The following is a 72089-nucleotide window of genomic DNA, read 5'->3' on the forward strand; positions in this document are numbered from 1 at the left end:
TTCCCCTTAATGGGGTTTTTTGTTTGCCTTCCTCTGGATCAATAAGTAAGTATAGATATAGGATAAAGTATCTGTTGTCTAAATTTAGCATAGGTTGAACTTGATGGACGTACGTCTTTTTTCAACCTCATCTACTATGTAACTATGTAACTAGTAGTCCTCTAAGAGGGGGCTACATATGGTTCATTGAATGTCATAAATGATTCTACGGCACAGTTTCTCAAACGCTTTATTTAGTGAGGTCCCCGAAGCTTTTCCAAATGAACTTCACAAAGCTCTCTCCAGTACTCCATGCATTCTCTATCATCCCAGCGCTGATTTTTTAGATACAGTATCTTTCAAATATATATTATGCACATATATATTTCATTTGATATACAGGGCACAGTTTAGGTATGGTGGTCATCCCAAAAATTATTAGCAATGAAATGTACAGCGACATGGACATTTTGAGAAAGCCTATTGTACAGCTTGGTTTTGAGGGTGGTTTAACTGCGCCATCTAGTGCTCTTCTCACACCGGCGTCTATTCAATATGAGCTTTGCAATACTTTTTGTTGAAAGTCCACCCACATGGTCCTGGGACCGAGACCCACCCGGTGACAGAAGTGTGTTGGTACAATATGATAGTAACCTTCGAGGGAAGCATATTTCCGTCACTATAACCTACGTGTACACTTTTTTTATTGAGTGTGCCATATTAAAAATATGCAAATATCGCTGGTATCTCTCTCCCACTCCTCCATCCTCTCTCTACGCCCCATTCCCCCTCTCTCCCCCATCCCCTCCCTCTCTTACCCATCCCCTTCCTCTGTCCCCCATCCCCTTCATCTCTTTCACATCCCCTCCCTCTCTCCCACCCATCCCCTCTCCCCCCCATCCCCGCCCTCTCTCCCCCCATCCCATCCCTCTCTCATCCCATCCCCTCCCTCTCTCCCCCATCCCCTCCCTCTCTCCCCCATCCCCTCCCTCTCCACCATCCTTTCTCTCTCTCTCCCCCCTCCCTTCTGTCCCTCCCCCATCCCTTCTCTCTCTCCCCCATCCTTTCTCTCTCTCCCCCTCCCTTCTAACTCTCCCCCATCTCTCTTCTCTCTCCCCCACCCCTTCTCTCTCTATCCCATCCCTTCTCTCTCTCCCCATCCCTTCTCTCTCTCTCTCTCTCCCCATCCCTTCTCTCTCTCCCCCATCTCTTCTCTCGCTCTCTCTCTCCTTCTCTCCCTGACAATAGCCTCACACCAGCCCCACACCCCCACAATAGCCCCACTCCAGCACCCCTTCCCCTCAATAGCCCCACACCAGCTCCCCCTCCACCACAATAGCCCCTCAATAACCCCACACCTTACCTCGGGGGAGCCTCCGGTACCGCATAGCCTTCTGGCCTGGCCGGCCTTCCGGCTTGAACCAGCTGGGGGTGGAGGCACGCAACTGTGGCAGCCGGACTCCTTTCCCAGCTCTCCCCCTGGTGGTTCAGAGGGGGCGGGCCGTATAGTGACACCATGCCGCGAGTGCTAGAACAAGGTCATGCTCTGAAGATGGAGGGTGGTAGGCTAAGGGGAAATGGAAAGGATGGTTGATTTACATAGTTACATAGTAGATGAGGTTGAAAAAAGAGACGCCCATCAAGTTCAACCTATGCTAAATTTTGACAACATCCTGAGAAATTACATCCTGCTCTGATTCTACTACCTTACACAATTTAGTATCATCAGCAAAGATGGAGACTTTGCTCTTGATGCCAACCTCAAGGTCTTTAATAAACAAGTTATAAAGCAGGGGTCCCAGTACCGATCCCTGAGGTACTCCACTCGAGACCTTAGCCCAACCTGTAAAAGTTCCATTTATGACAACCCTCTGTTGTCTGTCCTTTAACCAGTTTTACATCCAGGTGCATATATTATTACTGAGTTCAATTTGCTTTATTCTGTACACCAATCTCTTGTGTGAAACCGTATCAAAAGCCTTTGCATTATCTAAGTAGACCACATCAACTGCATTACCCTGGTCTAAATTCCTACTTATCTCCTCAAAGAAACAAATAAGGTTAGTTTGGCATGATCTATCGTTCATAAATCCATGCTATTACTAATAATTTTGGTTTCCATTAGGTATTCCTGAATATTATCCCGTATTAAACCTTCAAGTAGCTTCCCAAGTATTGAAGTCAGGCTTACAGGTCTGTAATTCCCCGGTTGTGATCTAGCTCCCTTTTTAAATATAGGCACCACATCTGCTTTACGCCCATCTTGTGGTACTGAGCCTGTGGAAATGGAGTCCTTGAATATTAAATGTAATGGTTTGGCTATTACTGAACCTAACTCCTTGAGAACTCTTGGATGTATGCCATCGGGGCCAGGTGCCTTATTTACTTAAACTTTTTCAAGCCGCTTATGAACTTCTTCCTCAGTTAACCAATTGTTCATTAATATAGAGGCTGTGGCTTCCTCCTGCGGCACTACTATCGAAATTGATTCTTCCCCGGTAAACACAGAGGCAAAGAATTTGTTTAATACCTCTGCTTTTTCCTTATCTCCAATAATCTGCCTACCCATCTCACACTGAAAGGGTCCTATATTTTCTTTTCTCATTTTTTTGTCATTAAGGTACTTAAAGAACTTTTTAGGGTTGATCTTACTTTCTATTGCAATCCTTTTTTCATTATCCATTTTGCTAATTTGATTGCCCGTTTGCAATTTCTGTTACATTCCTTATAATTCTGATACGATCCCTCCCTTCCCTTCTGACTTAAACAATCTACAGGCCTGCCCCTTCTTTACCGTTTCCTCCCCTACCTGTTTGTTTGTGGAATAGCCTCCCCAACAGAGGTGGTAGGACTACAATAAAAGAATTAAAACATGCATGTATTGTCTAAATAGATAAACATTTGGGGTCATGTGTTAAAGTCTCCGGGACAACACGAGTGCAAATATACTACACCACATTTATAGGAGGAAAATCCCATTCGTTTCAATGGGAAAAAAATTTCCGCAATACATCTGGTGCATTTGTTTTAAGTTTATCGTAAAACTATATATTTGGAAGCGCTGTAATAGGAGGTTTATGAAAGACTGTATAGCCTTTATTTCAGCAATAGTTCTTACCTTATTATTTATCACTATTTACTGGGTGCTGAGACAAAGGGGCATGAAGGGACATCTATCCTGGGACTGGCAGCGGAGGGGCCTAATTGCCGCTATCTGCCAGCTGGGTAACACCCAGACCCCCGCTCAACAGATAGGGCCGGGGGGAAATAGCGGTGTGGAGTCAAATAATAGTGTGAGAGGGAGAAAGGGGGGAGAGGGTGGAGTAAGAGAATGGATAGGGAGATAGGGGGGAGTCTAAGAAAAGAGCGAGTGTGAGAGGGATAAGGGGTGGGGAGAGAGAGCGCATAGAGGCGAGCAAGAAACGGGGAAAGTAAAGGGGAGACAGGAGGGGGGAGGAAGAGATAGTGGAGAGAGATTGGGGAGTGTGAGAGAGAGGAAGATGGAAGGGTGAGGGAGATGGGGGGAGGTTGAGGAGAGAAACAAGGTTGGAGAGTAAGAGAGGGAGGGGGGACTCGCATGGTCAACGACATGAATACTAGAGATGTGCAACATTCTTTGCAGAACTTTGTGAACCATAGGAAATGGACCCTTGGTTTGGAGTGACATATTTTGGCTGCAGTGGAAGCACTGTTTGTTATGGCTGCACTTATAGTACTTGCTACGGCAACTGCGACGCAACCATGTGACGTCGCCGTCGCCATAGCGATTGTTGCACTAGGTGCAGGAGACCTTGGGAGGTAGACAGGGGGCATGGCCCGTGACATCACGCGAGCCGTTCGCAGTCGAAGCCCAGGCCAAGTCTTAGGAAGAAATTGGCTACACACAGTGTCCTTAGACACTTTGATCTGGTTCATGCAGCCAACCCTACAGGGTTAACCTATAGAGGAATAGAGTGTGTACCCCAGGCCAGAGAGGAGGGGATAGGTTGGCTAGGCTAAGCCGTAAAGAGACATTTTGGATCTACAAGTTAAAAACACTTGCACCGGATGGCCTCAATTTAGCTATTGACATTGGGGCCTTCATTTAAGAGTAGTGTCAGTTTCCGTTCCAATCAGAGGCCACATTGGAGGACTTCTCCTTAGGGAATTCCACCATTTTTGTGTGTTAATCCTTCTCATTCTAGACTATTACCTCAATCGATCACTTCTATGCTTTTATATATTGTTATTTCATTGCTTTTATTGTGCTCTGGACTGTGTGTTGTTTTTACTAGTATGACTCTACATTTACTAGTCCTTGTACATATAGGTTCTGAATAGTCAAGGCTCGCACGAGCAATATCTGGGTCTTAGGTTCTAACACCATATACACGGGGGAGTTTTCCACCCCTTTTTTATCGTATTTTCTATTTTTAATTGTATTTTTAATCCTATTAGTTCACATCTGCATAGACTATGTGTTGGATATGTTCCTCATCTTATATCCTACAATGCTAGAAGTATGAAATAACAGACATTGTTCAGCCACTTGAGGGACACATTGCTGTAGAACACTGTGTATTAATACCTGCAGGTGTCTCACTATTATATTTAACTAAACTCGTATGTTTGAGTTATCATCAAGGGTTTTCAGTATATCATATGATAGAAGGGTGTAGGGTACTTTTGTACAGTCAACAGGTTCCCTTTTAAATGAAATGAGATGTCCCTTCTACTGTTTTTATTCATATTGCATCAGCACAGTCAGTGTGGTTTAGGGCACTTGCACGCAGTCAACAGATTTTCCCTGTAAATGAAGCGTAATGCCACTTTTAATGTTATCATAAGTTTTTATTTGTTCATATTGCATGTGTACAGACAGTACATGACTATATTGTGTATGTCTGTGGACGTTTATATAAGAGGTCTTTCCCTTTGGGGGCAGAAACACTAAGCTTTTAAAAGCTACTACTACTAGCCCACCACCGATGATCATTGAAGATGAGCCACGTACTAGTAGATTTAATTCAGCTGTGACGTCTTTCCGAATACAGCGCGAGGGTATTTAAACCCTGTCACATGGATCTACAAGAGCCGGAGGAAGCTGAGCCAATCAGCCAAACGCGTTGCTCGAAAACACCGGACCTTTTTCGCCCTCGGAGGCCGCCGCAGTCGTCCGTCGCGAGTGCGTTCCAGCTGTGCGTTCCAAGACTGCTGACCGGACGCAGGAGCGGAGAACGCTGGGTGCCAGAATGGAGACGGACTTTTACTGTAGCCACCAGGGTTTGTGCATTGTTACTATTTTAATAAATACTTTATGTTTACCCTTAGACCTCCACTCTCTCTGCACCTTACTGGATTCCTGGGGGAAGATCCTGCAATTCCTGCAACTCCACACATGGGAGAGCCTTACAGAACACCCAGAAGAGGCCCCAACAAACGGAGGAACTAAGAAAAGAAACCCTTTGAGGATCCTTTACTCACGCAGGGCCGTGTGAGTGTTATTTCCGTGCATTTATTCATCATTATCCACCTTGCTTTGACTACACCAAGTAAGTGCATTGACTGCGGTTCATCACAAGACCCTTGGTGTCAGGTAGTGTGGTTACTCGATTAGCCATTCTACCATTGTGATTATACTTCACCATTCTACCATTGTGATTATACTTCACCATTCTACCATTGTGATTAAACTTCACCATTCTACCATTGTGATTATACTTCACCATTCTACCATCGTGATTAAACTTCACCATTCTACCATTGTGATTATACTTCACCATTCTACCATTGTGATTAAACTTCACCATTCTACCATTGTGATTATACTTCACCATTCTACCATCGTGATTATACTTCACCATTCTACCATTGTGATTATACTTCACCATTCTACCATTGTGATTATACTTCACCATTCTACCATCGTGATTATACTTCACCATTCTACCATCGTGATTATACTTCACCATTCTACCATTGTGATTAAACTTCACCATTCTACCATTGTGATTAAACTTCACCATTCTACCATTGTGATTAAACTTCACCATTCTACCATCGTGATTAAACTTCACCATTCTACCATCGTGATTATACTTCATGCGTTGATCTGCGCTCCCCTTGTTTTGTCTTCCGTCACGCTGCAGTCGCTGGCCGAAGGCAAAATTCTTTGAGTACAGCGATTTTGGTCGCAGTGTCGCTGCGTAGTGCGGTCGCGTCCACAATGGGCACCCGTGACGGAATTCAAATACTTGAGACGGCGCACCGTAGCCAGTACAATAAGCGCAGCCTAAGAGATCATGGGGTAAGACAGGGTTGCAGGAAGGAGGATGCAGGCACACTGACTTAATCTTCATCAAATTTATTGTGCCAGTGAAACCAACGTTTCGGCAGCACAGAGCTTCCTTTTTCAAGGTGAGGGCTACATAATGATGGTACCACTACTCAAATTTATACCCCTGGTGTACTCACCTCTCCGCGCTCGAATCTGCCTCTCTCCAGAACGCCGACGCCCACGTGATGATGTCAGCGCGACGTTCTGTGATGACATCAGACGTCAGAGGTGGCGGGACCCAGGCAGAGAAGACTCACCGGACTGAGTTGTTATTGTTAGTCGGTTGCCATGGGAACCCTGTAGGGGCGGGGAGGGGTGAGAACCCTCACATAAAATCTGAAGTGGAGAAACCTAATAAAACACCAACCAAACAATAAAGTGTATTAAGAGAAAAACACCATAAACAAGTGTTAAAAATGTATATATAACAAAAGAATAGTACTCTCCTAATAACATTATCCTAAATCAATGTTACAAATACAGCATACTATATTCAGTACAGAGTACTGATATTGGTGCAGGCGTAGTGTGTCCATCCGGGGAATATGGAGGCCATACAGGACACCTACAAGCTCATATTGAACCCCCAAAATAACCACAACATATATATAAGCATATAAGTGTCACAGAGGAGTGCTACTGAGCATGGCAATATATATTTAAAACCAGAGACAGAACATGAAACACAGACAGAGCTCAGTGCACATCCAGTGAAACTTATACACGGTACAGTGCCTAAATATCTATGTATAGATAGCTATTAAATAAAATGGTCTTTTAGTTTAACATTTTGGCCAAAGTGTTGTAAGCCCCTGAGCCACTACACGGCAGACCACATCTCAAGGGTCCCTAACACTAATATAAATTCTTAATAACCTGTGCATTACCAGGAAGAATGATTTATAATAAATCTGTCAAAATTAGTTGCATAGTTATAAGTCTGATTGAAGCTTTTATTAACCTGTACATTACCAGGAAAAGCACTCTGTATTAGATTTGTCACAATCATACTGCAAGCAAGCAAGTTCCCCTGAGAGTGGGAGATGCTATGGAGTGAGCTTTTAACCATTTAAATGTGAGAGGGGGTGAGCTTCAATTAGGTAGGAGGTTGCCACCCTCCAATCAGCTAAGACCAGGTGAACAAGAATTGTAAAACATACAGGACACCTACAAGCTCATATTGAACCCCCAAAATAACCACAACATATATATATAAGCATATAAGTGTCACAGAGGAGTGCTACTGAGCATGGCAATATATATATTTAAAACCAGAGACAGAACATGAAACACAGACAGAGCTCAGTGATGGTATTTAATGAGTGTATCCAGTAAGCATCTCGATTAAGCAAGAAGGTTTCTCTGTCAGGGGTCCCTTGTCTGGGTGCTATAGACTCAATCCCCATAATTCTTAGGGATGCCACATTGTGTCTATGCTCTGTCAATGTTGGACCAGGATAGTAGGGTCTGTACCCTTACGTATCACACTCTTGTGTTCGATAAATCTTATCTTGATCATTCTGGTTCTTTTACCCACGTAAACTAAGCCACAGGGGCACTTAATGATGTATATTACAAATGTGGACGTGCATGTGATTCTATTCTTAATGTTGATTTATTTGCCACTACTAGGATGACAGAAGGTATCCCCAGTCATAAGGCTATTACATACTGAGCAACTCATGCATCTAAAATTGCCAGGTCTGCCACCATCCAGAAAATGTGGCACCTGATAATGACCCGTGTTGTCGACATGTATAAGGGCATCCGACAAATTTCGCCCTCTTTTGTAGGCAATCAGCGGAGGTACACGGCACACTTCGGACAACACATCATCATTTTGTAACAGGTGCCAGTGTTTCAAGATAGTAGTTCTGACAAAGCCACTTGCTTGGTTAAATGTGGTCGTGAATACAAGCCTTCTGTCATCCTTCTCTACTCTATTGGCATCAACATATTTGTTGAGGGCTTTATATAATACTGCAGAGGAATATCCTCTGGCTAGAAATCTATCACGAAGATTCCCAATAGCAGGTCCTAATCTCTCTCTTCTACTCGTGATTCGTGAGACCCTTACTTTTTGGGAGCAGGCAAGGCGTGGATAAGAGATGAGGAGTGGGGCTGTCGGCTCTTAAGATAGCATTTCAGTCAGTTTTTTCCCTAAATAGGTCTGTGTGGAACTCACCGTTCTCTTGTGTGATCAGAACGTCTAAGAAAGAGAGTTATTGCATGCTCCAGACGTTAGTAAGGCGTACTGGAGAGGGAAGATCATTCAAATAATTAAAAAACAATAGCAATTGTTCCTCAATGCCTGTCCATACAAAGAATAAATCATCTATGAATCTATAATAGCCCAATATGTGGTGAAAGTATTCAGATTTATAGATATATTCTTCCTCAAAACGAGTCATGTATATGTTTGCGTATGCTGGTGCCATATTACTGCCCATTACGGTCCCATTTATTTGTAAATAGTATTCCTTTTCCAATTTGAAATCATTTTTATAAAGAATAAAATGCAAAAGGAGCATGATATATTCTGTGGGGGTGGTATCCTTATAATGGTCAGTCAGGGCTGATCTAACTGCATCTAGGCCATCTTCATGAGGTATGATAGTGTATAAACTGGATACAGCTAGGCTTACCATTATGTGATTTGTCCCATTACGTGGAATGTTTCCGAGCATGGTAAGAAAATCAGAGGTATCCTTCACATAGGACCTGGCTTGTTGTGCCAAGGGCTGTAAAAATGTATCCACATATATGGCAAGTGGTTAAGTGAGTTAATTGCCGCTATAATAGGTCGACCAGGAGGTGAACTGAGATCCTTATGGATTTTAGGGAGGGTGCAAAATAATGGGAACTTCGGGTGTTCAATGGTCAAGAATTCTGCCTCTGCTTCCGATATCCAGCGGCTGTTTAAACCCAGCTGAATCATTTCTTTAATCTCCCTAGCATAATTAAAGGATGGGTCCCTGTCCAATTTAATATAACATTCCGTCTCACTTATTGTAGCTGCTTAATAGCTTCAGCTCTATAGTTAGCATATGCTCGTATGACTAGGGCACCCCCTTTGTCCGCACGCTTAATGATAATATCATTATTGTTAGCTAGTGACCTAAGTGCTTGTTTCTCAGTCAAAGACATGTTATATGTGATTCTATGTTTTTTCTTAGTGTATCTTGTAATGTCTGCTTTTACCAATCTCATATATGTGCTTACTGATTGATTCTTGTAAGGCGGGATGAATGTGGACTTGAGCTTGCATGTTTTAATACCTTCCTTAAGGGCCGAATGATCTGTCCCTGGAGGTTCGATGGGCTGTGCCGATTCTGTAACTCTGTTGGAAAAGAATGATTTAAGATTTAATATGCGTTCAGACTTAAACAGATCAATTTCTAACCCAAAGTCATCATAATGTGTTGTGGGCACATAGGTGGGTCCCCGAGTTAACACAGACATTTCACTCTGATTTAAAGTATATTTGGAGAGGTTGACAACCAGTGTGTCCGTACTCATTGACGTGTCTGTGAGCGCAGAAGAGGATGTGGAGATTTTTCTTTTTCCTTTGCCTCCCCATCTAGTTTTCTGTTTCCCTTTCCTTTGGGATGTCCTAAAAAAGGAGCCGGGCTTTATCCTCTCTGGCATTCCGTTGAGGAGGAGTGAGCTTCGGAGTCGCTTGGTGCATGTCCTGGTTTCTCTGAGGTGCATGTCCTCTTTGGGAGTTTAGGGTTTTGTTTGAGCCACTGATAGACTCTGCCGTCTTTATAGTCCTTAACGACCTTCTTCTTCTTGAATTTCAACTTTTTTAAGTGAATTAAATCACTTTTTATCTTTTCCAATTTTTCTTTGAGAATTTCCAAGGACTGTACAATATCCGTGCTTGAGCTGGATTGTTCAATCAGTATCTCTACCTTGAGTATGTCCCTCCTGGTGTAGCTCAATTCCTCACCACCTCAATAACCAGGATGTATTCAATAACCAGGATGTATTCAATAACCAGGATGTAGGGTCAAGAGAGGCCCTATTGAGGACCTGACACCGGACTTCAAGAACTTGAGACGGTGCACCGTAGCCAGTACTATAAGTGCAGCCTAAGGCCTCGGCCATGTTCCTTGCTTGCTGGCGTAAGCGCGCTCCCGCTCAGCACTGAGCCCCTACAGCCGCAATTAGAGCGGCTTTAGTAGGGGCTCACCTGCGCTTCCGCAAGCGTGCGGAAGCGCAGATATTAGGGAAATTTAAAATTCCCCCGCTTGCCGGCGCGACATGCCGGTCACGTGAGCGCTCCGTGACGTCACTTGTCCGCCCCCTGCCAGTGACGCACCCGCCCCCTGACGGCCCGCTGACAGCGCGTGCGGTAAGCAACCGCAAGGCCAGGGGAAGCACCCGCCTCACCACGCCAGCAGGGAGCATGGCCGAGGCCTTAGGCTGGGGCCATGGTGCCTTCTCCCGTGTGGAGGCGCGCGGAGGCTGAGGGAAAGCGGAAGCTTTCCCTGGCCATGGTGGACGGGCTGTGGGGTTGTTCCTGGGGGCATTCCTAGTGACATCACGGAGCTGGTTCCCCCTCATTAGGCGAACCGCTCATGTGACCTGTCTGTCGCGCTGAGAAATCAGTTTAGCTGATTTCTCACGCAACGCGAGCCCCCTCCTGCTTCCGCGCGGACGCGCCCGCACGCCGCATGGACGTGAACACTGCCTTAAGGCTGTCTGCTCACTCAGCGTGCGGACTCCTCCAAGCGGTCTGCAGTACCATAGCCCCAGCCTAAGAGATCATGGGGTAAGACAGGGTTGCAGTCCTGTCTGAGATATGAAAATGGGCGCACGCCACGAGTGGTATTTTTATTTCCAAGCATTCACAAGATTGCTACAGAACATGAAATAGGGCTTAGAGAGGAAAGATACATTTTGTAGAGTGCTGCTGCATCTACGTCTGATAAGGCCTGTAATGTATTGCGCGCGTGCGCTACCGTGCGGGCGTGCGTCAATTATAATTGGCTGTGTTAGCCAGACGCTAAAGGCCGTGAGCGGTGGCGTGGCAGATCAGGGAAAGTACAAGAGAATTGTATTTTTGCGCTATCGCCGGTCCAATCACAGCGCGGCCTAGCACTGTGACGCCCCCTAGCCGCGCACGTTACTGCTAACGCAACACCGTGTGTTGCGTGTGATATATAACAAGCCTAACGCAATGTTCTCATGGTTCGTTGAAATATCTCACAAAATGGCAAAATTAAAAGTACGTTTGACAAATGCAGTTGTGACAGTTTTGCGCATCTCTAATGAATACATCTTATTATTGGAGTAAAGCAGACATTATATACACACTTCTGTCATTCAGAATAAAAGTATATAAAGTATTTTCATTTTTCACCTTTTTAAAGGGATCAATCACCTTGTTGAAACCTATTACACATATCACTGTCATTTATAACATGTGACGGCACCTTTACCACCATATGAACTGCACTGCTGCATCGGTGTAATAATGATATCAACAACAACAATAATAATAACAACAATAAATGACCATAAGAACGGACTCTTTCTCCTCTCGTGACATTTACAGGCGGAGGAACATGGCAGTTCTAGTAACCGTTTCCTAAAAGAGATCCGGTAGTGGGCGTGGCTTTGTGTAAGCGGGGTATAGTGAGTGCAGTGACGAGCCGGCGGAGGGATTCCAGAGCTTTCCATCGCGTAGTGTAGCAGTTTCGCGGCCTATTCGCACGCGTGCGGCCTGGCAGCGCTGCAGAGAGGGTTGAGATCCCGCAGCGGAGAGCGGGGCAGCCGGAGGAGAGCGGCGCTGGAGTGGGCACCGCCTCGGTAAGGTCGCTGAGGGAAAGCGAGGAGTTGTGTAGGCCGCCGCGCTTTAGGTCGTTGGCGGTTCGGCGTGAGCTGGCGCTATCTACGCTGCAGTCTGCGTCTTTACTAGGCCCAAGGCCTGCGCGTTTGGCGGGAGAGCCCACCGTGACTGGACAAAAGGAGAGATTTGGGTATGAAGGGAGCGGGGGACGCTGGAGCCGGGAGGGAGACGGGGCCCGAGCCGCGATGGGAGGGAGCGCGGTTCTGAGGCCGGAGGGGCCCCCGAGTCGGTCTGGGAGGGGACCGGAGCCGCGATGTAGGGAACCTGATGGGACGGGTGGAGCCGGGCCACAGTGATATTGGAGCCCTTGATGTGATTGATATAACCACTAGAGCGATATACAGAATAGCGTTAATTTCATTTTTCTAGATTCCCTGCTCGGGTCCGTGTGTATGTGCATGCTATAGGTATTAGGCATCTGTCCATTGGCTTTTATGTATTTGATACCTGAGTGCAATTTCTGTATGTGGCATATTTATACTGTTATGCATTATTATTATAATTTTTTTTTTTTAAACAGGTTTTCAAAATGACGCAGTTCTTGCCCCCCAATCTGTTGGCCCTGTTTGCGCCCAGGGACCCAGTTCCATACCTTCCACCCTTGGAGAAATTACCTCATGAAAAACACCACAACCAGCCGTACAGTGGCATTGCTCCCTATATTCGGGAGTTTGAGGTGAGGACAGTGTTTTAGTAAATGGAAAAGAGGACTTTCACCTAATAAATCAAATGCTGATTAGTTGGTTTTTCGACCATTAAAACGTTTTTGGTACATTCCCACAGGACCCTCGAGATGCTCCACCTCCAACCAGAGCGGAAACGCGTGATGAGCGAATGGAAAGGAAGGTAAGAACTAGAACAGTCCCTCCCCCCAAACAGATGATTTATGATTTATATAGATATGTACTTATTGTTAGATTCCTTGAGTGACTATCATTGAAGCAATTTCCTACACATGGCTTCTATGTTTGCTATGTTCATTTAATATTTTTCCTACCTTTATTGTGCTTAAAGACTATACACCTCATTGACTTAGAGGACACTTACTAACAACTTGTCATGTCCCCATACCCCTTCCCAAAGACAATAGGTATGGGGTTGGAAAACCTTGAATTTAATGAATAAGTCAGTAATACTACCAGTTTGTGTGTTTTATTTTAACCATAAGTGTCTATTGTGAAAATGTCATGTATGGAACGCTAAACCTTCTAATATCAATCTTGCAGAGAAGAGAAAAGATCGAGAGAAGACAACAGGATGTTGAGAGTGAGCTGAAAATATGTAAGTGGCCTACAGTATAGCTAAGATGAGCTTTATGTGGACCTATAAAGTATTACTTTTAATTTAATAATGAAACTGCTTATGCTTCAGTAATCTGATTTTCACATTTGTTTGAATCTTCTCAAACTCATTACTGCCATGTATAAAACCAGAAACCAACATTTTAATCTTTGTCATTTTAGGGGATCCTCATAATGATCCAAATGCTCAAGGAGATGCCTTCAAAACCCTTTTTGTTGCCAGAGTGGTACGTTTTGTATTTTATTGAGCGTTTTCAATTTGGCATGTATATTTGCAATAAAAACGGAACATCTTTATGTAACATGTTAACATTAGCAGGTCATTCATTTTGTAGTTTTGGTCCTTACGGTTGATAAAGTTGCCCTTTTGCAATTCAGTAATGCATGGTAGTATCGTTAACAGCGATATGCAGTTACTTTCTTATCCTGTAGCAATTTGAATGTAGTTGTTCGCTTGTTAATGGAAAGATTTTCTGACCACGCCCAATACAAAGTACTACTTAAAGCAGCAAAACATGTAGTACTGCGCCTTTTTTTTTTATTTTTTTTTTTGCAGTACTGTAGCAGGGGGTCTCGGAGCAGAACTGTTAATTTCAGCTCAAGGGATCCCCTGCTTCCAGAGATTCTTACTCTGTAGGGAGTGCCAGTAGCCCAGTGGAGTTGAAATGTTAAGATCAGGAAGCTGCAAGGGATGACATCACGGCTTCCTATTTTCCTTTTGGCCCACGGGACATTTTAAGACACCATTTCGTTAGGTGCACAAGTTCCCTGGATGCATAAATACTGGCACCCCCTACGGAGTTATCTCTGGAATCAGGGGCTCCCGTGGCTGAAATTAACAGTTCAGCACCCCGGCTTTAAATCTGTATTAAAAAAAAAAAAACCGCTGCTTTGATCTTATTGCATGGCTGAGCGTTTTAAGATATTCTAAAACTTGTGCGGGGCAACAGTTTGACCAGGCAACATACAGAATTTTTTTAAACTGAGATGATGTAGTCCAAAATTATTGTTGGGGCCTAGAGAAGTTTGCTTGTGATATCTTTTAATGATTTCATAGATTTAAGTGTGTGCAGAGCTTTCGAAACATCACTGGTCTCTTCAAAGTACAGTATACACTTGAAGAGACTCATGAAATCAGATTACATTTTTAAAAAAAAATTGCCGATTTTTAAACAATATTATTTGTTTCAGAACTACGATACAACAGAATCCAAGCTGCGACGAGAGTTTGAGGTGTATGGGCCTATTAAACGGGTATGTGCAAAACAAGGAGTTTAACACACATTAAATCTCTACCTTGTGTACTAATCTTGAAAGTCCCAGTACCACTTGGCACCATATTATATTGGCACTGGAAGAAATCAATATTATACAAAACAATTTCTATTTTAACAGTTAATAATTTAAGGTGTTCATTAATTTAGACCACACATTTCTGTGCAATATACAATGAATGATTCTCTTACCCAAATATTATTGAAAATTACGTTTACAGCAACTTTTTGTTCTATGTGGAGGCCTGGCATAAGGTTTAGGTACTTCCTTCTAATAACAAATTGGGCAACGATTAAACTGAATCTGTGTGCTACAATTTTGGGGCTAGTAAAACCGTACAGTATTCTGTTTACAAGTTTTGTTCCAGTGAGAACACACACTGTGTGACAGCTTTGTTTTGCGTGCTAGACACAACAGCAAAATAGGACATCAGCACTCCAGTTAGTAATGATAAGTAATAGCTATAGTGAACGGTGCAGTAGGGGGAAAAGCAAGACAAACACAAAAGAAGACTGGTGTACACTAGACCCAGATGGCCAGTGGTCCAGTCAGAAGCCGCCTACATGTCTGCACTCAATATCATTAGTATGGTATGGTAAATAATAATGTGACTAGAAGAAGCACGTAACCAAAAAACATCTACTAGTAATGAAATGAGAAGGTGAAGTTGTGAGGCGGTGCATCTGATAAGCGGGAGAAAATGAACTGGACTGCAGACTAAAAACACTATTTATTGGCACATAAAAAAGCAAAGGGGTAAAAAAAAACATCACACGTTTCACGCAGACACCAGCGCTTTGTCAAAGAGTATTATATGTGCATGAATGTTTACAAAGATATTAATTGTAGCGTGGTCATGGGAGGGGGGAGTTAGGCAGCTAGCTCCTTTCCTCTTAGTAGGATCATCTTCACAACTTTGGGCTAACTATGTGCTATGGTCCAGTCTCCAACTGAACTCTCTTGATATATCAACTTTTCCCCTCTGAGATGCATACAGTGGCTGTGTTACCATATACTTGCACTTACTCATTCTGAGGGTGTGTTTTATTATTAATATAGTTACCAATCGTAGCGTGTTCGTGGGAGAGGGGAGTTGGGTGAGAAGCTCCCTTCCTCCTAGTAGGCTCAATTCCTATTTTTGTTGGGCTATCCAGCCCAGTCATCACCCTCTTTAACGTAACGTGTATTGTTTTATTTTGTACTTGAGGTTCTCTGTGCAACTGGGAGTTTTTAATACCCTATATTTTATTGTTACATTACTATTAAAATAGTTATTGACATTTCATTGCTAGTAGATGTTTTTTGGTTACGTGCTGCTAGTCACATTATTATTTACATAGCATACTAGTCACTAGGTAGGCGGCTTCTGACTGGATTACTGGCCCTTTTGGGTCTAGTGTACACCAGTCTCCTTTTGTGTTTGTCTTGTTTTACGTACTGCCAAACAAACTGGCAGTGATTTCAGCAAGTTACTTCCGAGGTAATTTGACATGTAGGTTTTTTGTTTGATTAAAGCAGAAGAATAAAGGGCACTGTACTCAAATAATCCATGCAATAACTGGAGTAAAGTGCAAGAAAGCACTACCAATATTTACATGGCTGAGTACCATGACGTTTTGGGGTACCAACCCCAACGTCGGGGATAGTTAGTGCGTATTGTATTTTTTGTTACATCTTATGTTCCTTCCTTTGCTTTTTCATTTTCACCAGTTACAGTATCATTTAAAAAAATATATATATTAAATCTATTATGTTTTTTTTTTAACCCAATTTTAGATTCACATGGTGTATAATAAGCAGTCAAGCAAACCCCGTGGCTATGCCTTCATTGAGTATGAACATGAAAGAGATATGCACTGTGAGTCCCTACCAAAGATTTTTACATTTTATTTGAACTGGTAATATTTATGAAATATATGTAAAATGCTTAAGTGTATTTGGGTAAAGCACAGGGGGGCTACGTTTCCAGAAGGTAAGTCATTGTAATGTATACGAGTGGGTACCCGAATTCCATTAATCCCACCATTGCACTCAACACCGGCCTTTTTAGGAAGATTATTTATCAAAGGGTTCTGATAATAATCTATAGTATACTTGTAAATGCCATGTGGTGTGTATACAAATTATCTTTATTTAACAATTTGAATTAGTTTTGTTCAATATATTTGTTAACCACAATAATGGTGAGTTTTGCAATTCATTAATGATTCTTTGAACTAGTGGTGTTAATTGAAAATCTAGTTGAGTAGCGGTTTGTCACATAACGATACATGCTGGCAAAGTATGAGGGCAGTTTTGTGTCTGGGTTTTTACAAATAGTACACGTTTTTCTTTGTTTTTATGTAAGGCTGGCTGTACTTCTGTTGAGAGACGTTCTCATCTCTCATTCATGTCAAGGGTGTTGCTGCTTCTGTATGCTGTCCTACAAAACTAGACACGGTTACTTTTTCTCAAATAATTTGGGATTACTGTAATCCGGGTCCCACGTGTGGGGTTGACAGAGGATGGGCAACAATTAATTGTAGTTTTAAAGTGCCGTGTGTTAAATGTATTTCCATCAGCAGCATTAGTAACGTCCCTCTTAGTAATATATGCTGGCATACTCCATATTCTCATGGCATATTTTCTGTAAGGCATAAATTACACGTTGTATTGAATGTTGAAATGTCCTCATGAACGCATAGGTATTTTGCATTGTGTTTTAATGCAGTAATTCTGCATAAGGCATTGAAACTTGTGCTCATGGGTTCATAGGTTCATAGATATTTAGGTATATGCGTTAATGCACTAGTTTGCTGTTGCCCATCTTTGTACTTTAAAATAATGTTTTTAATCTAACATTTTGGAGAAAAAAACAATCTTTACAAAGTGCAATGTGAGTGGGGTGTATTAATTTTGTGTTCTTATTGCCACTGCAGCCACCATTGTGATGGCAATTGCCACTGCTGGCTTGCAGCTGATGCTAATGCTCCCCTTTACAACATCTCATTGTATGGTTGGTATAAGGGTTTGTATGATGGGTAAGACTTTGCAGCATTTACACACAAGACACAGGAAGGTAGTGTAGACCGCAATCCAGTCATTAGTTACACTGAACAATACCATAAAAGGTACATTACAGAAGAGCTTCTATTACCACCTGACTTGTAGGGCATGTGCTAGCAGGGGAATAAAGATATTTTGTTTTTAAACCCTTCCACAATTTTTAGAAAGATTGGCAGGATTCGAGATCTCCTTTAGTTGGTTTACTACTAAGAAAAGATTAGCAGTTTCCCAATACGGAATATCTTGTTCCCTTTGTATCACGATGGTTGAAAAGCACGGCTAAATCGATGTCAACTTTAATTCTTTAAAAACAAACAAAAAAAAAAACGTTTTTCCCATTACGTGCCTGGTCAGAATTCACATCACCTGTGGCCCAGCTTTTTTTATTTTAGTGTAGCTATGAGCCATGCAGTAGGTAGATGTGATGTTCCAATGTGGCTTTGACCTTCCTTCTTAATACATGGGCTGTTTCTAATAAAACTTGGATCTCTGAGAGAGTCAGGCACTCCAGCTGTAGTTTGAGTGTCATCTGTGACGTAGCAGCACTAGAAACAGCTTTGAAGCCTGAGCGATCCTGCTCTGGTACGTAGTTGGTATGTCAGTCTCCACTGGCCACTTACCAGCTGCATGAGTGGGAAACAAAAAGGGGGTGCATGTGGGTTTGTTCACACATTTAAGATTATGCACACATTGGTATCTAGAAGTATAGATGCAGTTAGCATCAAACTTGAATTTAGAAGCTTCACACTTTGGGAAAAAACTATTTACAAATGTATTGCTCAAGACAATCAAGGCAATATCTTTGTCACAATAGAACTGCCTTAGTTTTTGTACATTTCTAGGGAATGTATTTTTTCTTTTACAGTTAAATATGCAAGACATCCATTTCAGGATGTATTTCAAATATGCATAATTCCCAGATTATTGTGGTAGTATGTTGCTTTGGCGATTTAAAAAAAAAAAAAAAATACAAGAGTAACATACTACAGATGCCATGCCACCAGAATAAGTTTTGAGAGACACAAGATGGCCAATCTTAGTACACAAAGTGCATTTAACTACACAGCAACATTTTTTTAAATATATGTAGCTGTGAGATGATTGTAAATACTTCCCGAAACCCACACAATACAATTTTGTCTACATTGCAAAAAAAGGAAAAAGAAACCCCACTAAGAACTCACTTTAAAACTATAGGTCAACAAAATGTGTCAATTCACATATCCTTCAAGAGATGAACGAGCACATGTAAAATATAAGGCTACTTCACACAGAATGGTAATGGATGGTAAGTTTGAGTTACTGGAAAACAGCATTTTTAGCCTTTCGGTATAGACAAATATTTCGATGCCTAGAATAAAAAGTGAACGTAGACCATAAAGCCAATAAATTAAAAATATGAATTGGTTAATTCATTCTCGTAGCTCAGTTGGCTCACTAATCTTGTCTGTAAAATTACAAAACACCAGGTGAGCAGCTAATATAGGTGTTATCAAATAAAATAGTTCAACGGTATCACTTTCTATTGCGCGGCTAGACATGATTAGTTCACTGTACCAAGCCTCTGCATTGATCTGAGAGTCTAACTATATACATATTTATTATTAATTGTACCATTAAACTGAGGGCAAAACCATGAAAATCTCAACCTATATAGTATGCAAACCTTTAAAACATGTAAGGGGCTCTGTAAGGTTAGATATAATTATAGACCGTTTTTATTGTTAGCGTGAACATAAGCTGAGCTACTAGAATTTTGCTAATGTCGGGTTTAATTTAGTTCAATAAGAAATTTTAAAGCAGAATTATGAACAGTTTAGTTATTTGGCAAGCGATCATGAAAAGCAAAATTAAATGGTTCATATTTTTGCTTGTGTAGTTGCTCATTTAAAGCAACTACATATTATAAACCTGAGAAGCCATTTCAGATTCTAAAACTGAAAAGCTTGTTCAAGGTAAGCTAGTAGGGCCCAGGTAAGCCACCGAAAGTGGGACGTCCTTTTGCCCTCCCAATGGCATGTGAGGCTGCAATCAAATAGACCATTAACGAAGCACCAGCCAACCAGCAATGGTAAATCTTCGCTTTCTAAAGGATGAAGCTGGAGACTGTACTTGGATGGAGAGGGGTAGGTGTGGGGGAATAGATTGGTGTGTGTGTGTGTGTGTTTTGGTCAACGGGACGGCCATTTTGCAGTCGGTGGAAATGGAGTTGGTGTTGTATGACCACCTGGTGAGGCTTGTGGTACTACAGGGAATTATTAAACCACCTTCATGGCATTCATCCTGCTGCTGGTTCTGAAACAATGAATTACTTTGACTTTTGAGACTACAATTACCAACACAAGCATCTGCTTGTTTTTTAAATCGAACATTTTCTCTTTCCACCTCAGTCGTCTCTGCATTTAGGCCTCTTTATAAGCAATTCCCTCTCCCTTGTTTTGAAGCCCTAATGAACACCCAAGCATTTACATTTCTGCCTTAACCCAGGCAAAAGCAAGTTCCCTTGTTTTCCCATGTTTATTAAACTTGCAACTAATGCTCTTGACAAAGGTGGTTTATTTTCAAATGCTGTAATTTTTGTTCATATTCCACTAAAATGACTAAGCCCATAGCATGGTTGAACTATTATCGGACTGTTCAGTAGACTAACTTGTATGTGAACACTTAAACATTATCATGTCATGCCCCACAGAAGTTATTCTTTTAATGGGTCTCTTCAACACTTCTCACCCTTTTGATGTTAGTATGGCTAAATTATCACTTAACTTACATTGCAAATAGTCGGTCAACATTTATGAATTGATATAAATGGTGCTTGATTTACTAAATACTAACAACCCTTAAAACAAGACTGCAAAAAATTTCAGGTAAATGTTTATTTACTGCAGGAATACACCAATATTAAGGTCCACATCAAAACATGGGTGTTAAAACTTGATAACATTTTCACTTTGTAAAGTGGTGCCCGTATACTAATGTTCTAACCGTGATGACCACTGGGCTCTTGGTAATTTCAACTCTATTTAATTGGAAAGAAAACAGATGTCTTGTATATATTTTCTATTTGGCTTCGGATGTGCTTCCAGGAAAAATTAAATTGGTATAATCTTCTGACATCTTTTGTTAAGAAGTACAGGAGGGCCCCGGGCATGCAGCGGGTTCCGTTCTAATGGCCCGCCAGAAATTGGAACCGGCGATTTTCGGTATGTGCGCATACACAGACCGGCAATGCGCATGCACAGACCGGCAATGCGCCGTTCTACGCATGCGCAACCTCGGCAAAACCCCCCATTCTGCGAGACCCCAGTCCGTTCTGCACATGCGTGACCTCGTACCGGTCCGTTCTGCGCATGTGCAGACATGGCGGCTGCCGTTTTGACGCAGCGCAGAGAAGCGAGGCCTTGCTGTAGTGTGTATTGTTTTCCCCAAAACTTTAGTGATTCGTCCATAATTTGGCTATAGAGGGTGTTGACAGGAGTGCTTAATCCTTGCAAAGTGTTTAGTAGAAGAGTAGGGAATATATTATTATATATATTTTTTTTCCCCAAGGGAACAAAATGGGTTTTGGGAGCTCTGTATATTAGAGCTGGGTAATCCAGAGAAAAGACATTCGCAGAACTTTGGGGAATGGCTTTTGATTTTCCACATCCTAAATGTCAGGTAATGTCATATTTGATCAGAGAACCAGTGAAGTCCGTGACTTGGCCAAAAAGTCTTAACCATTTAACTATTGTCCATTTAAAAAAAAAAAAAAACCGTTATAATGGGTTTGATCACGGCAGCTGAGACAGGTAAGACATAGTTTCTCAGCTGCAAGAAATACGGCAGACTTTCCAAATCCAATAAAAACAAAGGAACATCCAAGGCTCATCTTTTTCCAAGATTTCGTCACGAAATTCGTTGAATTTGAGGCGGTAATTTGAAAGGTTTTGTAAGTAGTTTAACAGGTAACTTTTTTTTTCTCTTATTTTAGTGGTGCTGTGTAGTGCTTCTTGCTTTATTTATGGTAGCTCTTGGCTACAGGAGTGTGTACATACTGGTGTATGCCCTTTAAGTGTACTAGGCTAAGATATACATCAGGTGCAAGCTAAGGTGACCATATCGCACATTAGCATGCATACCGATTCACTGCATTTTCTCTTCTAGTTAAGACGGGTGGGGGTTTTTTTGTGTGATATGGAGGGTACAATCACAATTTGTGCTTTAACAGCACATTCTGAATTTGGCTCTGGCTTAGATTTTTATTTTTATTTTCAGATCTTTTCAGATTTTAACACTTTTAATGTCCTATTTTTTTTTAATTTTTTTTTTAAAATAATGAAAGCCAGGGCCTTTGCTCATTAAGGCTCTCTCCCTTATCACTTGGTAGCTGTACATACTGATAACACATTTCCCTATGAACACTGCCCTACCTATAAACATTTCGGTTTCGTGTTACAACAGGTTTGTAAAAGCCATAAGAGCAACAGTGAATCTTTTAAATTAACCTTTTTGTTTTCCTTTCAGCTGGGTAAAAAAAATGAGTGGGGATGTTTAGATGAGGGAAAAGGATGGGGTGTTGGTGAGGGAAGTCTCATGAAAAATGCTGCTTCTGGATGGCAAACACTAAGATCTTAAACAAGACGGTTGTGTGGCAATTCACGTTGTGAAAGTCTCCTTTATAGTTTAACTGCTGCTAATCTGTGACCTAGTGACAAGTTTGTTAGGTCACTAAAGTTTATGGAATATTTTTGTTGTATTGGTTCATGCACCTGAACATCTATAAAACTGCAGGTGCTATATAGTGTGTTCCTTGCTATCCAGTAGAGCATTGATGGGGTCTTTCTCCAACACAACGTTACAAAAGGCACTACTAACTGAAGATAAATTGTTTGATCGGTGTGGTGAAACAACTCTGCTTGATGTTCTGCGCACCTTTTTAGTATGCTGTTTTATGTAAACGGTTAAGATATAGAACGCTCATGTATGGGAGGGGGGCTGACTTTGTGCGTTTTGAGCTCATTGGTTCTTTTCTGCCCTTCTGGAAACCATGTATTACAGCGGCCTACAAGCATGCAGATGGGAAGAAAATAGATGGAAGGCGTGTGTTGGTTGATGTTGAGAGAGGACGTACTGTAAAAGGCTGGCGCCCACGCAGACTTGGTAAGAAAATCTGCCAGTCTTTGCCTGATCGCTTGAAGGAGCTACAATTCTTAAACAGATGGCATATATTGTGCCAGAATGAAATCTGTGTAAAGCATTTGATCATGTCCATTTCCTATAGCTTTGCATTTTCTGTAGGGAAAATAACCTTCCTCACTGACCTGATCCTCTATACTACTTCATACATTATTCCTGCTATTGCATTTCTCATTTCAATGACACGACGTGGAAATAGTTGATTTTGCAGTCATTCTGTTGGCCCACTGTTGAAAGTAATGCAGATTAAGGCACTTGAAAATGTAGAATTCATTTGAGAACAGTAGATCATAAAATAGTTTTTTTTTTTTTTGACAACGCCATCTTTTTCCTAGGTGGTGGTCTGGGGGGGACAAGAAGGGGTGGAGCTGATGTTAATATTAGGCACTCTGGCAGAGATGATACATCTAGATATGATGAAAGGTGAGTATCTCAACCTTCCTTGTATTTATCTTTACATACAGTACTTGCAGATTGTTGAACCGTCACTTACTGTCTAATTCATTTAGTGTCTGCCATTAAAACGTGGGAGAGAATTTTGTCCAGAATGTGTACCTTTTCTGGTTTCAAATTCTAGCAGTAATCTGTGACTTGTCTAGAACTGTCATGCATTTTTATTTATGTATGCTATAGAAAAATCGCTGCTTCAGCTATCAGTGGTTTTAGAATTTTGGAAAAGCATACATAACCATCAAGGCTAAACCCTGTGTTAGCAAATTCAGAACCTTACTATCAAAATATATACCAACCAGTACAATAAAACAATACATTTTTATTCAATTAAAACATACTTTAAAAACAGCCCTTTTCACTATGACAAGTTAATCTTACCCACAACAGGTTTAAAAAAATTTTTTTTAACCTCGATCATTTAATTATATTAAAATACGGACTATTGTTTAAATATATCGCAATGAATAATAATTGCATCTGAGCAGACATTTCCTGTGGCGGTGTAAAAATAAATAAACAACAAAAACCCCACAAATGCCTAAATAAAATAGCAGATTAGCTGCAATTCACCATAAAGGAAAGGCCAGAATATCGCGCATAAATGCCCTCACTCACAGCCATATCAACCAAGTCTGCCCATCAAACAAGGATATCTACGAATACAGCTGTATTGTAGAAATGTTAGTGGCATCCAGCAGCAGAGATCTGTTCATGCATTACAAAATGCCGTGTGGCCATCATTGCACATTGAAGATATATTAATGTTCTTAAATAGTCACCGATCTGTTAAAATATCGGTCTTTAGATGAACTATCCAGATTTTGTTACTCAGAAAAATGACAGTCTAAACTTTTGTTTAGGCAACACCATCACTATTTTTCCTTGTTCTGTTTCGCGTACTAGTTTGTTTGAGGCCCAAGTTTTATCATTCTCCTGTAGTAGGTCTATCTTTGAGATTTGTAAAGGAAAAAGAACAGTGAGGCATGTGAACTTTGTGAATTATCAACTTTGTAGGTTTAGTAAAATGCTTCTTGCGCTCTCTGGGGTTTTCACACTTATTTTACTTCTCAGTACACCAATATGCAATTGTTAACTTATTGTTTTCCTTGTTTTCCTTTTCTTTACCAGGGATCGTGAGAGGGAGCGGAATGACCGGCGCGGTGGGGAACGCAGTCGGGAGCGGGAGAAGGAGCCGCAGCGGGAAGCTCCACGTGAGCGGCGCAGAACTCGCTCCAGGGAGCGCAGAAGAAGAACTCGCAGTCGGGAAAAAGAAGAAAAGAAGCGTAGCAGGGAGAGGAGCCGGGATAAAGACAAGGACAAAGATAAAGATAAGGATAAGGACAAAGACAAGGATAAAGACAAGGACAAGGATAAGGATAAGGATAGAGATAAGGACAGAGACAGAGACCGCAAGCGCAGAAGTCGTAGCAGAGACCGTAAACGTGACCGGGACCGTGACCGGGAAAAGAGAGAGGAACGGGTTGAGGGGGAGATACCAGAGTTGTTTGATGCACCACCTGAAGATTTGCAAATGGGTGACTTGGGTGTTGATGGTGTTGAGGTGAAACAAGAGCCAGAGGAGAAAGGTAGAGAGCGTGATAGAGAGAGGGACCGAGACAAGGACAGGGATAAAGATAGAGACCGTGATAGAGACAGAAGGCGTAGCCACAGGGACCGGGATAGAGAGAAGGACAAGGACAAGGATCGGGATAGAGACAGAGAGAGGAGACGAGACCGGGATAGAGATCGAGACAGGGATCACAAAAGAGAGAGAGACCGAGGCGGCGAGCGTAGTGAAAAAAGGGAGGAGAGGGTTCCAGATAACGGTATGACTCAAGTATCAGTAGAAGAGACCAGCCAAGACATGTACCTGGACCAGGAATCCATGCAGTCTGGAGAGGGATATCTATCCACAGAGAATGGGTACATGGCAGAGCCTACTATGGAGTGATATTGTTTATCCTGAAGACTCCTTCCTCAAATGAACTTCTCTTCCACAACTGTGTGCAAGCAAGAGCCACATCTACCATAATGGGCTGCCCTTTGATTCATGCATACAATTGGAATTTTTTTTTTTTTTTACTGATTAAATGTGGAGTAACCACCCTGACAGTAATGCTATTCACTATGAAGTTCAAATTACTACATTACGCTCTTTGGTTTTTTTTGTTTCTGTTTTTTTTGTAGGTGGGTATGTTTTCCAAGTTTTATGTAGCTAAAATTGTCATATTTGAACTTCTGTGTAAAGTTGCATTTCTTGCATTTCTTTTTTTTTAATGGCCTCAATGAGAATAAAAACATTTTAATGTTATGGTATTTTTGGTCTCTGTCTTTTTTTTTTTATCAAAACATTTAAAATAAAATTATTCTGCTGTGTACACTTTCTTTAGGGTGCCGATTAGTTTAAACAACGCATGAACGTCTCATTCGGATCATTTTATACACAGAAGTTTAGCTGCTAGACCTGCCTTCTGTGACTACGTGGGCAGAATAATCTGAATAGGTTGTATAATCTGAATATTGTTGAATAGGGTATGAACAGTGTAACTATCAATGCAAGGTAAAACTTTTTTCATATGGAAAGTAAAGATTGAACATAAACTCTTTCAAACGTATGTTACATTTGATTTAAGAATACAGAAATGGAATAAACCTACCTATTAAATTCATTTTGGTTAAATACAGTTGACACATGAATTTAAATTGCATCCTTACCATAAAAAGGTGACATTGAAAGTCCACCTAAAAGTTGACGTACTCCAAAATAGCACGTTCCTGCTTTAGAGCAGCTATAATATGAGCTAACCTTAGACGGACATTAAATTGAGACCTCTGCATGTGCATGGGGCCTGATATTTTTTGTGTATCTTGTGGAATATGTTACGGCAAAGCTAGTTGTGTGTAATATACTTTACTCAATGAAATTTGAAATATAAATGTATTCAAGTATTGCCAAATTGATTCCCCTGTAATTATGGCATCCCCCTGATGTTCCCAACTGTTGAGTATAAATATGTAGTCATTGAATCAGAAAGATATAAAATCCTTGGAGTTAGATTTGCCTATTGGATTATCATTTATTCATAACAGGCCAACATATCTTGCAGTAGGGTAGTACAATAGGTTCGGAAGACTCAACAATTGGAAAAAAAAACAACATTGGCACATGGGGCAAGTAGCTTCCAATTTATATGGAAGGGTAAGTGGAACTAATACAGGGTGGTGTGTTTTGGATAGCTTGTTATTTGAGGGAGTTGGTGTTTGAGGGGGAGAGGAGGGAAGTAAATGGGATTGTGTAGAGAGCGCAGAGGTGTGAAGATGGAAAGGCTTCATTCTACATCAGAAATATTTTACCCAAGACCAATAGACAAGTTACCAATTTGTGGAACCATGTATCGCACTATAATGCAGCGGTGTGCAAGCTGAGAGGAGGGGGGGGCAGCAAAATAAGTTTGCACGCCCCTGCTATAATACACGGTTTCTTTTTGGAACACTAGCAGAAAAAGATTTGGTTGGGCATCCAAGCAATCGGTTAACAATATATGGCTTTTTTCATCTGAATAAAATAATTAAGAAAAATGTATAAAGTATATGGCCATGGGAAAAGTTTTGAAATCCTATCTATGCAGAATTTTCATTTATCCACGTTTGCTCCCAATAAAGAAGGTTTGACGGGTGGCATCTTGATTTAATATATGAACCAGTCTGGCATATAGAATTCTAATTCTTAGGATCTTCATAGAAAAACTAGTGGTCCCCATCAACCTGCTCAAGGGTGTATATACTGTAGTTATATAGTGGACTAGTCCACAAGTTCTACTCACACTAATATAACACGGGTGCTACAATGTATCAATAAGTAATAAAAAATGGTGTCATCCTACTTCTGTCTCACTGTTCACTATATCTGATCAATCTAAACTTCCTATAATGCAGAAATTACAATATCTCAAATGCAGAATGGGTGAATATATTAATAAAAATTAATTACACAACATTGAAAACAGATAAAAAATTATACATAATACTGTAGGTAGGAGTGTGGCTGACACGGAACAGCAAGCCAAAGAGCAGGGAGAATAAAAAGGAGAAGGAAAAAATGGAGGGGAAGGGGAAAAAAAGGGAGGGGAGGGAGGTAGCAAAGAGGTGGATGAATGCCCCCCCAAAAGGATTGCCTTTGTGCACGTATGCTCTCCCAAGCTAGGCGCTTGGGGAGACAAACAAAATGGACTTTGTAGCACGCTCAGCAGCAGTCAATGCGCGCACACAGACAGAAATAACCCCGATCCATGCCCCCCGCTCGTGGTTGCAAAATTATGCAGGACACCCTGTGCTCATGCTTGGAAAGTTGGTGATGTCACCGCTGTCAGCGGCAGCGTGGACGCAGCCTAATTTTGCAAGCGTAAGCTGTTGAAATATGCAAGTATTTAGACATATTTGTATTTACATTGTATACCGTTTAATAAAGGTTTTTTTTTCATGTGATTTTGGTTACATCAGGCAGGGGGGCCGGAGAAATTTCATGGATGAAAAGGGGGCTAGGCATAAAAAGTTTTCTCACCCCTGACCTAGGGTGTGGTGTGAGTACCTGTTGGGGTCAGGAGAGCTGAGCTGATCTGCGGTGGTATGGAGATCAGGACAGGCTTAGGTTCTTTCTCTGAGCTTCTTCTTAGGGTGTTTAGTGCCTCCAGCCGTAGTGGACTCCAGGGTGTTCGGAGATCAGTCCCCACAATTACATGCTTCTTGCCTCCTGCCCAGGGACTGACACTTAGACAGGAGTATGATGAACAAGGGTCTTTATTTCTGTCAATCACTGCAGATGTTCCACATACAGCGGTGCAGGGTTTCAGGGGCTCCACTCCTCTGGATGATGCCTGCCCCAGATAGTACAGGGCATCTGCTGGGTTTCAATCAGATGTTCCCCCACCCCCAAGGGCTGCGGGTGAGCAAGCTCATCCCTGATGGGAGAGACTCACAGCTCTACTGGTCTCTTCCTGCTCCAGACCAGGACTGACTAAATTTGGCACGGCCCCTCATCAGGAACAGAAGGAGCAGGCTTTTGGTCTATACCTATCCTTGATAGGCTTACACAGGCCATGAGTCACCACCTTACTTCTGTCCATCAGAGAGCTTATAGGGGGGGGGGGTCACAAGCCCACAGAATTAACCTGTCACAGCCTGCAGCTAGCAGGAACTTGCATAACAGGGGGAAAGACAGGCCTAATAGACATACCCTGTTACTTATGAATACCCCTTCAGTGGCAGAGGTCCCCACAAGACCCAGCCAAAAAGACCAGTCAAGACCTATGGACCAGAAGTCAACGCAGTCTGAAGATGGATAACTCCCCTCTTCTGAGACAGAGGTTCCAGTAAAGTTTGGCAATGGCATGATCTCAAGGTTACCCGTGTACTAGCCATTGGTATACACATTGCAAGCACTTATTGAATGGTTAATGTCAAATGCTATAGACAAAACTAGCTTAATGTGAATTATTGCTGCTGCTGCTGCTGCTGCTGCTGCTGTTGCTGCTGTTGCTGCTGCTGCTGCTGCTGTTGCTGCTGCTGCTGCTGTGTTTAAATGACTGATTGCATTAAAAAAAGAAAAAGAAAACTAGGCAGTATGATACATTGTGATGGCTGGGATATCATTATGACAGAGCGCGAGTGTGTGAAGGAGGATGACAAGGCGCTGCCTGGATGCACACTGCATCTCTGGTGAGTGTGTGAAGGAGGGTGACAAGGCGCTGCCTGGATGCACACTGCATCTCTGGTGAGTGTGTGAAGGAGGGTGACAAGGCGCTGCCTGGATGCACACTGCATCTCTGCATCTCTGGTGAGTGTGTGAAGGAGGGTGACAAGGCGCTGCCTGGATGCACACTGCATCTCTGGTGAGTGTGTGAAGGAGGGTGACAAGGCGCTGCCTGGATGCACACTGCATCTCTGGTGAGTGTGTGAAGGGGGGTGACAAGGCGCTGCCTGGATGCACACTGCATCTCTGGTTAGTGTGTGAAGGAGGGTGACAAGGCGCTGCCTGGATGCACTCTGCATCTCTGCATCTGAGTGTGTGAAGGAGGGTGACAAGGCGCTGCCTGGATGCACACTGCATCTCTGCATCTCTGGTGAGTGTGTGAAGGAGGGTGACAAGGCGCTGCCTGGATGCACACTGCATCTCTGCATCTCTGGTGAGTGTGTGAAGGAGGGTGACAAGGCGCTGCCTGGATGCACACTGCATCTCTGCATCTCTGGTGAGTGTGTGAAGGAGGGTGACAAGGCGCTGCCTGGATACACACTGCATCTCTGGTGAGTGTGTGAAGGAGGCTGACAAGGCGCTGCCTGGATACACACTGCATCTCTGCATCTCTGGTGAGTGTGTGAAGGAGGGTGACAAGGCGCTGCCTGGATACACACTGCATCTCTGGTGAGTGTGTGAAGGAGGGTGTCAAGGCGCTGCCTGGATACACACTGCATCTCCGGTGGAGTGTGGGTTGAGCTGCCCAGTCCCGCCCCCTCCTCCAGAGTGGGGAACTCCTGGGCATGTGACTGCTGGAGTTAAGATGGCAGCTCTGTCTGAGCCCCTGGGTCTGGAAAGAGGTAAGGGACATTGCATTGCAGGGGCTCAGGTATCGCATGTAGCCAGATAGAGGGAGGGGGGGGGGGGGGGGAGAGATGAATGGCTTAGCTGGGGGGTGGTTGGGGGGTTCTTTTCCAAGTGCACCTAAAACAGCAATTCCGGATTCCGGGTAGTGAGAGGGATTTGCAGCATTGCCTTGCATCTCCCTACTTGCCCTCTGATCACAACCCAGCCATGGCTTCCTACTATTCTCTTTGCTAACCTGCCCCCTGTGTGCTGCACACTCTCTGCCTTTAGATTCTTCCTGTATGCCTCCGCATATGTCAGCTTTCAGCTCTGCCCCTCATATCCATTCTCAATGTTCCTGTTACAGGATCCTTTCTGCATCATTTGGTTTTCCTTCACCTCACGCCACTTTCTTGTTGCATTCTTGGTTGTTTTTTTTTTAGCATCTCAATGGCATTTATTTGCAGTGGTGGGTCATTAACCCTTTGGCACCTCTAGTGCATCACCGAGGACTGTTTAAACGTGTTGTTTCTCCCTGTCACGTTTCTGCCTTTCCCCTCGCGTCCTTCCCAGGAGCTGGGAAATACATGTTGCTTAATCGCAGGGCATCCCTTTTCCCTGCAGAAATGGCTGCAACCTTAGAGAACAGCAGCAAAGGTGCTAGCAGAGATCACAGGCAAGGGGAAGGGTTCAGCAAAAACGTTCTCCAGAGCAGCGGTTCTCAACCTTTTGCATCTTACGTCCTCTTGTAAAAAACAAACAAACAAAAAAAAAAACCTGGTCCCACCATGATAAAAACAAAACCCTACAGGCAGTCCTCGGTTATCCAACGGAATCCGTTCTGGAAGTAGCGTTGGATAGTGAAACCGTTGTAAAGTGAGTCCCATGTTAATCAGTGGCGGTGAGCGTTGGATAACGCATTCCGGCGTCTAAAAACAGCCCTTAGGTTTGCATTGTAAAGCGTTGGATATGCCATTCGTTGTAAAGTGAAACGTTGGATAGCGAGGACTACCTGTACTGTTACCAAGGAGTGTATTTTGAAAGGTTACAATTTTTTAAGGACATTACCGCCATCAAGCTCCCTTTAAACCCTCCCTCTCTCTCTCTTCCTCTCCCTTTAAACCCTCCCTCTCTCTCTTCCTCCCCTCCTTTTCACCCACCCCACTCTCTCTTTCCAACCCCTCCTACAATCCACTCTTTGTGCCCTTCCCCCATCTTTTACCCCCTTCTCTCTCTTTCCCCCTTAGGCTGAGTCCCCGCTGGCGCTGAGCGCGCTCATGCTTGGAGAGCATGAGTGCCAGGTGTCCTGCTTGTACGCGTGCGCGGGGGAGGGAGGGGGGGCATTGCGGGTAGTTGAGCGCGCAGGTAAGTATAGTTTTTTTGTTTACCTAAGCGCCGATCGCGTGTGTGCCTGCGCACGAGCGCCGCGCACACTGCGTGAGCGGGGACTTACATATATCTATATATGTAAGTCCCCATCACAAGCGCCGCCCGCTCAGCGCTAGCGGGGACTTAGCCTTACACTCCTCCATTCTCTTCCCCCCATGTAGTCTCCCCTTTATCTTCCCCTCAATCCTTCACCTCTCACTCCCTCTTAACCCCCCCCCCCTAAAAAAAAAACAATCTTATCTTTGGGTGAAGAGGTGTCCTCAGTGCTGATTCGGTCCGGGGACTCCACAGCTCCCTCCTCTGGTTGGACGGAAGTTGGACCCAACTTCTGGTGCTGACAGGAGGAGGGAGAGGGTTGCGGTGACCGCCGGGGCTGCTACTGCATGGGTAGTCGCCAACCGCTGCTGCTGGCCCGATAAGCCAATCCACCTCTGCGTCCCACCTTGACGACCTTTGCGTCCCACCAGTGGGAAGTGTCGCACTGGTGGAGAAACACTGCTCTAGAGGACGAACATTAACCCCTAAGATAAAAGAACTCATGTGATTTATAATGCCAATGTGCCACGTTGGTTTTGGTAGTAGGCTGATGATACAAGGTATTTTTATCCTGCGTCCCAACTGCTAATACTAAGGTGCTTTGCACGTATTTTTTTGCAGTGGTCAAAGTGTGATAGTACAGGGAAGGAGGGTAAGGATTATCACTACTTTTTTTTAATTTCCAAGTCCTCTATTCCACTTTCTATTTATAGACAATGAATTTGTTTTAGAAAATAATTTGGAAAATGGCTACCGTGGTCCCATAACCGCACTGAGCCAGAGGGGCCTGTGGCACTCGGTACAGCGACCCCTCAGGCACTCAAACGGTTAACCAGAAAGAAACGTGTTAAAGGCCCTCCGATATAGGGAGTATATATAAAATAACATACTGATGCTTCTAATAGTGCTGTCCACATATACTAGAGTGATAGTTATGATGATAACCTCCAGTGCAGAATTTATAAGTGAACAATGAATAATGGTGTGATGTGCTGAAGCAGGGATATCCTGTAAAGCTAACCTGTTGGTGACCCTTGAGGGCTAGAGTTTCCCACCACCCCGGTTCCAAACACGCCCTCTGCATGGCTAACAACTCCTAGCTGCTCATGGTCTTGAGGACCTTTCTGCTCTGATATAACCAACCTATAATATGTACAGCGAGGACTTTCAACACATTAATAAGCACTACAATGCTGACCTCTGCTGAGTTCATTGGGTTAAATGAGGCTCAAGGCATCACAGCTCCACGTGTGAGCCCTGAAATCCACCCTGGAAGGAGAGAAACGAGTGGCACAGGTCAGTGCTAACTTGGTGTGGCCGCTGTTTCTAGATGTGTGCCGTGCCATCGAGCTGCTGGAGAGACTGCAGCGGAGTGGGGAGGTCCCGCCACAGAAACTACAAGCCCTGCAGCGTGTCCTGCAAAGCAAGTTCTGCTCGGCCATACGTGAGGTCAGTCTCTCCAATCATCTGTCTAGACCACGCCGTTAATAGAGCGGTTTATTATGAAATATTGGTTTGGTAAAATCCGTACAAGCTTGGCAAATTTAAGTCCGAAACGGCCCGAAGCAGGATCACCAGTATTACCAAGGAGCTATAATATATACACTGCTTTTGCTTCAGGTCTGGAAGAAATATATCCCTGCACACTGAGCTACACCATGAAAAGGGCTAAGGCCAAGGACAAAAATAGCCCCCAAACCGTGCTACATAAAACAGATGGGTGGTTAAGATTGTGTGTTTGTAGCTGGCTGTATACACAATCTATAAGGAAGGGAAAGCAAACACAAACCAATCACATTGCGAAAAAACGTACATATTGGCAGAATCCACGTAACGATCCCAGACTGAGACCTTCATCAGGATTCAAAATAGGGTTTGGTCAGGAGTGATAAAATGCTGCACTGAGTCCAGTCACCGCTATGGGAGCAAGTTATTAAGCAATTGTTTATGTCTCAAAAGTCAATATTTCATCATTTCCCCCCCCACAAAACATACAATTAATGTAACTACCTTTCTAGCACATCACATTTGCTTTACATTAAATGACAGACTATTACTGAATTGAATGTAGTCGCTATAATGTATTATGGATAACTTCATAGGTCAAAGGCTACGTAAAATATCATTAGGCCGCGTCCAGGTTGAGAGCGCACGCGCGTGCACGCTTGAGCGCTGTGTGATGAAGTTATGTCAATCTCCCCAGCTTCATCAGCCCGAGACATCACGAGAGCATGCACACGCATTCAGCCTAGACGCAGCTTTACATTCAGCCTAGACGCAGCCCTTTTTATATGAACCTATTGCTCTGGAAAGAAGAAGTTTTAAGTCTTATAGTGGTGCCGTGTGACTAAATCCGGTAATTTATGTGTGGCCGCACGTATTGGGTCAGTTCGCTTTCCTTTAGTCTCTGTATACAGACTCTCATGCTCTAACTCTGTCTCTGGTAAATCTCCGGGCATGCTGTTTGTGTTATAGGTCTACGAGCAGCTATATGACACTCTGGATATCACAGGCAGTGCAGAAATAAGGGCTCATGCCACAGCCAAGGTAAATAAATATTAAAGTTCAGGTGAAATTTATTTCTAAAGCGCTTTCTTTGCAAAAATCTTTCTGTATGAGCACCGAAGTCCCTCAGAAACCAGGCGCGTTTCTCATGATGTGTTGCCGCGGGTGGCTGTAGGAAATGCAGTAAAGTATCACTGGAAAGAGCCGTGGAATAATATCATCATCATCATCCTCATTTATTTTTGAAGTAAATACAGGCCCCCACTTAAAGGGGCATCGCCGCATCGCAATACTTTGCTGTCAGTTTGAGAACAGCTATAATTAAATACAATGATTTTGTTACACAAGAGACAGACAGGCAAAGCCAGAGTTATAATAATAAATGGTTGCATTAAATGAACAAAGGTTATACACATTCAGTTTACAGACATTTCATGGAAAGTTAGCGATATGATTATGGGCATAAGTAACATTTACAGACAGGACTACAATGGTGTTAGAAGAGGTAGGATAGGCCTGTAATGTGTTAGAAGAGGCCTTGCAGGGTAGGTTGAAACATTGGGTACAGGGGATGAGAGGGCTGGTGAGTTTCAGAAGCAATAGAATAGCTGTAACATTACCAAACAGTGACACCCTTTGGCTGCCTTTCGGCTAACGCCATTGGGGTGACTCGGGTGTTATGTGCCAGAGATTCTTTAGTAGAAGGAAACAGCAGCATAGAACAGTACTGGACCTCACAGCAGACATGCAGGGGGACGGACTGATAAGCTCCAGGGGGTCTTTGAAGCCTCTCTTTTCCTCATGCTGTTAACCCCATCCACGCTGGCTTAGTGAACAGGGGCAGTGAAGGCATATTGGGTAGTCTCTCTTAGGGAGACATCTTTGGGGTGACTCGGGTGTTATGTCCAGGATCTCTTATTTTTAAAAAAAAAATTTTTAAAGTTGCTATACACAGTAAATATAAGATATTTGTTTTATTACAGCACGTGCTGGGGAATATTGCACTTCAATAAACAGGCACATCTCCTGATCCATATTTATGGCCGGGGAGAACTTGTCATTTATATGTGTATATATATATATATATATATAATAATCAAAAAATAAATAGATGATACCGTTCTGTGGCTAACGAAATGCTTTTATTTGTGCGAGCTTTCGAGATACACTGATCTCTTCTTCCGGCGATGTTACAATGAATGAAGCAAGGATAACTTGAAAACAGTGTCTCTTGGAATGTTATCTGTGCTGGTCCTTCCCCCGGTGTGGATGTGTTTTATGGCTAGAAGTGTCAAAGGGTTACTGAAAGCAAGTGAAGAAAGAGTGTGTATGTGTGTCAGTGTGAATAAAAATGAATGGAGAGCCCACAGTATAAACAGTGCTCTACACAAGGTGTGTGTGGAGTGAGAGGGGATATAAATGATGTGGGTGGGTGTGGAAATGTGAGAGTTTGACTCTCACATTTCCACACCCACCCACATCATTTATATCCCCTCTCACTCCACACACACCTTGTGTAGAGCACTGTTTATACTGTGGGCTCTCCATTCATTTTTATTCACACTGACACACATACACACTCTTTCTTCACTTGCTTTCAGTAACCCTTTGACACTTCTAGCCATAAAACACATCCACACCGGGGGAAGGACCAGCACAGATAACATTCCAAGAGACACTGTTTTTAAGTAATCCTTGCTTCATTCATTGTAACATCGCCGGAAGAAGAGATCAGTGTATCTCGAAAGCTCGCACAAATAAAAGCATTTCGTTAGCCACAGAACGGTATCATCTATTTATTTTTTGAATATTGAAGCTCGGCTAACACGGTACTGATACCTCTATATATATATATATAATATTTATATGCCCATTGCAGATATGAAATTCAAACACTGGAATATTTATGCATGATATGATTCACTTTTATTTAATTGAATATCAACAAAACTTATAAGTCAGTGTTTTTCAACCTGTGTTCAATGGAACCCATGTGTTCCCTGAGACCAAATTTGGTAATGGTGCATATGTTGTTCTTTGAGACAAATGTTATTTTTGTACCATAGTTTTTCATTTCATAATTGAATGTTTTCAAAATATATATTATTCTGCAGTGTTATACATTGTATATAAAATATTTTAAAATAAAGTAACGCCTCTCTTCCAAACCAGCAGTATTTTTACGTACACTGGATAGATACATTGTCATGGGTTCCATGTAGTACATTTTTAAGTGTTTCACAGTTCTTAAAAGGTTGCAACCAACTGCTGTACGTTATCAGTCATACTTCTTTTATTGTCAGACATGTTTGTAACCATTGAGATACAGGCAGTCCTGAAAAATATTTAGGTTTACTATATACAATGCTTGCTAGAAAATTATAATTATGTATGTGAATACAGGGGTAGCCAACTCCGGTTCTCAAGAGTCACCAACAGGCCAGGTATTAGGGATATCCCGGCTTCAGCACAGGTGGCTCTGTCAGTGGCTCAGTCGAAGAGCCACCTGTGCTGATGCAGGGATATTCTGAAAAAGGGTCCTGTTGGTGACTCTTGAAGACCGGAGTTGCCCACCCCTGCCACAAATGGATAACAAGCGCTTGTGTGCATGTTGCACTCCGGCATTAATGGGTTCCTCAAATGTAGAGAACATCAGAAATAGGATGTAGCCCTTGTATCTTAATAGGCACCTATAGCGCTGTGTGCTCATATAAGAAAAATACAAATCAGTACTTGTTACCCTGTGAGGGCAGAAAAATACAAAATACATATTGTTTTACAGCATATCTAAAAAACACAGCTGTTTCAGTTGCCTGGAGAGCATTCTTCATGGCTAAAATATGGCCCTCAATGGCTTGCATGTCCTCTCCTTCTAAAGGCACATTTCTTAGATATTCCATATACCTTCTAGGCGACTGTTGCTGCTTTTGCAGCCAGTGAAGGACATGCCCACCCAAGAGTTGTGGAGCTCCCCAAAACAGATGAAGGTCTAGGGTTCAACATCATGGGTGGAAAGGAGCAGAACTCTCCTATCTACATCTCTCGGATCATTCCCGGGGGAGTGGCAGACCGCCACGGGGGGCTCAAACGTGGGGACCAGCTCCTGTCTGTCAACGGAGTGGTAAGTGACTTCCGGACCTGTCAGGTTTAAGTTTTGTTTTGCCAAGGAGTAATGGCGGAAGTGTTGTTTTAACGTCCAACATCTTGTGGGTTTGATCACAGCCTTCCCTACTCATCTTCTGCTATTGAAATCCCTTGTTATATCCCCGTGTCTTGTGTACCTGGGTAATATTTGTTTCCTATTTGCCTTCGACCCTTTGTGTGTGTCCTGCAGATCAGAGCACTGACACATATCCCACAAGGACTTCATCCCACAGGTGGCTCCATTTCTATGACGTTAGAAATAGATTTGGTATTTAACGGTGCTGCTATTTTAATTCTGAGGCATTTAACACCGGGGAATGTGCAGCTATGCGATTTGCGTTTTGGTTTACAAATAAGGACTATGGGTGTCAGGATGCATTGACATGAGGGCTGGAGAGACAGAATACATGTGGGGTTGTGGAGGAAAGTTGCTGGTAGTGAATCCTCCTGGGTAATGGGAATGTTCGAAATATTCCCCCCCCCCTTCCAAGCAATCAGCATGGGACAAAACAGCTGAGCTACAAATCCCATGATGCAAAGGAATGGAATCACGACAGGGTAGCGCCCTTCAGCAGAAACAAGGCCATGCTTCCTGAATCTCTTTGCTCCCTTGGGCCCAGCCTAGTAACCAAACGGCCTCATTACCTCTAAGGAGCCCAGGGTGTCAGGCATCATTTTGCCAAACAGTATGTGCTGCCAGTGTGCATTGATGTTGCTGGCATGAGAAATGCAACCCACACCATTTACATCTCTGCCATGTGATTTGTCTCTCACGCTTACAAGTAGCAATTCCTGCCACTGCAATCAGAGAGGCTCCTATAGGTGGCTAATAGCTTCTTTCCATCACTTGTAGCCTTATAATGTTAGTTTCATCAGCGCTCCTCCCTTCCTGCTCGCAGTACTAGCTTGGATAAAATGTTAACTCTATTAGTAAGTGTTTTACTAAATGTAAGTGCCCCCTCCTCCTCTGGATAAAGGTACTGGCAGACGATCAGCGTGCACAGGGGGTTGTATTGGTGCCCCCATGTTCAGAAACCTGTGTCATAACTACCAGGCTTCTCCTATTTCCTAATCCAGGGATCACCTCTTGTTCCTCTCCCTCTGCAGAGTGTGGAAGGAGAGCAGCATGAGAAAGCAGTGGAGCTGCTGAAGGCAGCACAGGGGACGGTGAAACTGGTCGTGCGCTACACTCCCAAAGTTTTGGAGGAGATGGAGGCCAGGTTTGAGAAAATGAGGACAGCCCGGCGTCGGCAGCAGCAGAACAGCTACACGTAAGGGAGAGGAGCCCTCTCTGCAAACCCTTATGGTCTGCAGCAGTCAAAAGTACAGCACTGCAAGTGTTTAGATATCAAAGAGCTGCCTTCTTGTTACCTTGCCACATAGATCCTCTGAATAAAGTGAGCTCATACTATGTAGATGTGCAACTAGTTCCTTGGGAGACTTTTAAAAAGCAGATGTTTGCCAATTCAGTTAGGTGACTTGAGTAGGTAACAAAAAAATTACAGAGTACCTTAAAGGAAAGGAAAAACAGCCAGGAATACATCAATGACACACGTGTTACCCAGGCCTTTTGCAGTCTCTCCCTCTTTTCTAAGACATCTTCCAAAAACCTTTAGTCTGATGCATTAAGGAAGCACAGAGCCAGCAGCTCCCTCAAGGACAGCTGGTATGCTCATTTGCATGTCTGTGTATGATGCTCGAGACACAGGATCAGCCCTGAGAAACCAGTTGGAGCGTCCAGTTATTACTTATTTTTTCTAAGAACCAAAGCATATCGTAATGTCATTTGTGCATCACCTTTTAGTTGTATTTGCAAAATGAACAGACATAGAAATGGCTTTGCATGTATCATCTAGTCATCTATTATTATTATTATTATTATTTAAAATGCATTTATAACCCGCTAACATATTGCAGAGCGCAGTACAATAGGGTTGAAGGACGAAAACAATAAAATATAATATATTGGTGCAGTATGTAAGGAGGGCCCTGCCCCAAGAAGCTTACAATCTACAAGGAAGGGTAAGTGGAAACAAAAGGTTATTTGAAGGACTTGGCGTTGGGGAAGAAGTTAGTGGGATTGTGTAGAGATAGAGCTGTAATGGGAGAAGATGGAAAGGCTTCATTATACCAGAGCAATAACAGAGCAGCGGTAACATCAGTAAACGGCAGCTATCTCTAGAGTCGCCGGGCTGCAATGGATGCCCTGCGCATCACTTTCCCTGTATACTCCAGAGTTCTGCTCATTTCGGAGCAAGCAGCAGATACAAGAGCAAAAACAAAGACTTTGATTTATAATGTCTTCATTATTATACATGATATAAAAATTCATAATGACTATAATACACACGTGGGAACACGAAGCCATCAAAAGCAATATATGCAGGAATGTTACGCACACAATCGGAAGATCGTGGAGACTGCCCCATTACAAGGCATGGCTGGCACGGTGTGACATTAATGTCTAGTCGCAATCCTTAGCCGGGAATGCATGGGGGAAATAAGATGCTTTGGGTGGAGTCAAAATGAGTACATTTGCAGGTGCAAATAATAAAGGTATAAAAAGGTTAGGTTTTTTTTTAATGCCCCCCTTATTTACATTTTCCTTGGCTTGTAAATACTAATGTTCATTACTATTTTTGCTGTTCCATTTTCTTTCCTTTTTTTTTGTAGGTCCCTTGAGTCCCGGGGGTAATCCGTCTCGGCCGTCTGCCCTACAAGGCTCATCTGCTCCAGTCCCTTTCGAAGCTCCCTTTGTATTTACTGTTCCAATTATTCCCATCTCTAAATCTGTGTACAGTATTTATTCTAGCTGTATTTATTCCAGTTGTGTTTATACAGGAGTGTCCTGGTGTGTGTGCTGATGTGTGCGAGCAGGTTTACGTACACAGACCTGTGTACACAAGTTAGCCTGGGACTGATTTTGTACAGTGCATTCTTTATGTATGTCTTGCCAATTATATTGAGACGTTACTGCTGGCAAATTTGCACAGAGCAGTCTGGTGGCATTAGTCCCTATTCAATATGCTGTGAAGCTGCTTGTCCATCAATGAATGGAGCTCAGAGCTTCTCTGACTTAGAGAAGTGGCTTTATAGCATAATGAACAGGGACTAATTGTCCTATAATCATGATGTATCCCAGGGGTGCTCAGCTCCAGACCTCAAGTTCCCCCCCCAACAGGTCAGGTTTTCAGGATATCCCAGCTTCAGCAGAGGTGGCTCAATCAGAGGCTCAGAAAAAAAGGAGCAATAGGCGTGCAGTGCAATCCGGTATAGATATAGCTGGATAATAATCCGTTAAAAGAATTTATTTATTTATTTAAACAACAAAAAAACACATCACTCCATGAAAACTCTAACGCATTTCGTACCGTCCTGGTAGTTCTTTGATGAAGCCCGCTTTCACCAGGACTGGTTTTCTTCATACCGTGATCCGATCAGGGCACTCGGGGCCCGTGAGTTATTTCCATTATTCTATTTGTTGCCGGGTGTGACAGCAGGAGATTTGGGGGATTGTGTGGGGTCGGTGAAGCGGCCTCGTGCGGGTCTCTCGGAGCTGACTGTCCCCCTCCCCCCTACCTGCATTACTGATCCGCTTCTCAGAGACGGCTCGCAGCTAAAGTTTTTTTTCTATGGAATAATTACACACCTCCTGGATTGACATAGAACAGACCTATGATGGATCAAATCTCGCAATGTTGCTTTTCCCTTTGCCTCATCTATAGCAGCGGTGCGGAATCTCTCCCTGCTGCGCCCCCCTGCCTACTTCCCTCCCTGCTCGCCCCCCCCCCCCCCCCATACCTTCTCTTCGACGTCAAATGATGCAGCGGGGTCATGCCAATGTGACGTCACGTGACCCCGCGGTATCATATGACGACGTGTTGCCGAAGACAAGGTAAGTGAAGTTGCAGAGGCCTCATGCGATCCTCCGACATTAATTGAAATGCATTGGGGGCAGAGCCGCGCCCCCCCCCCCCCAAAAAAAATTCTTGCGACCCCCAGTTTGCGCACCCCTGATCTAGAGCACCGGCTCAGGGATCATCTCCCCTATTTCTCCAATCAGAGGCTCAGTCAAAGACTGAGCCACCTGTGCTGAAGCAGGGACTGATTGAGCCACCTGTGCTGAAGCAGGGATATCCTGAAAACCTGACCTGTTGGAGGGGCTTGAGGACTGGAGTTGGGGCCCCTTGGTGTAGCCTATAGACTGTTTTCAGTACTGAAGGGACAAACATATTTAAAGCCTATTTTACATTGTTTTGAACCCTACGTGGTTTTAAAGAATAGGATTTTAATATCCTGCCTTCGCAGTCCATATAACATGTATTATTGTGGTGATAACAGATACTAGTAGGGAGAATAAGAGGCTGTCGGAAGCTGCACCGTCTGTGTATGTGCCATGATCTGTACATTGTGTGGGTTATTATTTTGGTAACATTGTTTTTCATTTTTGTACAAAAAGATCTAACCAGGGGTTTCCTACTCACAAACAGAATAAGCAGAGGCGTCAAGAGTAAATAATAGATGAAATAAACTTATTAGCTGGAATTGTAGGAAGTGATTGGAAATCATCACATTACTAGCGGGATCTCAGCGGGGGATTTTGGTAATGTCTGTCTAACAGCGGATCAGTAAAATGAGTGTTATGTGCAAGTACAGTATGTGGAAGATGTCTTAGGCCTCGGTCCCGCTGCGCTCGTTGGCGCGGGCGGCAATGTAGCGAGTTCCCCACCAGCAGGGGAATCCTCGCGAGCTGGTCCCGGTCCCCACTGGCTGCACAGCTGACTACACGCTGTCGCGCGTCAGCCGCTGGAGACACCACAGAATGGTGTTTCCTAGCTTCGACGCGTGACGTGTTTGGCTGTGAGCCAATGGGGAGGGGAGGCTTCGGGAGGAGGAGAGGCTTCGGGGAGCGGGGAGGAGTGTGGAGTGAAAGCAGGTGAGTGCCTTTCTCTGTGTGTGTGCCTGTCTGTGTGTGTGTCTGAGTGCGTGCGTGCCTGTCTGTGTGTGTATGTGTGTGCCCGAGTGCGTGAGTGCCTGCCTGTGTGTGTGTGTGCGCGCGTGTGTGTGTGTGTGCGCGCGTGTGTGTGTGTGTGTGTGTGTGTGTATATGAATGAGTGCCTGCGTGTGTGTGTGTGTGTGTGTGTGTGTGTGTGTGCGCGTGTGTGTATGAATGAGTGCCTGCGTGTGTGTGTTTAAACTTACTTTCCAGCTCCAGCCCGAGTCAGTGGAGGGAGGGGGGGGGGAGAGTAGCGGGTCCCTCCGCTCAAGCCACGCCCCCCCTCCCTGTCAAACCGCCCACCACCCGCCCACCTCCCGCTCCAGCTCCCGCTCCCTACAGACCGCATATCGCGGTCTGTGTATCTCAGCGCACCGCCTGTCAGCAGTGCGGGTGCGCTGACTCTGGGAGCGGGGCCTTAGCCTAAGGCTGACAGGCGGTGCGCTGAGATACACAGACCACGATATGCGGTCTGTAGGGAGCGGGAGCCGGAGCGGGAGGTGGGCGGGTGGTGGGCGGTTTGACAGGGAGGGGGGGCGTGGCTTGAGCGGAGGGACCCGCTACTCTCCCCCCCCCTCCCTCCACGGACTCGGGCTGGAGCTGGAGCTTCGGTAAGTAAAACACACACGCAGGCACTCATCCATACATACACACACACACACACAGGCAGGCACTCACGCACTCATACACACACACACGCGCACACACACGCGCACACACAGGCAGGCACTCATACACACACACACACACACAGACAGAGGCAGGCACTCGGGCACACACATATACACACAGACAGGCACGCAGACACACACACAGAGAAAGGCACTCACCTGCTTTCACTCCACACTCCTCCCCGCTCCCCGAAGCCTCTCCTCCTCCCGCAGCCTCCCCTCCCCATTGGCTCACAGCCACACACGTCACGCGTCAAAGCTAGAAAACACCATTCTGTGGTGTCTCCAGCGGCTGACGCGCGACAGCGTGTAGTCAGCTGTGCCGCCAGTGGGGACCGGGACCGGCTCGCGAGGATTCCCCTGCTGGTGGGGAACTCGCTACATTGCCGCCCACGCCAACGAGCGCAGCGGGACCGAGGCCTTATTCTGCCCATTTGCGTTCACTTAAAATGTAAGGAACTTGTTCATTAGATGCAGATCTGTTGAAAAGTTACAGATCAGCTCAGAACGTGCTGGTTTTTATTGATGCAGAAAAGACGGGAGAATAATGGCTACAAACGCAGAACTTGATGCATTTCATTGTCCTGTAGCGTCAACTCTTCCCTCCTATTGCTCTAAAGAGCCACCTGCAAGATGAGCCGCTGATGCAGGGGCGAATAATCTGTTTCTGGGGCCTGAAGCATAGATCCCACGATCTGTTCATGTAATTTATCCCAGCCCATCATGGTTTATAAATGGAAGGGCTCCTACTGCGTTTCAGTGGCACTTCATTGTATCAGGTCCTGGGAGATGGTACAGATAAAGAAGCCCGTGGTGACAGACTGAATGAATTTTGACGCATGTAAAGGTGTCTCAGAGATGCGCATGGTTTCCAAATATCTGTTCTTTGCTGTTTGTGTTTGTACTGACTTTTACATCAGTAAAATGCGCAGGAGAAATGCCTTGCTCTCATTCGAGGGTTCCTGCGTGCTCCTAACTCTCGCCTTTTTAACATCTTTAGTGGCGGTTTGTAGCACATTGCACATCAGTGTGTTGCAGGCCCCCTAATCAGCAGAGGGGCCAGTGCTTGGGCAGGGAACCCTGGATTTATCAGCAGATCACGTTATCAGTAAAACAGGTAGTAAGGTGAAATGTAAAAAAGGTTCCTCTGTATGTAAGCGGTGATTTGTTATTATTCAGACTAGAACACTTGTGTCCCCTAATAATGGATCCTGCTGTAGTGTCCATTACCCCTAATAAACTATTACCAGTGGTAATGAAAGCTGCTCGTCTCCCAGTCACTGTGCCGCAGTGCGTCTTTTAAGGTCGGGATGCACCTGGACATATAGGTGCATCTACCCCGTATGTATTCAATCTGATCTCACTTTCTGAAAAGTAAATCCCTCATTTAGATAAGTCTCTTCCTAACTGTCCAGCCCTCATGCACAATAAATGAAGACAACATTAGCTAACTTTTTTTTTAGATTTTTTACCCCGTCAAGGAATGGATTTCCACTACACGTGTGCAAATATACAAGTCTAAACTTTGCAGGCAGCGTTGTGTATATATCTCTTGAAAGGCTAAATGCCATGCATACTGTATACCACCCCTATGAACATTGATGTCAAAAGACCTTCATTGTGGCTCTGTACAATTACATTGTGTGTTAGTGCAGTTTCTCAGTCATGAGTACTTCTACTTTGAATTTTATTTAGACTACTTACATATCAGGATTCAATGCCTCCTCTTTTTTCTCTTTACACACTCTCTCTAGGTGACCTAATCACATCTCTTGGGTTCAAATATCACCTCTATGCTGATGACACACAAATTTACTTTCTACCCATGACCTTACAACTGCTGTGCAGACTAAAGTTTCTGAATGTCTCTCTGCTATATCATTCTGGATGGCCCTCCGCCGACTTAAACTTAACATGGCAAAAACAGAGCTCCTCATACTTCCTCCTAAACCTGGCCCTACTACCTCCTTTCACATTACTGTTGGAAGTACTATCATTCACCCAGTAGCCCAAGCACGCTGCCTAGGGGTCACACTCGACTCCTCTCACATTCTCTTCTCACATTCAAAAGGTAGCAAAAACCTGTCCTCAATATTACCAAGATACGCCCTTTCCTCTGTTGTTCGACTGCAAAAACTGACACAGACCCTCATTCTCTCCCATCTCTACTATTGTAACCTGTTTTCCGGCCTTCCTGCCTCTCACCTGTCTCCCCTACAATCCTAAATGCTGCTGCCAGAATCACTCTACTCTTTCAAAAATCTGTCTCAATGTCTCCCCTGCTGAAATCCCATAAAATCCCGTATCTCACACTCCATTCGCCTCCTCACTTTTAAAGCTTTACATTCTCCTGCTGCTCCTTACATCTCAGCTCTTATTTCTCGCTATACACCATCCCGACTCTTCTGCTCTGCTCTTCTCTCTACCCCTTTTGTATCTAAAGCCCTCTCCCGCCTTAAACCATTTTCACTGACTGCCCCAGACCTCTGGAATGCCCTTCCACTCAATATCCAACTAGCACCCTCACTATCAAGGATCTCAATCACTACAGATGCCTGCGGAACATGTGCACAACGCAAACAAGACATGCAAAAGCACAATATTACTGACAATCTCCAGAATACATCAAACCCAGCTAACTTCTGGAAAGTTATCAACAACATATTCCAGCCTTCTAACCATCAACAACCAAGTAATATCACATTAGGGGGATATTACTCTGACAAACCCCACTGACATTGCAAATGCATTCAATGACTACTTTGTGGGGTGTGCTACTAAATTTTTAGCAAAACGCAACACAAACCACAAACCTGAATCTCATCCTGGGATTACCCCTATAGCTAACTCCCTCCCAACACTGCCGAGAATTTTCAATATGTCCCAGTATCCGAAGAAGAGATTACACAAGCGCTCCTCAAATTAAAACTAAGCAGCCAATGTGGACCTGACTTACAACAATCTAAGTTCCTAAAACTTGGTGCCCCAGCCATTGCCAAACCAATTACTTCCATAGTCAACTCTATCCTGTCTGCAGGCCATATCCCTAAGACCTGGAAAACTGCCAGAGTTGTCCCAATCTTCAAAAGTGGGGACAAAAACACTGTCTCAAACTACAGGCCAATCTCCCTTCTCCCAATCCTATCCAAAGTCATGGAAAAATGTGTCCACTCCCAACTAAGCGATTACTATACCAAGACAAATTTCCCTAGCCAATTCCAATCTGGCTTTCGCCCCAAACACTCCACCATAACTACCCTGCTAAAAGTTTGCAATGAAATCCAGTGTGGAATGGAACGGGGACAACTCTTCAGAGCAGGGACTCCTTTTCCTAAATGTTACTTTTATGTCTGAAAGCATTTTTCCCCTTTATGCGTTATATATATGATTGTCACATGTATTACTGCTCTGAAGCGCTATGTACATTAATGGCGCTATATAAATAAAGACATACATACAATGGGGTGGATAGTCCTGCTCAACTTGTACATTAATTAAAAAATTCAGAGGAAAAGGGGGGTGCTAGCGTGAATCAAAATGTTATACACCAACTGGGGAGAACAGGAAGATCCTTGATGCTGCACACTTTAGGTGCCCCAAACGTAGGAAATAAAGTGAATTGATCCTTCAGATGGACACTATATATCCCAGCAGCATGAGAAATCACCACAAAGGAATTATATAACATTATATCCTGTTCACAAATCGCTGCAAGCAACCTTAATACACTTGCTGCCTAAAATAATCAAAGGCTGTGGTGAACCATCATTTGTTTTCATCTAAACCAGCGGTGCGCAAACTGGGGGGCGGGAGTATTTCTAAGGGGGGGGGCACGGGTTGTTACAGAGGCCCCGCGCTCTTCCCCACAGCATTTAAATTAAATGCCGGGGGAGGCGTGAGGCCTCTGTAACTCCCTTACCTGCTTCCTGCTGGGTCTGTGGCGACGCGTCGCCATGTCAATGAGGCGTCAATCGAGGCCGCAGGGTCATGTGGCGTCACGCATAACCAAGGCAGCGCGTGTCAAATGATGCGGCGGGGTCGCGTGATGTGATGTCACATGACCCGCAATGTCATTTGACGCTGAGTCATTGGAGAGGGGGGGCGCGAAAGCAACGGCTCCCGGGCACGGGGGCGCGGCTCAAGAAGTTTGCGCACCCCTGATCTAAACTACTGTTATACTATGTAATAATTACTGATAAGATCCACTATTCAGTTTAGCAGGACTAATGATCAAACTAGATCAATGGATTTTTTAAGTTTAATTTCAAGTGCTGTTGTCATTATGAAATTGGATCACACACAGTGTTTCTAAATAGCAAGTTTCCCCTTGGATTGGATATTTAATTAATTACTATACATATACTACTACTAACTCTACAAGCAATATCCAATTCATAGAGTATACCAACCACATTTTCTAAATTGTTTATATACATTTTTGTGACGATTTTGTATGTGTTACCTATTTTTTAGACTTTCGAATTAAAATATATATATTTTTATCACCAATACACTTTATTTCATAGGTTTGGTTTCACGTTAAGTGTGCAGCATCAATGATCTTTCTGTTCTCTCCAGTTTGTACTTAAATATCATGCAATGCGATGTTACTAACGGGAACTGTATGTATCGTTCGATGGGGCCTATTCACTAAACTTTGATAAATTCATTGCATTATCGAATGTGTTTGTATGTTCCTATTGATGGACTTCTACTTCCTAACCTAATAGATGTCTACAGATGTATATATTTCTCCTCAAACCTCCCGCCAAATAAATTAAAGAGACATGCATGTGCTGAAAAATGAGCATACCTGAGGCACCATGGGAAATATGCTAATGTCAATGCTAGAGCTGCTGTCCTGAATAGCAGAAGTTGTGGGTTCTAATTCTGCGGGGTCTGACACTGGTAACCCCTTCATCACAAGGATCTCTAAACTGATTGGTCTTAAAGATAAAAAGATGTGTAACTCATTTAAATATACTTTGTATAGACATTAGCATATCTCCCATGGTACCTCAGGTATGATTATTTTTTTAGTACAGGCATCTCTCCCTAATTTAACAGGGGAGTAGAAGAGCACACAAAAACCTTAATAGTGTAAACCTTTTTAATGAGTGAATAATATCAAGGTAACAAAATGTGCAATTACCAGTGTGATGTCCACACAGCATTGCAGTGTCTTTTAGGCCCAGATTAAGGCAGGAAACGTAGTTTTTCTCTATACAGGGTTTATTTACAAGGATAAATTATACACTAACAGGCCCACCGTCCCTTTAAGTAAAAACAAATCATAAAATAAATGCCTACTCCTCTTAGGAGACTAACTATACTTGTAGCTTCAGCCCTTACTAACTGGATGGACAGCTAAGCTGGTTACCACCCCAAAATATGCCCTGACATATGCAACAACATAGTCTTCAGTACATTAATATGTTACTTAGCTCTTCTCTTTCTGTTGGGGCTCCAGATAGTTCCCTCAGGACCCTGCGAGGGTTCAGAGAATCCCATCTCTGTAATTCCAAGTTTATGGATGGATGTCCCCGCTTCAGCGCGGTCTCGCGCCCTTCATTTTTAGGGGAGCTAAGTCCCACAAGAGCTCAGAGAATCTCTCCTCTGTAATTCCAATGTTAAGGACAGGAAATCCCCGCTTCAACACGGTCTCGCGTCCTTCATTCTTTGGGGAGCTCAGCCCACGAGAGCGCAGAATCTCTCCTCTAAGTCCCTTAAGGACAGGACATTCCCGCTTCAGCACGGTCTCGCATCCTTCCTTCCTCTTCCTGGGATTAACAACCCAGGCAGTACCAGCAGACTCCGCGACCACCATTCAGTTGGTCTAAGGGACTGTGCCAGCTTCCACAGCTGGGGAGAACTCTCCTTTATCCCCCTTCTCTGGGAACAGCAGTCTCTCTCAGCATGGCAGCTCCCTGTGTCTGCCTTAAAACACGTTCTTGTTCATTCAGCTGTTCATATTGATTATCTGCAGCTGAACTAGCTACTCCAGGGGAAATTAACTCTCTGTATGCTGGAAAGTCCCATAGCTGCCCTATTCTAGCACCTGGAGACAGTGATTGTATCATACCAGATATAGGTATAAAAACAGCATGTAGTGGGATGAGAAAACTGGGAAACCCCAGAGGAGGGACCGCGCGGTGTCTGGCATCTGCCTGGTCTCCTAGGTGCGTTGCCTAAACTATGTCGGCTTCACCGGCGTCCTCGTGTCCCCATGATGTCGGAATGACGTCACATCCAGGTTCCCCTGCTCGTACGCTTGGAGCATACGCTGCGGCAGTACTCCCCTATTCTATAGTATCCATTTGGACTACAGGAGGTCTGGAAACACGTCTCTGCGGAAGATTGCACCAACCCCCATTGTGAACTCCTTTACCTTGGACTGTTTATTCCCTATGCAGGTTTTTTCCTGTATCTATTGACACTACATTTTACCATTAAGGTTTAGCGCTTTTTGGATACTTTTTTATCTGTCCCTAATTTATTTGGAGGGAAGTTTGAGGGGACATATATACATCTGGAGATCTCCTCCCTCCTCTGTCCTCATAGCATTTACTGGCAAAAAATGCGAGTTTCAGCCTTTTTTGAGCTACCGCACAGCTTGTCAGAGTAAGGCCGCGATTAGTTGCCCTGCGCGATGGGGCGCATGACATTATGCGTGCCTGCCGCTCGTGCGAAACCTGCACTGACGTCCGCGGCGATGGTGAGCCGTGGCAGAGGCATGACATCATGTGGGCGGTACACCCTCATTGGCTGAACCGCGCACGTGACCTGGCCGTTGCTCGGCAAAGACAACATTCTTTGTCTTGCCGAGAAAAACACGCGGTTGCGCTTCGGTCGTGCACTGTATGGGCAGCCTCTATGAGAAGAGGCTTGTTCGCACGTGCGCACGCCATCACTATAAACAAGGCCTAAGGCTGGGGCCATGGTTCCGCAGACCGTGCGGAGGCGTTTGCACGCTGAGCGAACAGACTGCGCTAAGGCAGTCCAAAAATGGGAAGCATTCTCAATGACAGTGACGAATATATGTGGAAGATAAAAAAATAATAATAGTGCAGACCAGTTTAACAATTACATTTCTAAATGTGAAGGAAATCTTGTGTCAATCCCACTCACATACAATGAATAAAATATATGCAGATCAGAGATACTTCTCTCTCTGATAGGAGCTCCTTGTTTAAAATTCCTCTATGGAATCTTCTGTGTTGCATGTTGCGCCAATGGTAATTCAGTGTATAAGAGACAGAAGGAATACACTCAGGGCCGCCAACAGAAATCATGGGGCCCGGGACAAATGAAAGGAGCAGGGCCCCCACCCCCCGAACCTATAGCGCACCTCCCCCCCCTGAACCCATAGCATACCCCCCCCCCGAACCCATAGCGCACCTACCACGAAAAAATATCTTTTAGCGCGCGCAACTTTTACTTAACTGTTTTCTTATTGTGATAAGAATCACGGGGCCCGGGACGCCAGTACCCTTTGTGCCCCCCTGTTGGCGGCCCTGAATACACTAATAGGGTAGTATGTTCGAATAAATATATATATTGCACAGATAATAGTTGCAGTTTCAACTCACATTTTCACAAAATGTTTAGGACATTTGAGAGTACCCGCCGAGCAGTAATCAATGCCGATCCCTGCGTTGCTCCGCGTGTCCGCACTCGGCGTCATCAGTGACGTCACAGGTCCTGGCGGAAGGAGCGTCTGGATCAGAGGCGTCTCTGAGGACCCCGTACTGAGGAACTGGCAGCCAGACTGACCCAGACCCCACTTGCAAACAGCCCCTCCTTAGCATATGTACAAGGATGCTTTATAATACATACATTTTTAAAAGGGTTGACATTCACACCCAAAGGACCCACTCTGAAGCACAACAACCAATAAAACAATGTTTAATACACACATACACATGAACAATATACAATGTGCCATGAGGGACTGTTCTCAAATGTTGGAAGGAAAGCAGCAGACCTGCCAAAGATGCTGTGATCAAGGATGAGAGATAAATCGGTAAAAGAAAAGCACAACAACAGACATCGATATATATTCAAAATGGGAATCTACTTGGGGATCTATCATGGCTTATCTTATCAGAATGGGGGAAAAGTTAAATAAGAATTTGTGGGTCTTATGAGCAACATGAAATGTTACGACCCATGCGTGTCTGACTCCTGATTGCAGCCTATCACTAAGGGGCCTCTAGTCATTTCATTATGGATGTATTATTAATATAGGTAAAAGGTCATATGTTATACAGGATGGCCCAAGATAAAGAGGACATTCATTTTTTGTAGAAGGGTTTCAGCGCACAGTTGTGCACAAATGCTACTTAAAGGAGCAATCCATGCAATATCCTACGTATGTTTAAAAAAAAATCCGTTCTGTAGTATTAGATAATACTTACTACATTTTTTTTAATTCAACTCTATTTTTTTATTAGTTTTAATATACTGCACATCCTTTGATTTCTACAGCAGGTTTAGCCCACCTCCCCAGCAGTGCAAGATCTTTGCAATACTTTCCTGTTTGTGATAATTTGTTGCCAATATTCCAAGCAGTTTGAGCTGCAAACTGTAACAATAGATAATGTTACCGTAGTAATATCAGGATATATTGTAGCTGCTGAGTTACACTGACTGAGAAATTGATTGAAACTGAAAGGCAGCCATTTAGTGAACCCTGGGAAGCAGGATCTTTGATGATTGATCACAGGGGAATTAATCGATTGGCAGCTTAGGTCATTTGTTTTCAAAGGTAATCAAAGGCTGCATATATTAAAACAAATGAAATATATATATTTTTTAAGTGCAGCGCAGATTGCCTCTTTAAGGGGGCCAACTTAGAACCTGAGTAAACGAATGGCAGGGGCATGTTCAATAGGTTAATGTTGGTGATTAACACCATCCTGCTGTCCGGCCATCCTGCCTCTGATCTGTCTCCCCTACAATCTATCATCAATGCTGCTTCACTCTACTTTTTCCGAAATCTGTCTCGGAGTCTCCCCTGCTGAAATCCCTCTCCTGGCTTCCTATTAAATCCCGCATCTCGCACTCAATTTTCCTCACTTTTAAAGCATTTTTACTCTTCTGCCCCACCTTACATCTCAGCCCTAATTTATCGCTATGCACCACCCCGACTCTTGCGTTCTGCTCAAGGATGTCTTCTCTCTACCCCCTTTTGTATCTAAAACCCTCTCCCGCCTTAAACCTTTCTCACTGACTGTCCCACACCTTTAGAATGCTCTTCCCCTCAATATCAGACTAGCACCCTCTCTATCCTCCTTTAAGACTCACCTTAAAACACACCTACTTAAGGAAGCGTATGAGTAGCTCGATGGCTGATAATTTACACCTCATACATTAACCTTATCCCCCCTGCAGACACACTTACCAGAATACCCTCCTACTGTCTCTGTACATTCTCCCTACCAATTAGATTGTAAGCTCTTCGGAGCAAGGACTTCTTTTCCTAAATGTTACTTTTATGTCTTAAGCACTTCTTGCCATTACGTGTTATTTGTATTATTTTTTATTTATATGATTGTCACATGTATTATTGCCGGGAAGCACTGTGTACATTAATGGCGCTATATAAATAAAGAAATACATACATACATACATCTTTAGAGAAATCAGACATGTAAGTTTTAAATTATCTTTAAATCTTTTATGTTGCTAGTGTAACCAGATGCTTTGGGGTGTTTTTAGGACTTCTACCTGCTCTGTTTGGTGATTAGAATGTGTTAACTCTAGTCCAGGCAGAGAGATGTTCAGTCAGACTGTCCATTTTTAGGGGTTATTGTTTTGTTAAAGATGGCAGCAGTATTTGTTTTTAATGATGTAGAATAATATTTGCCAGATAACATTTAAATTAGACAGACACCCAAATAAAAGAAAAGTGGACACATTTTTTACAGAAGCAAAAAGTGAAAATGTTGGGGTTATTCTTTACAGCAGCAACAGTACATTCTTCCTGTGTTTTCTTCTTTTTATATGTAAAGCGTGTGACAATGTATTATTCTACATTCTTACCTAAGCTGGCAATTGTTTGGTGCTCCTGTTATAAATCTGTAAAAATCCTGGTTGTGTGTCTAACAAAATGGCAGCCGACTAATGTTGTGCTGCAGTTTGTGAAATGATGGCAGCTATGTAACATTATATAACTAAGTGTAACAAATGATGTAATATTATATTACTAAGTGTAACACATTATTGTTACAGCTTTCAGAGCAATAGACAGTCTGCTGTTAGGAACACACCAAGATATATGTTTGTGATACTTTGTTGCCAAAGGGCAGAGCTAAAAAATTATGTGTGGCAGAGCCTATTTCAAAAGCGGAAGTGGATATGACTGGATTGTCACACTGGTGTAGCAGCTTGTACTTTGTCTAGTGGCCTGTAGAGGGCGCTGACTGCTCAATATTCTACACTACAGGATGCAAACGTTTTCAGTTTCCATTTACACACTAATGATACCTGCATAATATGTATTTGTGGCACTAAGGCCAGGGGATTAAAACAACATAAGAAGAAAGCGTCCCCCGTTTGAAGAACAGTAATACATGTAGGGCCACATCAAAGAACGTAACATTTCCAAAATACTTTTTTGATATACTTAAAAACTATGAATCCATAGGTTGGAACAATGTAACCGGGGCACTATGCCAAACTGTACTTTATATGGTGTTAACATTCTTGTCTAGCTTTGCTTTCTCCCTTTCTCCAATCCCAATGTGCTCTATTTCTCACAGCGCTCTATTTCTCACAGCGCTCTCTTTCTCACGTCGCTCTCTTTCTATAGAAAAATGAAAAACTCAGCAGATATCTCCCACTGCGGGACATCTAACCAGCGGTAATCTTCAAGGAAATGTAACCCCTGGAGTGCCAGAGAGAGCAACAAAGCATTGTAGTGCGGTCCTCAACGGGATAGTATGATATAAAACACCCCTGTGGAGTCAAAACAAGCAGGGAAGGAATTAGCTGAGCAGAAATATAAATCATTTATAGTCATCACAGCGCTGCGTGTGTGTGTGTGCGTGTGCGCATGTGTGTGTGTGTAAGACACGACCAGGGAGAGAGACAGCCACACTATTAGAAGCCACAGTAACTATTCCTAAACCACTTGGCTCTGGTAAGGAACAACGAGAGGAACACCATGATAACCTTAAAAACATTGGAAATACTGAAGTGGGCATTTGATGTACCCCTCCAGGAATAACACATTAGAATCCCTTATTTGCATTGGCTCTCTTGTACCATTAATGACGGAGACAGCCATACAGACATGCACTCTATTCAAGGGTACCTAGGAAAACAAGAGGCTTTATTTCAGGCTTTGTTATTGTAACTGTGTCCTAAAAAGTCTGCATGCAAAGGGGGGGGGGGGGGGGGGGTCCATGATGAAGCTGCATCTTCCTGGTAAAATATCTAAATAAAAAAAAACAACATACCTTTCAGGGTGAAGAATGGTAGAAATACACAGGCCCTGCTATCGCTGAACTAAACTAGTAACCGCAGTGTCCACTGCATTGTATGGGCACAAATAGCTAGGCTGCTACGTTTGTATACAGTATATCTTTTATTAGCAGAGTATGGTTGCACCTTATACGTAAATATGACATTAAAGAAGCTCTGCCCTTTTGCACGAGGGCGAATTGTATGTATGTATGTATGTATGTATTTATGTCTGTCTATCTTTATTTACATAGCGCCATCTATGTACTGTACATATCGCTACATAGAAGTAATACACGTGACATAATATTATAACACATAATGGGAATAAGCGCTTCAGGCATAAAAGTAACAATAGGAAAGGGAGTCTCTGCCCCGAAGAGCTTACAGTCTAAGTGGTAAGTAGGAAGAACGTACGGAGACAGTAGGAGGGCGTTTTGGTAAGTGCGTCTGCAAGGGGTCAAGGTCGATGCATGAGATATATAGTATCAGCCACAGAGCTTCACAAATGCTTTGTTAAAGTGGTGTGTTTTAAGACGTACGGTTAGAGGGCTCGAATAGGAAAGGAGCTCGTGTGAACTGGGAAGTGGAGAAGGCAGGAGAGATGGAGATACAGCTCAACCACGTTATAGCGCGATCAGCTACAACGCAAATCCGCTTATAACGCGATGCAAGCGTGGCTCCCAATTTTTTATTTTGGACAGTTTTTAAGTTTGCTGGATGCATGTAAGATCACAGAAATCATTTGCATACAATTCTGTGTGGGGGCACAGGGGTTACAGACGGCTTCAGTTGACGCATCGCCATGGCAATGTGACACCATGACGCCAGCCGTCAGCGCCAAGGTAAAGGGGGGGGGGGCGCGAGGAGGGACATCTAACGTGATCCGCTTATATCGCAATGAGATTCTTTGGACCCCAAGCACCGTGTTATGACGGGGTTGAGCTGTATATGAATGGAGTTAGAGGATTAACGTGTAGTTTGAAAAGAATTGAGGTCCTGGCAAATATAAAAATAGTAGGCTTGTCAGTGGCAGTAGTGATAGTTTAGTGTTGAGAATTGAGTGAGGACAGGGCAGTGAACATGAAGTTAGGGTAAGAATAGAGTGGGAGTTAAGAGAAATGCGATATATGAATGGCGGTACTCTAGAATGAAGAGAGCTGCGTCTTTTTGAGTCTGTGATAGAAACTGTCCTTTCCAGCGCAGATGAAATTCAGTATCCGGGGCACGTACATGTGCAGTTGTCCACTTCTTGTTCCACTCCTGTTGAACTCCACACTGTATGCAACTTAAAAAAGGGCCACTTTAAGGAGGGCCTCTTCACATGTGCGGACGCTCCAAGAAGCAGCACTAAACCCATCTCACATAAGGTCCCTAGTTTTTAGCATGATCCTAAAAGACCTATAATATTTTTTTCTTCCTTTCCCTACCTGGGTGCCATTTATTTCCTTTCTACAATACATTTGTTTTATTACGACTGGGCCACTGATTGAGCCACCTGCGCTGAAGCAGGGATATCCTGAAAACCTGACCTGTTGGTGGCCCTTAAGGACTGGAGATGGCCACTCCTGCCTTACATGAACCAGCTGTCTCTGTTACTATCTGTCTCTGTTTTTCTAAGCCATCCCACTCAACATGATGCGTTCATTGCCTCTATTATGGAAGTGTCAGAGTCAGCCCCCTGTAACTGAATCCCATTTACTCTGAGATCAGCAATGTATGGCCTATCCGCCTCTACCAGCTTAGGATGCACCTAGGATTTTCATTCAGGCAAAGTTTTGATACTGGAGATGGTTGATATGAAAAAACTAAAGCTGTCTTTGGTTGCACCCCAACCGCATGTTAAAAGGCAAGGCTCATGTCAGGTATTACAGCAACCATCTCCATTTCAGAAATCAGGTGAACATCTCAGGATACAGGGATTTATTTGCTGAAGTTTCCAGGCTGCAAAACAAGCGCAAAGGAAATATATCGTTGGAAAAGATCCCACTGCTTTCAATGCGATTCCTTTTTCTGTTTTATATAAATATGGGGCTGTTTTTTTTGGCTCGGATTTGCCCCTGTTGTACACCTGGGAGGCCTTAGTAAATAGACTCCATGGTATGAGGCCATAGCAGTCGAAGATATTGTTGCAGATCTCTCTGGCGTTGGCACCGCCTATTGTTAGTGAAGGCAAAGGCTAGTTCCTAATCCGCTGAGTGGCCTGGCCCTTTGGCACTCCAGGGTTAAAGCCCAGACAAGGGCAGGAGAATAGAGAGCGCCGCCCCGGCTCACTTTATTACTGATGTATGTGTGCGTTTCTATTTTTACTGGAACCTGGCCATGTGTTGTAAAAAGGGTGGAGCAGAGTGGGTGCAGAATGGCTTCAGCAGGCTGAGTGATCGAGGTATCGAGCGAGGTTACAGAGACAAACACGTTTGTTTTGCTTTGAGAACCGGGTAAACCTGATGTTAGATGGAGGATGCCTGAATTGGCATGGTGTTTATGTCAGAGTTCTTTAGATGAATTACCACTGTTGCCCAAGCAGGTACTGTCTTCTGCTTTGAGATTTTTGCTGGTGTGTCTTTAGGTGTAGTAAGGCACTTAAAGGGTACATAACTGCAGAAAGAGTTTTTACTGGGACTGCATATTATCCTTACCGAGCAGCAATGAGTGCCAGTCACTACATACAGCTTAAACATTGGCACACACTGTGACAGACCTAAACTGCAGATACACCACAGGGCTCATTTTAACCTGATACACTGTGACAGACACACACTGCAGACAGTCACCTGACACAGCGATAGGAAGAACACTACAACACTTTTAATGATGGTGAGTAACAGAAAATTGCTGCTTTACTCACTGAAAGACCCAGATAACAGCAGACAATTCTGCAATGTTCTCAATACGTGATCAGCACAACTTTAGTGATAGGGACCAGTGGAGCATTTAAGCACCATCAATGTGGGAGAACAGAGCATTTCCATTTTCCTGCTACAAATACCAACACGCTATCACAATACTCTAAATAAACGGAATCACGATAACCGCAGATATTGAGAATCATTAAGTAACAAGGAACAACTAGAAAGCCCAATGACACGGAGACCTCTCCCACCCCTTATTTTTCCTCCCGTGCTTCCCTATTTGTTTCTTCACTCTCATTTCTATGTCTTCTCTATAAGCCACCTCTTATTTATTTTCTTATCTTCTCGCTCTTTTTAATATATGTTGCTGGTGAACTCCTCCAGTGCTGCAGGGGTTAACATAGGATGCTTTACATTTCACAATGTATTGAACAGTAATCGCTGGCAAGGTGTAGCAGCTCCTAAGACGGGTGGCTTACAGAGCAGACGTTTGCGGGATTCCATTCCAATGAGATACAGATTAGCAACGTGTGAGATATTAGCAGATTTACAAGCAAGGCGTGAGTAATGCATCGAAACACACATCTACCTATAAAACTCCAGTCAATCACCCACATTCTATTACAGGGAGAAACAAGAATGGAACAGAAACGCCAACTGTCTACCGCACTTGTTACAGCCTAAACACAAGCAATATCTCCACATTTACAGAAGCTGAGGAGATGTCCAGATGTCTCTTTTGATATCACAAGTAGGAGCTGCAAGGACAGGGAATTCTTACTGTTGGTGCTCTACCTATTGCATTTATATCCCCTTCCCTCCAAGGTCCCTGTTCTTAATGCAAGGAGGACATCAAATGAATGGATCTGAAGTGTTCCACAGCATGGTTGAAGATATCTTCATAACACACTTCCTCCTGCCTTATTACCTCCTCTCACTCCCGCGTACAAGACTTCCACCATGCTCTCTCTGCAATTCCCTACCATGTATGTACTGTACCATCAGACTCTCTCCCAGATTTCGCACGATTAAAAACTAACCTTTTCAAGGAAGCCTATCTGGCATACCCCTATCATCCACCTCCCTCCCTCCCTCCAACCCTATTGGGATCAGCTGTATGGCTGGACCAATCTCCATGCTATGTAATAGCCCCCTAACATCCCTACTCTCAAACCTTAATGGGATCAGCCGTCTGGCTGGACCATACTCCAACCTGAGATATACTCCACCCCACAACGGGCAGCCACTTTACATTTTGTTTAAAGTTGCAGGGCCCTCGTTACCTCTTCCTATCTGTTTGTATATGTTTGTCCTTATTTGTGTTTGTATGTAATTCTGTTTCTATTATTATCAAATCTCTGTACCCTAATTGTACCGCACTGCAGAATATGTTGGTGCTTTACAAATAAAGAATAATAATAATAATATTAAAGAGTGTCCCAAATCAGCAAAGCAGTCATGCTGCTATTGTACCTTCCTCCGTTTGCAATGGAGTGTTACTTAGAGCTCACTGTGTTAGCATGCAGCTATGTACAACATATGTCAACTCTCACAGGTAACAGTGTACTGATGCTATGACAATATTTGTTAGTGTTAACAACTGATTGTTGCAGGCAAATGTCACTAATAGCTAATAATTAGGTTTACAATTTTCACAATGCACAAAACAAACTACCTACATGGCCCTCAGACATGAAACTTTCTCAGTGACTCAGACAACCATCACAGATTTACAGAGCCTGACACCTTCTTCACCTCATTATTTTAAGAGCAAACACATTTTCCATCATTCAACTCGCATTTTCAATTGCAAACACATTTTTCTCACTGAGGCTGGGATTTATAAAGTTTCAATGGTGTGCGACAGCTATCGTCAATGCAATAAGAGGATTCCTCAGTGATACTTCCCAGAATCCTTTGCACCCATCGTCATATGACAAGATATAGGGCATACGTTCTACTATTTATTTAAAAAAAAAATGTATTTATCAATTTAACTTATCACTAAGTAACAAGCTAATGGCTCTAGCACACGTGTGCTAATTGTATCTCACCCTGTTCTAGACTTACTGGCCACCACGAGAAAGCTCCTTTCAGAGAGATTTAGGATGAAAATGCATGCGATTTCTAAACCAACGATCACCAATGATCAATTTTCAGTTGAAAATCAGAGGCCCTGGTTCAATATGCTGTGAAGCCACCTTCCCCGTGCTAGAGGAGAACTCATCTCCATTCCAATGAAGAGAGGACTCAAATGTGCTTTGGCATAGGGAGGGTGACTTTGAAGCTTGTTGAATAAATGCAGAGGTGAGTAGGCCTGTATGTTTCAAACAGGATAGCTGTCTGCACTCCCCCCCACCCCCTGTTCACACCCCGGTTCCTTAGGCCGCGCCTATAGTGCTGTCGATGGCGACGGCGACACGAAGGGTGACGTCACCCGTCGCCACCGGCAAAAGTTATATTTTGCCGGGCGGCGGCATCGCGGGTTTCCGGCCATTTGATTGGTTCAAGGGCCGTCACATGAGGCGACAGCTCTTGAAAAATCTAATTTTGCCGGCTACCAGTTCTCGCGACCGTGACGTCGCTCCGTCACGTGCACTATAAGCGCACGCAGCAGCGGCAATGCATTTGTTTTCGGGTGACGTCCCGTCGCCGGCACTATAAGCGCGGCCTATCCTTGTCTCCGTTCTGACGTTGCGACAGCAAGTGACTTCACGTTGCCATGGCAACACGTCGCCAGAAGCCGCCGGGGTCAAGGTAAGGGACCTTACACGTGTTCCCACTGCATTTAATTGAAATGCTTTGGGGAAGAGCGCAAAGCCTGTCTAAGCGCCACCCCCCCCCCAGAAAAAAACGCGCCCCCCTGCCTGGCGCATCGAGGCATATAAACTACTCTAAAAAATTGTCTGCGAGATCAAGGACTCCTAATGTACACAATTTTCCTGTATCCCTCACATGCCTTTATTTTCTATTCTCCCTTCACCCTACTCATCCCCTCTGCACATCCACCTTACATCTCTCTGCCTTCGCCACTTCCAATCCATGGCCCCCACCTTCATTGTCCACATCTGTCCCTCTCCCTGGCCTCCCTCCACCTGCCTCGCTCTCTCTCTCACACTGGTGGGTGAGCGACATGAGCCTGTCATTTCTTTTTGTAAAGTCCCAGCGCAGCCTCTAGCTAGGAACAACAACACACACACAATCCAGGTGGCCAATTGTTGCACAGTGCTATTAATTAAACGGTGCTTTTCAGCCATTAACCCCTTTCCTTCCAGCTGCATTAATGCATTGCAGAAACCCTCTACCAGGGAAGGGGTTATAATAATGGTGACAACAATGAACCCTGCTAAAGCACACTGCACACATCGCCTCTCTCATGCTCACAGTGTTCTCTGATGTGTGGGTGGATTTATAGACAGGTGTGACTGCGTGTTGGAGCACGCCGCCGCCGCCTCCCCCATAACCTTGTGAATGGTAATGCTGGAGGGGAGACAGGGAACAATGCTACGATGTGGCTTGCACACCCATTAAAACCTCCCTGCCGTGTTACAAAAGCAACCTGCAAAATCAGCATGGAAAATAAAAAGAATAAAGGGGAGAGAAAAAAAGACAACTTTCCGAGCTCGGCTATTATTAGCGACGTTATTCCCGGCTCGATCCCACCGACATTTACAGCTCACTTTGCAGGTTGTTATTCTCAGCTTGTCTTTCACACAAGAGGTGGCTGTGTCATAATGATGTTTCTTTTCCCTGGCGCGCAGTTTATGCAGCCTGCTGTAGGAAGGTTAATTGCATTAGTAGTCATTATAGGGTTGCCAGGTGTCTAGTATTGAGCCGGACTGTCCTGTATTTGGACACTCTGTCCAGTAAAACATTAAAGGTAATACTGGACATGTATGTGTATAGCGGTATTACCTCTCTGGACATGTATGTGTATAGCGGAATTACCTCTCTGGACATGTATGTGTATACCGGTATTACCTCTCTGGACAAGGTGATCTGACCGGCTTGTGATGACGCGGGATTTCCCAGAGCAGGGAGAGAACAGGGCGGTTGCTGGACAGCTTCCTCCTTCTTGATTGGCTGCTGCTAGTTAATGCAGCCAATCAAGTGGTGTCAGGAGCCTAAGGGTGGGGCCAAGGAGAGGAGGAAACAGCAATGAGCGGAGAGAGGTAAGAGGGGTGTGTGTGTGTGTGTATGTGTGTGTGTCTCGAGCATGTCGCATCTTTCACCATTGTGTCCAGTATTTTTTGAGAAGCCACCTGGCAACCCAAGTCATATACACTGGTAGGGTGTACTATATTACTATATAGAAACAGGTTACCTGTTGTCTGGGTACACTGTGCTGTGCGTGCAGCTCTGTGTATCCTTACTTAGGTATATTCCATACAATATTTTTGGGGGGGGGGACATCCCCCCCATTCCCTTAATGTCATTTGCTAAGGGCTGTGTTAGTGTGTACCATAATGTGCAGAATTAACATAGCAACATGATTTCACGCTTATCAGTAGCCACCTGATTGCCAGTTCTGTTTTGATATCTCCCATTTCAATCAGATTTGTCATGGGTGTTATACAATAAGGCCTAGATTCGCTAAAGCGTACTAAGCTTTAGCACGCCGTAACTCCCATTCAAATGTATGGGAGTAAGAGCGTGTTAAAGCTTTGCACGCTTTATTGGATTGGGGCTTCCATTTTAAAGGTGCATCTACTCCAAGGGAGGAGGTATACCATAGTGATTAGGGTGTTATCTCTAAAAAGGAGAGAAAGGAAGGCGCAGTAGCATCATGTTAGGGTGTTGGTCGTGCATACAATAAGCTTGTGAGTTCAACTCCAAATATTTTTAACATTTAGAACCACCTGGTGACTCCACCTAGATATGACATTTGGTCGAAGTTCTGCCTCTCTTTGTCCTACCGGGATCCTTTCTTTCCTATCCGTGTCCTGCTCTGATACATTATTCGGTGGGATATATGTTTTATATTCACTATGGGAAATTCCAGTGCTAGTTTTTACTTTCATCACAAACACAATAATCTCTGTCTTGTTCTGTCATTCTAACTGGATTTGGTCTGTCTCTATATTTTGTTGTTTGAAAAACACATCCAGGTTTCCCACTCCTGTTCCAACTTCTCATGTATCACTCGATGTTAAATCTACACAAAGATCAAACCTATATGATGGTTCTGGACATACTGTACACATGCCAGCCAATTTTGGACCCTAAGCAGCGTCTTAAACATGCAGTTGTGTGCTTGCTTGACATATCAATCAATTAAACCTCTTACTTGCCCCAGCGGTCTTTCTCACTTTCCATCTTTGTCTCGTCTTCCGCCTCCTGCCTAAATTAGGAGGGTTGGCATCTGTAACAAAGCAATTTACATACCAGTAACGAGGATGAACCAGAAATTGTAGCACATTCATTCGTCCAATTTAACGTCAATATTGCAACAACAGGGACTCTTTATCTCTCTTCCTTTTAGTGATCATAACTATTATTTCCATGTTAATGTAACAAAATAATACATATTCATTTACTTATATTTGAGCCACCACTGATTTTTTTGTCTGTGTCTATTTTAGTGGGTTTTACTATTAAATCCCACCTGATTTAGTATTCTTCTCTTGTATTGTTACAGGGGCGTATGAAAAGGTTTTAGTTACGTTTCCATTGCAAATTATTTGCTCAGTTGTTTCTCCATGTAGCTACAAAGGAAGCAGTAACCTGTATGCTTTACTGTAATACTGTAATACTGTAATACTGTATACTTTCTCTGGCAATGCAGGGGTCGGTTTTTTCAGTAGACATAACTCCGAATAAGAGATTTTTAAATTGACCAACAGTAGGAGGTTTAACTTTTAGCCAGTGTCACGTAGCGTTAATAAACAGCACGCAAGCTGCTCCACTCTTCACCTTCTCAAAGGTCCCTCAAATGTGCAATATCTCCCCTAAATCCGTCCCCATATAGCATCTGTTACGAACAGCACGAGTGAGCACGTGACTTAGATATGCAACCAGGGCTAATACACATGGCTACTCTAGCCAACTCACCTTTCCACCCCGCAAGGTACTGTCAATGAGTTAATATTAACCCTTTACTCTATTGCAATCATATCTATATGCTGCCCCACACAAGAATTTATGCAAATAAAAGATGTAAAAGTAATCTGCCAGGGTCTCATGTCCCTGTTTATAATAGAAAAATGATGCACTATGCACACACAAAAATTGGTTGTAGCAAAACGTGTCTGAAAATGTAAATACTCTCTCCAGAGCGTGGAATCAGTTCATTCAGAGCCCAAAGCATCACTTACCATATTGCCTCGATTCTAAGACACCATCGATTGTAAGACACACCATTGATTTAATAACAGCTTTTTGGGGAAAAAAGAAACACTGCGTTAAATGTACAGAAAAAATGACAATTACAACTTAAAAAATTAAGGCAACTTCAGCCTGTCATAGGGCAACAGCCACATCCTGCTCAGCACTACAGGTGGCACGCTAGGGTTGGTAGCATTGCGTTCTAGGAACATCATTCCACAACGTAGGAGATCACGTGATCCTCAGTTGACTCGCATTAGCGGCCACATTGGTACAGGAACCATTGAGTTACAAATACCCGTTTTCCAATGTTTGCCAGCACGTACAAAGTTGCTATTCCAGATTGGGGAGGAGGAGAAGGGCTATGTCTTCACCTCTTATTGGAAGAAGGAAATCAGGGGCATTATAACAATATAACATTTTTACATATACTTCAGTTCAAATGGCCAGTTCAGTTACATATACTTCAGTTCAAATGGCCAAATACGTCACAACTTACTCCTCTTCCTAGCGACTGGCAAGTTTCTTTTGACATCGATTATAAGACGCATCCCGATTTCAGAAACATAAAAATGGGAAAAGAAGTGCATCTTAAAAATGAGGAAATACAGTATTAAATGTTTTAACATACATAAAAATACAGTGCTTAGATTACAGAAAAAGGATTACAAGAACATACAATTATAGTAAATGCAGGACAGTTTCTTAAAATAACAGAGTAAAACCTAAAATAGAAATCCCTATAAAGTACATTACCAAATATCATAGGTTACCTCCAAGAGAGGTCACTGGCGCAGAATTATGAGAAATCACGTGTTTGGTCCAAAAACACACCTCTGTTGAAATCTGACTTTTATAATCCCTTGCTCAGATTTATGTACAATTTTTTTCCCCATTGAAACAACATAAACCCACCCCGTCCTAAATCAGCTGCGAGATTGACAGTTTTATGACAGAGTAACAAAAACATGCTACAAATGACATTTAGATTTTGCCTTGGTATATAACCACACTCATAACTTCCCACCTATAATACTGAGACACACCTGAGTCACCTCAATAGATTCAGGTGGTCATTACGGACACAACGAGACTAATCACAACCGTCTTAATCCTAAATTTGAGTGACAAATTGATATCTGCCCTTTAGTACCTGCTAGACCTCATGTGTCTGTAATCATTATGTGCCACTCTTTGCACGGATACACACATGTAACTCTTAGTAGGTACAGTAGACAACATTACAGGATATTCTCATTTTTTTATAAAGTCCTTCACTGTGTGCCACCTCTCTCTGGAATGCGCCAGTAATTCTTCACAAACGTTGAGGCTTCTTTGAAGCTGACAGAATAGTATCTGGTCAGTGTTTACGACCCTCTAAACCCCACATGTGTCTCTTTTAGTGGGCTATCCCTAATAGCCCCCCCCCCCAATTAAGTTCTCTTTGAAGCCTGCAAAAACCTAGAAAAGGTCTTGACCTGTCAAAAACCCAATATATTGTAATTTTAAACCCAAATTGTTGCACCATTAACCCCTGAAGCACCAGATGGATTCAAATACATAATATCTCATGATATTATCAAGACAGCCAGTTTATCATCAAGGCTTTCTTTTCCATCAGGAGTTATTAGACTTGACACAAGTCTAATGACTTGTTGTTAGAATGAGAAATGTTTGGCCAGATGGAAGTATCTACAAATAAAATTACTACATAATGACAAGATAGGGACGTGCCCACAAATCTATTAACGTATCCCATTACTTCTCCCCCCCTCCCTCCACTCCCCAAAATATATTTTCCTGCAATTCCATATGCAGTGCGCAAAATTGACATTCAGCTGTTTACATTTCGGACAACTACTATTCCAGTTTGGGTGAAACTTACTATAAACGGCTGGTGGAATAAAAGACTTATGAAGAAATTTAAAATGCAGTTCTCTTAAATCAGTTGAAAGAGTATATTTCTTGGAATCATTGTAACCTTTAAACATGCCCTCACAGTCAGTTGTATCTGGAAAATCCTTGCTCCACCTGGTTAACAGAACCAGACATTCTCTCTACCTTCTTTAAGTAGACCTGTTACTAAAGCCATGGAGAATCCATTTTTCACTGAACCCCTTACAATTTTGTCTAGATTAGGTTCTTGGAAAAGTTTAGGGGATAGAGATAAAACATTCAGAATATAGTGTCTGCATTGCAAGTACATAAAAAAATGTTTGTTCGACACACAACATTTTCCCCTACAAACATCAAAGCTAGGGGTTTGTAGATTAAGTTTATCAATAAAATCATATATAGAAACCAGAACAGATTTCTCCCATAGTCTATGTGTTAGGCATGTCTCCCGCCGGGAAATCTGGATTTTCTTCTGAATGGTAAACATAGCGAATGGTTAGGATATCGTTTTAATCTTCTCAGAAAGCATCTTCCGAGCCCTAAGAGAGTCCAAAAATAAAATGTTGTTTTTTATATGATCAGGTAAGGATGCTAGGGAGGAATGAGGTAAGTGAGCCAATGAAATAGGATACCCCATGGCAGATTCAAGTCTATTATTTGAATAGATTGACATGTTGAATAACCAGTCTGTTATATACCAAACTAGGCAGACTACATTGAAATCTCTCCCATATCCTTATCTGCCCCTTTTCTCCATACCAAATCTGTGAATATCTTATTGATGAAAGATATATTCTTCCGCGTTATTAATAGAGGGAGCATCTGTAAGGAGTAAATTAACTTACAGTATACAAATAATTCATTTTTCAATTATGCCAAATTAAGAGTGGGAGTGTGTTCCAGTATTCCAGATCCTTTGGATGGGTTTAAAATGGAATACAAAGTTTGGAGAGGTTACAAGAAAAGACAATACATACTGTACATACAGTATTTGACGGAGCGTTTTGATACTCTGAATGGTACATCCCCAGCCTCAGAATCTGTATCTTCTCCTTTTAGCCAGAGAATCTCAGATTTTGGAAAGTTTATCTTGTAGTCTGAGAAATAATGGCGGTATTATATTCAGAATACCCGGGACTGTTTTAGAAGGGTTAGTAATGAACAATATCAAATCGTCCACATAAAAGGACAACGTAATAGTTTGAGAGCCTATACACAGACCTGTGATGGAATCTCATAATGTTAGTGACTCCAGAGCTATATCAAACAATAGAGGAGATAAGGGGCAGCCTTGTCTGGTACATCGCTGTAGGGCAAACCAATCTGACCTCCATGAGCTAGTGACACTTCCTGCAAGTGTGTTCGTATATATGGTCTCATTGGCAGATACAAATAACCCTGTTATACCAAAGCGATTCATAGTATTGAAAAGTTGTGGCAAGACTATCCTATCAAAAGCTTTTTCGGCATCCAGACTTACCAAACAAGCCACGGTGTGTTGTGTTGAAAGGTTGTCATTAAATACCATGGAGACTGTTCTTAACACAGAAATGTTGGACTGCCATATAGACCTTATGGATATTATTAACCAGCTGTCTGTCTTTAACGAAGCTATTGTGATCAGTATGGCCTATTGAATGATGAATGTCACTTAGCCTGTTTGCCAAAATGTTCCTAAAGATTTTGTAATCCAAATTAAGCAGGGAAATGGGATGATACGAGGCTACAATCCTATAATAAAAAAAAAAGCGGCCCCAAAATATGGATGGATCTGCATTCTCTTTAGTGAGAACATTGAGTCTTTGGGAGTGCGTTTCCAGGGAATCCTCTGTGTTTGAGATTCTTAGTTTTGTCTCACCGCCTTACACCCAAGCTTTTTTATTTCATTTAGGTCGTCCTTCATATCTGCTAATCTCCAGTACCACACGGAGGAAAGCGAGCCTAGGACTTTATCCGCAATTTCTTTAGCCTTGTCTGGAGACACGGATTCTTCTAGGTTTTCAGCTCCGTCAGTTGGACCACTTGTAGGAGGGTTCTTTTTTATCTGCTGTTTCCTGTCTTTGAGACTTAGCTGGCATGTTCACAGTATCACTTTACCAAACTTATTTGTTTATTTGGCATGTTCACAGACCCAATTTACTAAACTTTGTTCAAGTTAATACCAGGAATTAACGTAACGTTATTTAAGTCATGCCTAAACTTGGCGTTATTTCACCCAGGGCTTTTACTGAAGAGGAAGACAAACACAAGTACAGTAAGGCAGAAGTGATACATTTAATGGCTAACCTGTGGTTAAAAAAAGTGTAAGTTTTCAGGACCACAAAGGCCCCTCCTTTAGGCAGATATTACTCATTACTGTACTCTGCAGTGACATGGAAGAATTCTTCAGAAAACTACACCTTAAGGAATTCTTCCATGACAGAAATGATAATGAACCTACAGTACCAACACCATAGAACAAGGACATACTGTACTGTACCTGTATCACAGCAAAGAATAAATTAAACTGGACTCCTCCACCAGGAATTAACCCTAAACTCGACAGGTATATAGAAATCCTTAGACAGAGTAACATCCATATCATCATCATTTATTTTTTGAGTAAAAACACACCTCCACTTAAGGGGGCATCACCATACTTTACAGTTAAACAAATTGAAATGATATACAATTGTTTTGTTAGATAGGAAAAGCCAGAAGGAAGAGGTAAGTCTTACACCGAGCCCGAAACAGTGGTAAAGTAGATATACACCTCAGCTCTGGTGGTAGCGAGTTACAGAGCTGTGAAGCTGCACATGCAAAGGATCCGTCCACCCAGCGTAGGGTGCAGTACCCTTGGAACAGAGAAGGGGACCCCCTGAAGACCAGTATCCCAGTATCCCTACACTGCTTCAAACGAGACTACAGATAGGCAGGCCCTTGACCGTGCAAGATTTTAAAGGCCATTATGGCCAATTTGAACCGAACCCAGAAGATCACTGGAAGCTAATGTAGATTGCGTAAAAGGGGAGTGATATGCTTAAAGTGAGAAACACGTCTCAGAATCCTAGCTGAGCATTTTGCACAAGCTGGAGCCTCCGCATCAGGCACACCGGTAGTCTTTCATATAAGGCATTCCCATAGTGCAACCTCGTAGATATAAAGGCATGGAACAGTGACTCAAAATCCATAGATGACAGGAGTGGACGCAAGTTCTGAAGCAGCCTCAGATAAAAAAAACAGACTTAAGGCCACTTGTGCTCGCATGTTGAGACTCTGGTCAAAAAGGATGTAGAGGTTATGAATCTGGGACACGGCAGTGGCTGTACACCATTGATTAGGGGAAGCTCGCAAGCCCCAGTCCCATACTCAGTCATCTTGCCAAACCCATAATCATTAGTTCAGTCTTGTCAGAATTGAACTTCAGCCAATTCATCTCCACCCATGCCGCCACCTCAACTAAACACAATGTCAGTGTGGCAAAAGCCATCCCTGGGCAGCCCTGGAAAGAAACATAGATCTGGGTGTCATCAGCATACTGGTGGCACTTCAGACCATGCTTCAGAGTGATATTGCCCAGTGGTCTTACATACACGTTGAACAGGAACATTCACAACACCAATCCTTGAAGGACCTCAAAGGGGGCAGGTCCCACTGGTGACACATGGGACCCAATAGCCACCTGCTGGGTTCAACCCTGGAGGAATGAGGCAACCCATTGTAATGAGGATCCACCGATACCAGTTAGGTTCCTCAGGCGGTGCAGCAGCACCCCATGATCAATTACGTTGAAGACCACTGAGAAGTCCAATATGACAAGGACAGAAATACAGCCCTTGTCCATGGCCATCAATAAGTCATCCGCCACACAGACAAGGGCCTAGTCAGTTCCATGACCGTCTCTAAAGCAAGACTGCGTGGGGTTGAAGAAGCTGGCCCTTTCCAGACAATCTTCCAGCTGGGTAAAAACTACCCTCTCCAACACCTACTCTACCATGGGAAGATTGGACGATAGTTGGTGAGAACATCAACATCTAGACCAGGCCTGCACAACTCGTAAAGTGAGAAGGGCCAAACTGCTTCAAGGAAAAAAAAATTGGGCCGCACGGGTAAAATCATCATCATCATCATCATCATCATCATCATCATCATCATCATCATCATCATCATCATTTCTCCTCCAGCACCTCTCATCATCATCATATCTCCCCCAGCACCCTTCATCATCATCCTCATATCTCCCCCAGAACCCCTCACTATCAACCTTTGCGATACTCCCCATCTATCTCTCATATCCCCATCTCTCCCCCTCACCCACACACATAATACTCCCCCTCCACATCAAACACACAATACCCCCCTGCACACCACACACATCCCACCCCCCCTGCACTTCACATCCCTCTCCCCCTACACCTCATATCATTCTCCCCCCTGCACCTCACATCACTCTCCCCCCTTGCACCTCACATCACTCTCCCCCCTTGCACCTCACATCACTCTCCCCCCTTGCACCTCACATCACTCTCCCCCCTTGCACCTCACATCACTCTCCCCCCTTGCACCTCACATCACTCTCCCCCTTGCACTTGGGTGGGTGACAGTGACTGGGTAGGTGACAGTGACTGGGTGGGTGACAGTGAGTGGGTGACAGTGACTGGGTGGGTGACAGTGACTTACCTTGACCGGGTGGCTGCAGCTTGGCACCGGACGCTTTCTTGGCCTCCTGGCCTCCTGGCCCCGATATCCCCGCGGCAGCTGCCTGGGTGGGAGGTGGGCTTGGGGGAGCGGGGGGTGGGCTCGGGGGGAGGGGTTGGGGGCACAGGAGGTGAGCTCGGGGGGACGTGGGATGCTGGCCACGGGGGGAAGCGGTGGGAAGCAGGCCGCAGGAGGAGCTGGCTGTTACTTCCCCCTCCGTCCCACGTTGGGAGCAGGGGGGGGGAGCGGGCCCGCAGGAGGAGCTTGCTGTTACTTCCCCCTCCGTCCCACGTTGGGAGCGGGGGGGGAGCGGGCCCTGCTTGCCCTGAGCATGCACGCCGGGACTGCGTGGATTCGCCGCCATTTTTTTAACTTTTTAAAAAAAATTATATAATTAACTGGTGCCTGGCCGGAGTCATCGCGGGCCGCACAGAGAGGCCAGGCGGTCCTCATGCGGCCCGCGGGCCGTATATTGTGCAGGCCTGATCTAGACCCACTTTCTTCCACAGGGGATGGACCAGTGCCTTTTTCAAGGTCACTGGCACCTCACCCACAGCGAGTGATCTATTGATGATCTATACCAACCACAAAGCCACTGCATCAATGGTCTCTTTCAGGGATCCAGGTCACAAGTTAATTCCAGTTAATTCCAGCCATGATTGACAGGAAATCCGGAATTGAGATGATGCTGAACTCTTCCAAGACAAGCTTTGCCTTTAAGGTGAGGCAAACCACGGGGTCTATCAAGGGATGAATAGCGGCACGGATGGGTGCGATCTTATCATCAAAGAATCAATGAAATTCACCACATCGCTCCTCAGTTGAAAAACCACAATGGAGGAGTAGTCTGGATAAACCAGGCTGCTCACTATCCTGAAGAGTTAAACCGGACGATTGCTCGTGGAGTCGATCCCCAGAAGGATGCAGGCTTTCTTCACCCTGAAGACCGCATGCTTATACCCCTATTGACATATCTTCAAGGCTGTACGGTCAGCAAGTAAATAGAAGAAACAAATATACTACTTAACTATGGTGGGAATACACTCTGACCTCATGGATCAGTATCCTGCCACTCTGTTTTTTGCCTACCTCGCCCATGCATATTGGATCGGGAGTTTACTAAGGACCTTCTGGCCGATCCAATTATACTCTGGAAGTGCTACTCTGAGAATTTCTATTAAACAAGGCTCACTCCTTAGAAGACTAAATAAAAGAAGCACAGATACAATTATCTGAAACTAGACACTACTCCAAACGACTGTAATATCACATCCATACAGTATATACACAAAGGAACGGAGAAGGATCATCAAAGGCATGCCCACTACAAAACTCAAATCACATATTCAGGGCTTCATACCTGAGAACCCAAAATTAGCTTCCTTTCTACATGCTTCCCAAAATACATGAAGAGGGATACAGAGACCTGCCGATCATCTCTGCTATAAGCACATTGACTAGAAATATCTCTGGCTGGATAGAAAATATCCTGAAGCCCTTAGTAGAAAATACAGCCAGCTACATACAGACTACTATTGACCTGCTGAACCAGTTAGCTAGTATTGGTCTTTAACCAGAAGGAACCATCTTGGCTACGATGGACGTGGAATCCCTCTACCAACATTCCCCATAAAGATGGCCTAGCAGCATGTCAAGAATACCTTGAGCAACAAGATCTACCTATAGAGACTGTAATACAATGAACTAAATTCATACTTACCTTTGGTGAGAACAAATGACTTCTCATTTGACGAGGGCATCTATCTACAAAAGCCGTGGACAGACATGGCCACAAAGATGGCACCTCAATACACAAATGTGTTCATGGCAAAGTTATTATTGTTTATTTATAAAGCACCAACATATTATGCCGCAACACAGCGTTACGCAGTGGGGGTACAGTTTGAAATAAATCACATAAACAGGATGACATAACAAATAAGGACGGACAAACAAACGCAACAGATACAAAAGGTAACGAGGGCCCTGCTCATGAGAAACTTACAATCTAGAGAAAGTTCTTGTTCACCTGCAACACCAAACCCCTTTCTTATTTCCAATAAATAGCTGATAGCTGATATCCTGATTATTTGTCTAGCCAGTGAACAGGATCTCATTCAATTCCATGAAAGATTTAATCATATCCATCCCA

The 72089-nt window shown here is 43.6% G+C and overlaps 2 protein-coding genes and 2 long non-coding RNA genes across 8 annotated transcripts; 2 read left to right on the top strand and 2 right to left on the bottom strand.

Moving 5' to 3' along the window:
- Positions 1-1372: 1372 nt before the first annotated feature.
- LOC142497607 (uncharacterized) lies at positions 1373-11882 on the bottom strand. 4 transcript variants are annotated; one of them, XR_012802290.1, is made up of 5 exons: positions 11820-11882; positions 9518-9635; positions 8481-8549; positions 6433-6646; positions 1373-1546 (listed from the first exon to the last, which is right to left on the bottom strand). It is a non-coding gene; the product is annotated as an uncharacterized LOC142497607 (long non-coding RNA). The 4 variants fall into 4 exon arrangements; XR_012802289.1 differs by having other exon boundaries at positions 9574-9635; positions 11664-11875; XR_012802288.1 differs by having other exon boundaries at positions 11664-11875.
- A 71-nt stretch (positions 11883-11953) lies between these two features.
- On the top strand, positions 11954-25720 carry SNRNP70 (small nuclear ribonucleoprotein U1 subunit 70). Its single transcript, XM_075605631.1, has 10 exons — positions 11954-12112; positions 12673-12828; positions 12936-12998; positions 13379-13433; positions 13616-13680; positions 14645-14707; positions 16505-16586; positions 22814-22915; positions 23287-23374; positions 24533-25720. Exons 2-10 carry the CDS (start codon positions 12682-12684, stop codon positions 25353-25355), a joined length of 1488 nt encoding a protein of 495 aa, XP_075461746.1. The 5' UTR covers positions 11954-12112; positions 12673-12681; the 3' UTR covers positions 25356-25720.
- A 4092-nt stretch (positions 25721-29812) lies between these two features.
- LIN7B (lin-7 cell polarity scaffold B) lies at positions 29813-43983 on the top strand. Of its 2 annotated transcripts, XM_075605633.1 has the most exons (7): positions 29829-29995; positions 32737-32855; positions 33882-33953; positions 36823-37032; positions 38163-38326; positions 39729-41723; positions 43141-43983. In XM_075605633.1, the coding sequence occupies exons 1-6, from the start codon at positions 29959-29961 to the stop codon at positions 39748-39750; spliced, it is 624 nt and encodes a 207-aa protein (XP_075461748.1). In that variant the 5' UTR covers positions 29829-29958; the 3' UTR covers positions 39751-41723; positions 43141-43983. The 2 variants fall into 2 exon arrangements, with proteins under 2 accessions (XP_075461749.1, XP_075461748.1); XM_075605634.1 differs by lacking the exon at positions 33882-33953 and having other exon boundaries at positions 29813-29995.
- Positions 43984-62328: 18345 nt separating this feature from the next.
- Positions 62329-63930, bottom strand: LOC142496537 (uncharacterized). Its single transcript, XR_012802040.1, has 3 exons — positions 63864-63930; positions 63355-63414; positions 62329-62402 (listed from the first exon to the last, which is right to left on the bottom strand). It is a non-coding gene; the product is annotated as an uncharacterized LOC142496537 (long non-coding RNA).
- Positions 63931-72089: the final 8159 nt, after the last annotated feature.

The sequence above is a fragment of the Ascaphus truei genome, chromosome 6 (assembly GCF_040206685.1).
Source record: "Ascaphus truei isolate aAscTru1 chromosome 6, aAscTru1.hap1, whole genome shotgun sequence".
Taxonomy (NCBI): Eukaryota; Metazoa; Chordata; class Amphibia; order Anura; family Ascaphidae; genus Ascaphus; species Ascaphus truei.

What these genes read in the sequence shown, in the direction of transcription:
- SNRNP70 (XM_075605631.1), top strand. Translation starts at nt 12,682, where the DNA reads ATGACGCAGTTCTTGCCCCCCAATCTGTTGGCCCTGTTTGCGCCCAGG. An exon ending in TGAGAGTGAGCTGAAAATAT is followed by an intron (nt 13,434 to 13,615) that starts GTAAGTGGCCTA and finishes TTGTCATTTTAG; the next exon opens with GGGATCCTCATAATGATCCA. An exon ending in TGTATGGGCCTATTAAACGG is followed by an intron (nt 14,708 to 16,504) that starts GTATGTGCAAAA and finishes ACCCAATTTTAG; the next exon opens with ATTCACATGGTGTATAATAA.
- LIN7B (XM_075605633.1), top strand. Translation starts at nt 29,959, where the DNA reads ATGGCAGCTCTGTCTGAGCCCCTGGGTCTGGAAAGAG. An exon ending in GCCCCTGGGTCTGGAAAGAG is followed by an intron (nt 29,996 to 32,736) that starts GTAAGGGACATT and finishes CGCTGTTTCTAG; the next exon opens with ATGTGTGCCGTGCCATCGAG. An exon ending in CAGCAGCAGAACAGCTACAC is followed by an intron (nt 38,327 to 39,728) that starts GTAAGGGAGAGG and finishes TTTTTTTTGTAG; the next exon opens with GTCCCTTGAGTCCCGGGGGT.